At 44.7% G+C, this 72,089-nt stretch overlaps 2 protein-coding genes and 1 pseudogene across 2 annotated transcripts; 1 reads left to right on the top strand and 2 right to left on the bottom strand.

Moving 5' to 3' along the window:
• Nucleotides 1–10,064: 10,064 nt before the first annotated feature.
• On the bottom strand, nucleotides 10,065–12,977 carry LOC8039020 (acetylcholinesterase-like). The gene is made up of 2 exons (XM_029974492.2): nucleotides 11,494–12,977; nucleotides 10,065–10,224 (listed from the first exon to the last, which is right to left on the bottom strand). The coding sequence occupies exons 1-2, from the start codon at nucleotides 12,975–12,977 to the stop codon at nucleotides 10,065–10,067; spliced, it is 1,644 nt and encodes a 547-aa protein (XP_029830352.2).
• A 30,619-nt stretch (nucleotides 12,978–43,596) lies between these two features.
• LOC8033160 (glutathione S-transferase 1) lies at nucleotides 43,597–59,830 on the bottom strand. Its single transcript, XM_029974466.2, has 5 exons — nucleotides 59,698–59,830; nucleotides 55,614–55,706; nucleotides 51,080–51,198; nucleotides 48,603–48,707; nucleotides 43,597–44,084 (listed from the first exon to the last, which is right to left on the bottom strand). Exons 1-5 carry the CDS (start codon nucleotides 59,828–59,830, stop codon nucleotides 43,917–43,919), a joined length of 618 nt encoding a protein of 205 aa, XP_029830326.2. The 3' UTR covers nucleotides 43,597–43,916.
• Nucleotides 59,831–70,818: 10,988 nt separating this feature from the next.
• On the top strand, nucleotides 70,819–71,809 carry LOC115317062 (annotated as a pseudogene).
• The last annotated feature ends 280 nt before the right edge of the window (nucleotides 71,810–72,089 follow it).

Raw genomic sequence — 72,089 nt, 5'->3', positions numbered from 1 at the left:
AGGAGTCATAAAACAGGACGCCTTTCCTATCTGAGTGCGTACATCCAGCAGATGTATTCCGGTAAAAAGCTTAACCTGAGGTCAAGAAACTGAAGGATTCCCTCTTTTGGTAATTCATGCCTAAACGTCTGGCCAGAGGAACAAGAGCGAAACACATCCAGCACTCCCATGACATCGCTAATAAAGTGATGTATAGAGCACCCAAAGATGAGAAAATCATCTACGTACCTGAACATTTTAAAACTGCCTTCGCTCCTCAACAACCTCTCCGAAATATCCCTCCTGCACTTGCTTATTAAAATATTAGACAAGACTGGTGCAACACAAGAAATACCCTTCTTGTGCACATACATGCCCCCCTCGAAGGACAAAAACGTATTACACAAATAAAAACCTAGCAATTCAAGGAAGCCTTTGACAGTCGTACCGCAGGAGTTTTGGAACAATCTCATTCAGATCTATGCACTCTCTTACCGCAAGGAAAAGCGGTTCATGAGGGATGGGGTGGAATAAATGCTCAACGTCTACAGAAAAGGCGCTGCGCATTTATTCAATCACCTGCTCCGAGTTTTTAGCACTGTGCGGATCATTCATCTCCAGGGCTGACAAATGTTTGCACAAGGAATTGCCCATTTTTGCTTGCCACTTTCCTCTTTCCGTAACAATAGCCCTGAACGGGATTGCGGGCTTATATGTCTTAGCAGAGGAAAAAACCTTGCTGATTTCCCAAACTTTTCCTGTACGACTGTTGAAGTTTTCTTTAATTGCTAGGTTTTTATTTGAGTAATACTTTTGTGTCCTTCGAGGGGGGCATGTATGTACAAAAGAAGGGGTTTTGCATAGGTTCTAGTGTTGCACCGGTCTTGTCTAATATTTTCCTAAGCAATCGCGGGAACGATATTTCGGAGAGGTTGTTAAAGAGTGAAGGTACTTTTTAAATTTTCAGGTACGTAGATTATTTTATTATCTTCGGGTGCTCTATTGATCCCTCTACTAGCGATGTCATGGGTGTGCTGGATGTGTTTCGCTCTTGTGCCTCTGGCCTGACGTTTATGCATGAATTACCAAAGGAGGGAATCCTTCATTTCTTGACCTCAGGGCTTTTTACCGGAACTCACCTGCTGCTGGCTTGACTTGTTTATCCACGACTGCGCCGTCTGTTGGGATCCCTACTAAAGGCTTGCCAAAAGATCGTTAGCACGCGCTGGAGGTTTGTATGTTTCAAAATTGTGCTGCATATTCAGATCTGGTCTATAGTTCAAAACATTAGCGGAATCTACAGGCCCGGAAGAAGGGGGTCAGTAAAATACACGGTCTGACGTCTAAACGAAATTTATTGTTCTCTTGTCTTTGTTTCTTTTCCCCTAGTCTCCAGTTAATTATCTGTGTCGTACTTCATTTTGTCTGCAGTATCAACCTTGTCTCGTAAATTCAGATATCTGTTCTTTTTTTATTTAATTAAACGACGTCATAATATTTGTCCTTAATGACGCCCTATTTAAACATTTCTGACAATACTGCTATTTCCTTCGAGCCATAACCAAGTATATTTTTTCATGGATATGATTTTTATTAATTTTTAATCCATGTTGTTTATGGAACTCACTCCTTAAATCGACCACTGGTAGAAGACAGAACGAACGCGATACACTCGCAAGGCTTATTTGAGTTTCGTTTGTGCGCTACTAAGTTTTATGTTCTGCACACTGCTTGATTTGATCCTTTATTATTCAACTCTGCTGAAGAAAATATTCTTGTGGTTTAAATGCAGCTTTTTTTTTTTATTTACCTTGCCAAACATTTGTGTCGTGTGCAATGCGTCGTCTTTGTTTTTTCAGTTGAGTGGAGAGTATTGGTCTACGCTAGAATTACTCTACACCTTTCTATCCGGTATTCTATTCTACACCTGGGGTTAATAAATAAGGTTTGCATTGTAGGGGGGAAAAATCAGTTATATCAGATAAGCGCCCCGACGCCAACGACCTTCCTGTAGTATACCATTGTGCCACATATTTGAATTTAAAAGTATGTTCTTGGCACCGAATCTTGCGTTTGACTTTAGTTGGCAGAGATGTCCGCGTGCGAGGCCCCTTCGCGTGACTTTATCGATTGCGATAAAAGGATTATCACGCTGTGCCTCCAACGCCTGACTGTTCTTTATTCTGCACAGAAAGGAGTACGTCAAAGACGTCCGAAAAACGTGCAACAATTTTAAGCCACGGTGATAGAAGAGAATTACATAAATGACGAGGACAGGACGTTCTTTTTGGACGTCCCAAGCCTTCTTCCCATTTATTCCATGTACTTCAATATTTACCAGTACGTGCTTCTGCAAGACATGGTCGAAATTTAGACTAGCGATTTTCATCAGTTTCTCGAGGTGTTCAGAGCGTAGCAATTAATACTTGCATATACATTTACCGTTTTACCGAGCCAATACACCAATCTCAGTAAGCGTTCGGCGTATCCGTGACGCCGCCATGGGCGTACCAACTGGGTTCTCAGAGGGGGGGGGGGGGGGGGGGGGGGCAAGGCATGGTGCTTTGCCCCCTCCCCCCTCCTCTTCCCTGAAACAGCCGTCACTGGGCAGGGCAAACACACGCCGGCGGCGGCCCAAGGGGTGCCAAGGGCACCGACCCCCGGGCCGGGGGGGGGGGGGGGGGGGATGGGGGGAGGGGGTCTGGTTTGCTCCCCCCCCTCCCCTCAAAATCAGGTTGGTACGCCACTGGACGCCGCCATAACTTTAGTTCACAGGAGGCAGACGGCAGTACTTCTGAGGGCTCGTGCCGTTTCGTGCTCTACACTCGCAAAGATCCTGCGAGGTGGTCGCACGTGCAGAAAGACCAAAGTTCCTTCGATGCATTGCGGCTGCGGTGGCGTAATCAAACTGGCTGGTGAGATCGGTCTATTTACCGCGTAAGTTTTGCACAGGAGGACCGGGGGTCGGGAAATACTTTCTTAATGATGAATGCGTGACCACCTCCGGCAGCTGTTCAATTTTAAAGCACATGCTTCGAAATTAAATTCAAAATTCAAATTCAATTTCGAAGCACGTGCGTGCGCAATTTATCGTCGATAAACAAGTCTGTTGCCACGTAGAATCACTGGACACACGCAGAAGGCAATGTCTATTTGACCATATAAGCTAGCGAAGCCGAACTTACAATCCCCGAGCATGTTGCCCTGAACGGTGCTTGCACTGCACAGGCGCGTGTGCTTGGCAGGTTCATTCAAAGCGCAGAGCTCGCTCCTGCAGCTTCTGCCCTGTGCCAAATGCCCATAACTTCCGCGTGCGTCGTAGAAAAGGCGCTCGGAAGTAACATCAAAGACACAGTGTAAAAGCCGCGGTCACGACATCCTACAAAAGTCAGTCTGCAGACACTGACTGGCCTGCTTCTACCTTAGTCTAGGTGGCGCAAGCTACCGCCCGTTACAAAAGGTATACGCATTACCATTCATTCATCCATCCATCCATCCTTGTACGACTGCCCTGTCACATTGGTCATACAGCAAACTGCCTGCAGACATCTTTGAAGCATGTATGAAGCAAACATGCATAGAACATAATTAAGGCCTGTCCGCAGGTACTCCTGTCATCGTGTATGCAGCGAACGCCATGACTTCTATACGATGTATGAGCAGTCATTCCGTACGGCCGTTAACCGAATGCAACGTTGGCCGAATGCATTTTGACATTTTGGGCCACTGGCGCGTCACCTCGCGATCCCAACTCGGCGAGTTCCCCTTGACATGCCCTGGTTCATGATATTAAACAAATGTATACAACTAAGGGCTATACTTCTTTTCACCTTAAATCCAGGCGCAGCCGGCGCTACGAGATGATGGAACAAATCAGACAGCTTCAAAAGCGGACCATCACGTTGTTTGTCCTGTTTATGTACGTGATCTATAGTCGTCGAACCAATCGGACCAATCAAATACATGAATAATCATGTATTTGATTGGTCCGATTAGCTCGTAGCATCGGCTGCGTCTGGACTTAAGGTGAAACGAAGTATAGCGTGTAGTAGACTTCTCTTAATGACATACACACAAGAAAACTCGCCTGAAAATTGAAAATTTTATTCTCGGTCTGGAAAAAAAAAAAAGACGACTTTTATTGCCGGGCTTGACTGATGAGGTGGGGTTTCACGGACCCTTAGAATGTTTTCGCGGACTTCAACAAGTCCTTGGACCCCCATTTGAGAACCACTGCTTTAGACTTATGAAATGCTCGAGCGACAGGCAAGGACAGGAAACCTCGGAGGCCATGCCTTCACCACGGACTCGGAGATTACTGGTGCTCGTGTGCCCTTATTGAATCGCTTTGCTTCAAATAGTTGTCAGTCGCCGTGTGTTTGGTGAACCGGAGGATCCTTCTGCCCAGGAAACACAAACTCACCAAAAGTACTTCGTCTGGGATTTTTGCTTTCTTTTTAGGAGTGCTAAATCATTGGATGGAAGTACCTCTATTGTTGTCCTAAAAACACCGAGTCGAGCAGCAAAACGTCTTAATAGGCGGCCCAAGTGTAAGGGATCCATCTTTGCCGGCGGGGGCGATCCGGTAGCTCCAAGTGGAAACTGGGACGCGACGCCGACTGACCCTCGGGCCGTGTTGAGGTCTCGGCGCTCGGCTGATCTGACCCGCAGACGGTATGCGCTCCTGCGGCGACCGGAGTGGCGTGGTGGGAGAGAGTGGCGCCCACGTCCCCGTTCGTCCCGCTCGGTGCGAGGCCTCTCTGGCCGTTCACCCAGCCGTCCTCTCTCGGTCGACCGGGAGGACGCAAAAAGAAAACCGGCGGCGAAAGCTACGTTTAGGCCGTTTAGGCCCTTGTCGGGCATCTGCCGGCAAATGAGGATGTAGTATGAATGCACGGATAGATGCGTATGTTTAAAAAGGGGCGGCGTCTTGCGCCACCTGGCGACAGGAAATGAGAATGTGTTAGCGACGTTCGGCGAGAGATTTACAACATGCGAATAATCAAGCTTTTTTTGTGTTTTTTTTTTTTGTCCCGATTTTTATTTTCGCGTTATTTATTTGTTTGTGTTCAATGTAGAGGGTGTTTCACCAACGACTAATATGATATAAAAAAGGGGGCACTTCAAATACGTAGATATTTTATTTGGGATAGCGTTCTCGACCGCTGCAAATATCGGTATACGAATGGAAGAGATCAACTTTGCTAATCAACTTTTCTTTAATATTCCTATTACCGAGCACAAAACAATTCGAGATTTGATGCCTGCCCTTCAAATATGCTATAGCGCTGAAAAAAAACAAAAAAAAAACCTCTTTCTATAACTGTTTTGTACAAAATTCTAAGTAATACTTTGCCCAAAACATTATCTTTGTTCCTAACTTTTTTAAAGGTCGCGGTAGAGTTATATCGCTTAATTATAAAAACGTGCCCTATTTAATCTCTACATATGTTTCTAGTTATTTAAATCCCGCATCCAATTAAAAAAAAAAAAGAATGCAAGACGATATACGCTTTCACTATTCATTTATTCGGTGCGCTCCGTGTGTTTTGCTACGCACGTTTGTGTCGCTTTTACGAATTACGCGCATTTCTGTCGACCTTCCTCGGCCCCCACCTAATGTCCGAAAAATAAAAATATTTTCCCATGCAGCCGAGTCATAATGACGCGGATTGGCTGTACTCATTGTATATTACAGTAAGCGAGTTAATCTTTTCCTGGTGGCAGGTTTACTGGAGCGTGAATTCTCTTTCCAGGCTAGTTAAGATAGAACTGAGACTAATAACAGTGCACGGCGCTCCAGATCAAAATATTCAAAGGTATCTGAAATGCTCATTCCAGGCCAAATAGTGAATGGTTTAATTCTCTCGCGAGAATGGTGCGGGGGAGTTCTTGTGTGCTCTGTTAACCAGGACGAGGAAATGCCCGCGCCTTGTGATGGCCTCCTTGAACAATTAACACCTCCACTCAACTGATCTCTACTGTAGTAGGCTGGATCGCGGATCGAGTCTTGACTTGCTGGGGTCGAGCGGCACCACCGGCAGCCATCGCTTGACACCAGGGTTGTAAAGTACCTAGGTAAAGTAACTCGATATCGGTATCTAAGTACTTTCGTTGTACCCGAGGTACAAACCTAGGTACTTTCATTTTTCGGTATCTGTATCTGTATCTTAGGTACATTTTCCGGTAGCGTGTAACTAAGTGAAGTTCCTTTTTACAGGTGCTTTTTTATTCAGTTCGCCAAAACTTTAGAAACTATAAAGTATTAACATACTACCATGTGCCATGATTAACGTTGAGTTGGATACGACCTGAGAGGCACTGACCTGATCGAACGACGTTTTAGCGAACGAAGCCCCGCCCATGATGTTTCATTGAACAACACTTTAGTGAATGGCAGTGTACATTTGAGCGAACGGTGGATTAGCGATGCCGTTCTAGCGACACCAATTTATCAAATCGCTTCGGAATTTCGTTAGAAAAAATAGCAAACTGCTTCCTTCATCTCAAACCGGAATCGGCTTTATTGCCTGTTTGAAGCTCCTCTGACAGCTATACAATGGAGGAGCTAACTTGAGAGATGTGCGCAGTTTCCGTTAAAGGGAAAAGCGGCACATTCCCTTCCCTCTTCCTAAACTGCGATCGAAGATGTCAGATAAACACTTCGAGGAGGTCCTGATTCTAAAATCAAGTTGAACATTTAAGTGAATAAGATAACTGCTGCATCTCAGACATCATCTTGTTCCCGCGTGTGCGTCTGGTGTCGCACTAACGACGACGACAACCAACAGACAGTCTCGAGAACAACGCGCGAGCAATCATGGAACTGATGACTCACTCCAACCAGCTGCCGGTGCCCGGTCTATGCCAACAGCACATCTCATGTAAATACTTGTACATAGATTAAAGAGCACTAGTAACGTCTCTAATAATGTCTAGCAATAACTTGTCCTGGAATGCTCATGTGAATGCGGTTTTCCTTATTTCTCGCATTGACATCAATAAAGCACATTTATCGAACTCGTTTTTCTGTGTATCCTTACTATAAAAGCTTTACTTCCAATATACTCTGACAAATTTGGGGAAAATAAAGGAAGTATCTTTGAAGTAACTGTACCTGTAAATAGGTACATTTTTAAGCGAGTACCCAGGTCGTACCCAGGTACCTTTTCGTATAAGTAGCTGTAACTTTATCTTTGAAGTAACTTTTACAACCCTGCTTGACACTAGCTTATGCATGGGACTCTATCACAGAAACGGGAAAAACTGCAATTTCGTACCTTAGTAGGTTGCTCTCAACGATATTTTAATCGTATTTTCCGAGAATTACAGTTAATATTCTGGGAGAAAATATCAAAAGCGTTAGAATAGCAATCCTTTTTTTAAATAAATGTTTCGTGGTTCAGGGTGAGGGTTGCGACTTTGATGGGAGTAAACTGTGATGCGGTTTAATGAGACAAGGGTCGCCGAGAGTCAATGTGGAGTCGTTCCTGATCTCGAAGTCACCGGAGCTTGGCAGACGATGAGTTGGAATGCCTTTACTGAGAGCATTCGCCTCATTTTAAGCGCGTGTATACAGAGTACTTCTGGTGCGAGCGCTTTCTTTGAACTGCAGCGAGGACTTCTGTGACAAACTAAAACTCGGATCGTGTCGTTTAAAGGTTGAACGAGTCACTTATTTAGAAACAGAAGCAAGCGACGCCAGCACATACCGTAACGCTCCAACACATATTTGATTCCTTCTTTTTTTTTCTTTTTTTTTTTTTTTAAATCGGCGTATGAACGTTCGATAAATGCCGGTTCAATCTTCAAACACCCGATATAATGATCGCAGAGCATTATAACATACTCGCTTTCGAGCGCCACGTACAAGCTTCGATATTCCTACTTTTGTGTGCGGATGCCGACGGGCTCCCGATCCGCGGTCCAGCCGACTACAATAGAGATCAGTGGTAGCGAGTCTCGGGCGATAATGAGATTGCAGCACTTGGAGATAAGAACACCGAGAGCAAAAGACGGAGCAAGAAGCGTAAACATAAAAACCATGCCCTGCGTTTTTCTTTTTTTTTTTTTTTGTTATCAGTGTTTTAGTTTTAGATGTTGACAGCTCAATTACAGATTAATTCCAGCTTGACTAGTGACAGCTTAATTACGAATTAGTTTAGAAAAAAGTCATGAAATAATTTGTTATGTTCAGGTGAGCGCTTGGCATCAGTCGGCCAATTAACTAAATATGTGAATTACCGTTTTTAGGTGTGGAGGGAGGAGGGGTATACCCTCCCCTCAGTACCCTTCCCTCCTCCTCTTCAAGAGCTGCGCTTTAAAGTCGGCGTTACAGGGTTTCGTAAACGTCCTTCTTTTTTTTTTTTTCTTCTTTTTTTTTATTGCTGGAGATACAATATGGTTATTTATATAAGAGAAGAGGAGGGAGAGTATAACCACAGATTGCCGGAATGGTAAATAAAGCCGAATTAAAAACGATTAATGACGACGTTTAAAACCTGAGATGGGGGAGGAGACTGGAAAGGAAAAGCGGTTGTAACGATTTATGCGCAGCTTTCTTCATTTCAGACAATTATCAGATATGATAAAAAGCGGCTCTTTTAGGGGTGACAGGCGGGAAAGATATGCCTCGTTTCAGCTTATGCCCAGATGCAGATCTACCAGATAATGGGACCAAGTCACAAGCGCAAGTCAATAGGCCGTTTCTTAGTTCAGCGATGATTAGGGAAACATGATGAACACCAAGATTGTGCGCTTTTGACGCTCTCTGCTTGGTCCCAGCAGATTATAGCGTCAACTGCGTATAGGCCTCTTTCGTTTACTCTAGTCCCAAACAATAATATTAAAACATTTTCACCTGCCAATATTAATATATATATATATATATATATATATATATATATATACATAGAGAGAGAGAGAAGGATAGAAAGAGGAGGCAAAATTAGAATGGGTTACGGTTACAGCTCATATCTTAAATGTATTCTATTGGCGCGGCGGCGGGATGGCGCGCCCTTGGGAAAAAGGTCTGTAGGAAACATTGCAAGGAGGTCATTTTTTTTTTAATCACCCCTTCAGAGCATGGACAATCGTTAAAATGTTATGGTATTCTTGAAAAAAAAAAGTCTATGTTCCTTTTGTAGTAGAGCTTGATTCATTCAACACAGCCGTGTTATCTACAGAGAAACTGGAAAAAGAAAATGTTCGCAATATTTTTGTGGTGAGCTTGAATCAGCATCTTCGACAGAAACTTAAAACCTCTAAAGGAGAATTTTCATTCTCACGGCATAAATTATGTAGAAAGTCGGTTTGAATTTATTTTTGATATCGCAGGTTCAGTTAGGTTGAAGCAGTTGTTGAAAGGTGCGTGAGTAAGCACCGAGCAGAGAATGAATAATGCATCCCCAGCACATAAAACGATAGGTCAGTCACAACTTAATAGAGGTTTTTGGCGTGTTACGCGGCTGGTTGGCACAATAGCGTTTGAATGACAGACTGCGTCGAAACCGCAATTCTCACTGTTTACGACGAGATAAATCGCTGTCGTCATCTATCGTAAAGCAGTGGAACTGGTCCGCCGACCACTTCTCGTAGACGGTGCGTAGAGAAGATCGCGTAAATACTCCAAAATCGTCGGTCTAGTTTTACGCACATCGGAAGCGTTTTGCGGCTACGTAATAGGTGGTGCCAGTGTGAAAATGAGTTGTCTCGTAGCAAGCAGTCACCAGCGGTTCGGCAGCGCTGTCGGTCACATCCAAGCATAAACGTGTGGATCAGACTTTGCCAGAGAGCAACGCGCGGTGACCTGTCATCACCTCCCTTCGACGCAGATGTATTGTAACTCTTAATAAAAATTCAGTTATCCAAAGTGACAATTTACAAGTAAATCTAATGTTTAAAAATATTTTCTCTTACAAAACAATCAAACAAACAGGTGATAAAAAAATGATGAATAACAGGACGGATGTTTAAAACTATTTTCTTTTACAAAACAATCAAACAAACAAGTGATAAAAAATATGATGAATAACAGGACAGGGGGTGATAATCGCACGACCGAAACCTCCAATTGCAAGCCCAGCTTACAATGACCCCGACGGAATGAGATACTTTCTCCAAAATCCGCAGATCTTCTTCCGGAAGCCGAGGCCCTGGGAGTAGTTCTTCAGGTTAATGTTCAGGTAGAATGGGTGGTCTTTGGTGAACTTCGGCCACTGCTGTCCACCGACGGTAGGCGGCTTTCTGTAGATATTTAAATCCACATATTAGTATGAATCTCATTCACAATGCACTACTAATATGTATAAAGCTCTGGGCTCAATAGACCCTTTTCAAAGGCATACACCCTCGAGTAGGTGCTGCGTCAATTATCTCAGGCCAGCATAATTCGGGCATGCACTTTGAGCGTGCATTGTACACGATCTAGCTGGGTCAGCTTTTGGTGCTTACTCGGGTCCAAATGTATTTGACGCGAAGGCTGCGAGAGCGCTTGGCGCTAGCTCAGGTTCAATCCCACGCTTCGCGCAGAAAGCGATTCCCAAAATATGGCGGCCCCCAGCGTTGCTTGAAGAACTTTCTTGAAAAAAAAAAAAGTTTCGTTGTTAAAGAAATTACGAGGCATTGACCCCAAACGTAGAAATATAATATCGCGCGAGCACCATTACGGCTAGAGGATGCGCGATAACTCATAGGTAATATGAAACTATACTATCGATAGTAAACCCATAAACGGAATGTCTCACGGGTTGACCTGATCCGCCAAAACAGTGGCGAACGGCGATAAGAGCGCTTTCTCGGAGCGTACATGTCGGGACAGGTCTGACAGTCTGAACACCTAAAAACCAAGACGGCTTCACTCACATATTGTCCCCCGCTGCTGTTTCAAAGGTTGTGAGACCTTATGTAGATATCTCGGGAGAATACATTTTTGTAATGTTTCAGCAGCTGGGCGTTCGCTTGGCATTATTTATATCCACAATACTGTGTTCAGGTGCCAGCTTTTAATGTACTATCTCTTGTGAAAAACGTTGTGCGTTCATAAATGCCTGTTTCCAGAAAAATGTCTCTTACAGGGTATAAGAAATATTAATGAATTATAGTTACTGGTATCTACAAGCGCAAAGTACTTAGCATAAGCACGTGCTTTTACAAGGTAATATCTTATGAATCACAGTTACTGGTATGTACGAACTACAGAGCACAAGGTTTGTACAAGCAATTGTCAGGTTTTTCCGTTTTTCTCACACAAATAAAAAAACTTCTAGTATGATGGAGCATGCCTATTCAACACACGGACTTAGGTTGAAACAATTGGCTTTTGTCACTTTTTTCTACGAGTAAAATAAGCCAAAGTAATTATGTCGTCTTTGTGCTAATCATGCCCGGCAATGCGGCCGTTGCAATAAGGCGTGTCTATGTATGTTTCTACCCCTCATAAATACAACTACAGTCGTTCCGTGCATGAGGCGAGATACCTGTAAGAAGACATTTATGAGAAAGCACACAACGTACCCGTTTTTGGCGAACGTCGACCAGATCCGGATAAACCTTCTAGAGAGGATCTTCTCTTCGTCCGTTGACTGCTGAGGAAACAGGAGTGGGAAACCAAACACAAAACCGAGCTCGTCCCCGTGCGTCACACCTGTCCAACTCCGGTACACGCTGAACGTAGGCCTGTGGTTGAAGAGGTAGAAATACACGTTGTTCTTGCGTTTTGCGAAGGCCTCGGCGAACAGCTGGGATGGACAGATGAGACTGAAGTCACCAACTGCATCCGAGAGCCGACTCAGCGCCAGCGCTGAATCTGTGTCGTTTAGATCGTTCAAATAGAGTTCTCGAATGGGACCCGGGTTCTTGCCCAATATCACACGAAACACAAGCAGACTGTAAAACCAGATTTCGTCCACTGAAATCTTGGTGTAGTCCTTAAAGTTGAATATCTTCCAGAAGAAATGGTCAACTATGCCGGTGCCTTCATTCTTGACGTTGCCGATCATGAGATCTACATCCTGAAATAAGCCTTTCTCCGTAGCCATCACGGGTTCAAAAGGAAGGAACTCACTGTAGTACGCGGGGATCATGTAGTTCTCTTCGACCCCGAAAACGTCTTTCATGGCCCTGTATATCCTGCCTCTGCTCTTGGAGCGCACGCAGTCGATCACTCTGGTGGGTTCCGCCAGAACGTTGCCCTTCTCGCCGACGGGGCAGCCGAGGCCCATCGCCAGCTGCTGTACTTTCAGCTTCCCGGTGAATGTGTTGTCGGGCACCTTCCAGTAAGGCGTTCCGCTCTGCATAATCACCCTGCGAAACAGTCCCCTACTCAGCGGAGACAGCAGATGGTAGCCCGTCGACACGGAACCAGCACTTTGCCCAAAAAGCGTCACCCTGTTTGGGTCACCACCGAACATGGCAATGTTCTTCTGGACCCATTTCAGCGCCAGAATCTGGTCGTACATTCCCATGTTACCCGGGGCGTCCGTGACATTGGCGTTCAGAAACCCGAACACGTTGAGCCTGTAGTTGGGTACCACCACCACGACGTCACCCAAGAGCGCCAGGTACCTGCCGTCATAGATGGAGTAACTGTTTCCACCGAACTGGAAACCACCACCGTGCAGAAACACCATCACTGCCTTGGAGCTGCAGAGGCCGATGTTTTGGCTGAAGCAGTACCTCGCGGACGTCCATACGTTCACGTGGAGACAATCCTCGGTGCTGTTGGACGCATCAATGGTGAATCCTTGTGTGAGTTCCCAGGACTTCTGGGAACAGGGAGGCCTCTTCTTCGTAGCGTAGTAGATGCCCTTCCACAACGACGGCGGGAGTGGTTTTCTGAAGCGCAGTTGGGCAAGCGGCGGTTCGGCGTAGGGAATGCCGTAGTAAGCGTCCACGGGACGACTGCCGATGTTCAGGCGCAATCCACGAACGAGTCCGTGCCTCGTGTAGGTGTGCGGCTGGTTCGGATCTCCGCGTGACTTGGCGGATGACTGTGGCATTGTTGTTTGAGAAAGCAGCCACGTTGTCATCACGAAGAATGCGTCGGGCCGCCTGAAAGTGTAACAACATACAACAATGGAAGACTGCACACGAGCACCAAGCCCTTTAAGTACTATAATGCATATTGTCCTGAGTTTCGCTCTCTGCAGTTGTGTAAGAAGTTCACGCCTACTTCAACTCTCCGATTGCTTACGTTTATCTTCATACTATTCCCCGTCCTTGTGCGTCGGTAGACCTCAAGGATGTTCTCTTGGTTCCTAAACGCAGTCGTCGAATAATCGCTATACTAGGAGTTTTAATTATTAACCGTTATAGTTGCACTTTGTTAAATAAATGAGCTCAGACTTCTTGCACTTTCTCTGTATGATCACTTTTGAAACTCTTACCATAACAAGAGCAAATCAAACGCTTTTCCGATGTTGAAGAATGGATGAACGTATTTCTAAATATACGTTAATGATAGGTTCCTGGCTAACAAAAATAGACACTCGGACGGAATAAACTGGTTTCGACATGCTACACGACGTACCTTTCTGGGCAGTAAAAGCTAATTACAACGTACGCGTTTCGAACCTGGAACCTCAATTCGAAAATGAAACTTGAATCTGAGGAGGGAGCACTATGGGCCAATGAGCACGACGTTGCACATCGATTATGCATAGAAGACAGTCCTTAGGGACACTGTCTGAGACGTGTTTCTTTGTATGACTGTCGCATCTGTCATGCAAAAACTGTCTGTAGACATCTTCGAAGCATGTTGGAAGCAAACATGCAGGCTTCGAACATGCTTGAGCCGTCTTAATTTTGTCATCATGTCTGCAGCAAACGCCGTGTCTTTTGTACGACCTACAAATTGTGTGATCGCGCTTTTGATATAGTGTGCCCTTAAGCCCCTCGATGTTTTTGCGTTTGTGTTTAGTGTGGTCTGACTCGGTGTGCACTGCAAATTTCAATCCGCGCGCCGTTGTTTTGGTGCTTGTGCGAAACCATACCCGTGCGTGTAGTTTCGCACAAAGACAGCGGAGAGCCAATCAGAGCGTTCGATGGAAGAAGCTCGACGAACGGGGAGACTGTAAAAAACAATTTATCGTAAAATGAAGTCTGGGATGCGGCACACAGCATGACGTTCCAAATCCTCGCATCGTGTTCAGCCAACACCCTCTCGTAATTACCTCAAAAAGCATATTAAAAAAAAATCCGGCTCCTTACAGAACGTTACTAATTTTCTCTTTCATGCGTTGAATTAAGATACATGTACTAGGTGTATCCTAGATTAGTTTTATGTCATTTCATTGAAGCGTACAAGTTTCAAACGCCAAAAGCACATCTTTTTCCTTCGACAACAATTTCTCGTAAGATCTACTTCGGGCAGCGCATAAGTAATGCGTAAAACTTTTTTTTTCTTCTTAAGGCCTGTTCACACATGCAGCGGAGCGCTACAAGCATAGCGCTTACCTCGCGCTAAGCGCGTGCTGACGGGAGCGTTCACCAGCTTTGTATCGCACCGTCAAAACTGTTGCTCATGGCAGACGATAAGTAGCTGACGGCACGTGAGAAGCGCTACATCAGCGCTCCGCTGCATGTGAGAACCGGCCTTTAATGTCACAACAAGTATAGATAACAAGATCGAAGTGCTGTACTTTCAACCCTCCGGAAGCCAGCGCGGGGCGCAGATGGGATTCATGAGATGCGTCAGCGCTCGGCTGAGAATCGTGTCCAATCAGGGAACACACGAGCTCCGGCCGATCGGTGACGCAGCCTTCGTGCCCAGTCTGCGCCCCGCGCTGGTCCCCTGAGGGTGACGTAAGAAAGGCAGCACTATATAGCCTTGATAGTTAGGAGATGTTGATTAGTATTAATTCAGTGCCACATCTCAGACTTCATCCTTACATAGAAATTGTTTGTTTGTTTTTTTTTTTTTTGTTTTTTAACATAGGTTTCATTATTGCCCAAAATTATTTCGTAAACCACAGCGGTTATTCACTGAGCGCTCTGTGATAAAGTAAAAGCACAAAAAAAATCTTAAATTAAGCTCCCCCTCCCCCCCCCCCCCCCGCCCCCCCCCCCCCTTTTTCATTACGATGGCGTGTTTGAGCGCCGATCAAAGCTATGCACGCGCACTCATGCTTCTACTCGTCGAGATAATGGTGTGCTCAAAGGGTGCACGAACATTTTGAGCTTTGGTAGTCAGCGAACATGCGCAACCCATGCGCATTTCTATCCTTGGTTACAAAATTCATGTGCCTGCGTTCGCTGACTACAGAAAACAAACATACCTTTAGCCACATTGCGGCTGAAGTGCCTCGAGCAATTGAAGTGTTCAGCAGACCCTTCGGGAAATACCTCTACTTCAAGGTCTTTGCATTCCTACATGTAGCTGATCTTGTATTTTGTACGCAACCAAAACCAATCAAGATTTATTGTACTGTCGGCACAAGCCCACAAATGAAGCCCGAACTGCTGTCGGATGTCACGTCATCTACGTTATGTATTAAGTAAGGCCTCTGCATATTTTTTACTAGCCGCCTATATGGTATGCAATTTGTCCAAGAACGAGATCACATTATGTTCGAAGGCCCTATCGCTCGAGTAATTTTAGGCCTAACCCCCCCCCCCCCCCCCCCCCCCGTGTTTATCGAAAGTCCGTGACAGGACCGAAGACCATCGTATCGGACATTTAGTAAGCGTTGGCTATGGATTAGTCTGCTCAAATGCTTGAGCTTTGTTCCTTGGACGTACTTTGCTTATCATAAGTCGAAGCGCAGTCAAAGGCTCGAAAACATACAAACACTAAAAGCGGAAGTCATCGGGCATTCACTGCGCTTGATTTGTCTAGCAGACGATAAATGAAAGATGTGGTTGTGTTGTCCCTGTTTTAATTGTTTTATTCTTTCTTCATCCATGACCAAAACCAACACGCTCTTCTCCCAAGCATACGATAAAATACCTAGGGAAAGAAGACGGATGTCACGTTGTCGAGCCTATGACGATGTTCATCGGTCCCATCAGCGGGTATACCGTCGGCCGCGCTCGCAGTCGCAGTGAAACAAAGTACAGTTTACATTTTTCTCCGTGCGGTGCCAGCACAACGACCTCGGTCTCGCCGCTCCTAAACATAAGCTAACATAGAGTTGAAACGCGCACGTGACAGCATATTTTTATCGACTTCCTAAAGCGGTGGTCACACTGATAATACGTCATAATACATCATTGTAGTACGCTCATGTCAGAATGGTCATACAAGAACTGTCTGGAGCTATGCTCGAGGTATGCATATGTGTATGAAGTAATCATGCTTTGAAGCTGCTATAAGGAGTATTCACTAGACGCCATATTTGTGGGTGCTGTTTAGTGCGCATGCTCAGAACGAGCTCACATCAATAGGCTGCTAAGACCGGCACTCTAGACGGTGCGGAATGCACGTTGCAAAAGAACTGTGGAAGCTCGCCATCAGCACGCGCTCAGCAGTCGCGCACACGGCTATGGCCGCTAGTGAATACTCCCTATAGGCACAGATAGGTCTCTCATCATGACAGATCTAGTGAACACCGTCTGCTTTGTACGATGTACGACTAGTGTGATGGCGTCTTTCGACACCAGTGACACGGTCAGTATGCATCGTGCAATACACAAGCTCTAACACTATATTGAGGACCGTGACATATCTTCATCCATTAAACAAATCTCCACGCTCCCGCAATAGGTCCCGCCCTATTTTAAATCCAATCACTCACATGACGAAGAGGCCGCCGGCAAGGACGCGAAATAAAGCTCCACGTAGAAGGCTCCTCGGCGAGTACAGGTCCCTCTGGGGCGAAGGTGTCCGGCAGAGATAGAGCACGGCACAACAGCACCAACAGCGATCCGAGGGCGCGGGGGACAAAGCCGGCCGCACTTTCCTGCCCACTCGGCTCGTCCCCTTTCGCACGGCCAGGGCAGGAGCGTGTGTTTTGATTGCCCGAATCTCCGACGGAGTGACCCCCCCTCCCGCTTCCTGAACCAAAGCGTCGGCGGCGGCCGCCGCCGCAGCACAAAGCCCGGCTCAGGTAGACCCCTTAACGAGGAAACCGAGATAAGCGGTGCAGCACGAGGGGGAGAGGCTGTGCGGCCTGTTCGAGGAGCTGTAGAGATCACGTGATCTGAGCCGCTATTAACCGCAGCCCGGTTTCACCGTGAAACCGAGAGCAGCCGGCGAGAAATTGCCGAATATAGAGCGAGCATCTCCTCCTACCCGCACCCCTCCTCCTCCTTTTTCTTTAGGTTTTATTACATGCAAAGGTGGATCAATATCTGAATTAGATGTCTGCTTCATCCTCCCACCACTTGCACCAAGCTTGCATTTGACACACCATAATATTTAAATATAATTGATCTTTATCCTCTCTTGTACCCCATGTCCCTGGCCCTTGTTGATGTAGTTTTTAACGAGCCACTCTTGTATGTTCCTTAATAAACGTACGTGTTTTCTCTCTGTCTCCATTTTCTGCAAAATATGTTTCACTATTTTGCTTTTCATCGCTAGTTGGTATTTCGTTTTTTGTTACCTCAACTGTCTCGCTGGGTATAGAGCGAGGTAGTTGTATCTCAAATCTGACATATTAGGTGCACGAGCCATTAAACTAAACAGCAAAAAGTTTGTCTGATCTGTATTGTTTGGCCGGTGCAGTAAGATTGCTAAGGTGGGGGTAGCAGTGTGTATATGAATGCTTGCTGGGCACCACACGCAATGAAAGGATACGGAGAAAGGGTGTAAACAGAAGTCTTTCAGAGGTAGACGTCGATCATAAAAACTAAAAAAAGAAGGCTGAAAAGAACGTAAGGAGGGCACGCTGACAAAAGGTATGGTCACGAGCAATATTTGATATGACTTGTTTTCTCAGGTTCACCGTGTCCGATTTTACTTCTACCAGTCTCAATGCTTCTCATATCCTGACTTGTCCGTTCAATCTGATCTCATTGTATGTGAGAAAAAAATATTTGTTCCTGTTTTTCATTTTTTTCTCGATAAGGTTCAAAAACCTATCCCGTCGTTCGAGCGCTCAACTAGGAGCACGAACATCTTCCAATGAGGCTGGCATCTCATCATGTTCGAATCCCGATCGTTTTTCGTACCAGAGAATGGCATAGGGCAGTTGAGTCGCAATCCGGCAAGGCTACGTCGCATAGAAATCGACAAGACTGGCTCGGTGTATGCTATTTCCATCATCGGTTTAACGAACGAGCCTCTGAAAAACTGCTATGCAGTAGTTGATGACGCGCATTAAAATATATCTCTTGCGGATTAGCTAAAAAGAAAAAAAAATACGGATCCTCCAGTTGTTGCTATAACTTAGCAAAGGATAATTTTAAACAAACGCTCTAGATAAGCTTAGTAAAGGCCCGTTCACGCGATGCATTTTTCTCGCGCATCTAGTGTCGCGAAACGTAGTTTCGCGAAATGGTTGCGCCGTCTGAACGAGTCCGAAAAGGTCGCGCGTCCTTTTCGGACTCGTTCAGACGGCGCAACCATTTCGCGAAACTACGTTTCGCGACACTAGATGCGCGAGAAAAATGCATCGCGTGAACGGGCCTTAACTGGCACTTCGGCTGCTCAGTCCCTGAACTGTTAACCAAAAGTCACTCTGCTAATGCATCATGTAAAAAAGACAGTCTGCAGAGCATGTCTGCCTCTGGCGCGTGTTCCTTTATTGTATGACGGCCCCTTTCACATTCGTGATACAAACACTGTCCGCAGACATGTTCACAGCGTACAAATGTATGAAGCAAACATTTCGAACATGGTTGAGGCGTGTCCGTAGATAATTTCCCGTAGATAGTTGTTTCCAGGTGATTCCGTCGGCATGCCTCCAGCGAACACTGCGTCCTTTGTACGATGAATAAGAGCAGTTGTGACTCGGGCTTTACCGGACCCGCCATGTACACGGAAACAATCTTTACGAGATATTTGTACTTTTCTGTTTTCTTTGTTTTCACCGGAGCCGTTAGGAGGAGGGCGGTGGAGAACGAAGCTTCACGTTAAGTGCCCCCCCCCCCCCCCCCCCCCAATCTTAACAGGAGTATACCTTGGCATTCAAATGCAATTCATCCGTCGGTCAGTTGCCGGACAGGTTGTGACCACGGAACCAAAAAAGTGACTGGATGGGGGTGGTATGGCCACCACGATAAATCCGATAGCGACAAGTTTCCGAAGTAGTTTACATTACTGTTTAAACAAAATGAAGGTGAAAACGTTTTTCAATTTTGATTGAAAGACAGTTTTCGTATACCGTTTTTGTCTCCCCGCTACGTTCTCGGCAACGAGGACGCGCCGCTACTGCGCAAGCGTGCCGCTATAGACTTGACTGTAGAGTTCCGGATCTCCCAGTGGGATCCCGAGAGCCCGTACCGTCTGCTTGACGCATTCAGACGATCCGTCCGATGTACGGCACGGGAAAGATCCCCCAGAGATAGAAGACGAAGTTGGCGTTAATTTGTTCTTTGATTTCAAAATGCAAAGGCAGGACGAAAGCAAGACTGAGTATGCAATCACCCTAATTATGCGCGTTTGTTTATGTATTCTGGATTTATAATAATAGGGAAAAATGGATGTATTCTGGATTTATAACAATAGGAAAAAAAATGGATCGGGCACTTGCAGGAAATACAAAACGTCCGAGTAGGCCCGAGCGTACATCGTAACAGCCCCTCCAATTCTCTCGCCGCCCAGTGCAATGCGAGATAATATACAGCGAGGTCTGCCGGGATTTCCCCGAAAGCACTACTATTAACACTTGCATTCGTTCGCATTGTTGCAACACCTCGCCAGTGGCCACATGCACTGAACTGGGTAACTGGGACCGCTAAAGCTGTTCCCCTGCCTTTGTTGTTTGTTTCTTTGTTTTTTCTTTGTAATGTGTTATTTCAGTTTACGAGAGCTGACACAAAGGTGCTGCGTCCCTGGGCAACTAGGCCACCCCACAAAGCGTCTAAAAGTCCGGCGTTGTCCAGCTAAACCCCTCCTCGCGCTGGTCAAACACCGAAACCAAACGTCAGGCACATATGCGACAGCAGCTCAGAAAGGATTGCTACGTGGGTCATGCGATCGAGCCACTGACCTTTGCGTATGTTCGCCGCCTTGAGCAATACCCGCAATAGGGTGGATATCGAAAGTTCGCCAAGCCGGTCCTCCAAACAAAAACAAAAAAATAGGTCGCAGCGGCGAAAAATTGATGAGGAAAAGAGAGTATAGCAATGACCTTGCTTTTCTTTTCTCTCTGTGTGTTCTTTTGAGGTACGCGTTCGTTGAAAGACCGCGCGTCTTAATGGCAGGTGCAATTTCACGCTTCTCGTATCGGCGTCGATCGGTTGTTCGGAGTAAATAGATCAGCCTTCCGCGAGGCAACTTGCGCCTGGAGGCGGCATACCTTCGGGGAAGGCTGGGCTCTTTCTTTTCCGTATCATTTTTTTTTTTACTTGTTTAGTTTTATTGTTTGCATTAGAAAGCGAGACTGAGCGATTGATGTCGAAATAAAAACTTACTTTTAACAGTTAGAAGATAGAACGTAACAAAATAGTAAGTTTTAGTGAAGATAGCCGCGGCAGTACAGCGCGAGTTGCGTGTTGGTGAGAAGTTTACGGGGTAGCTTGATAGTCGAGACTGTAAAAAGAAAATTTTTAGACATATTTTCGTTAGTTTGATGGATGAGTGCGCGTTGCACATGCGCCGGAGTGTCACTTGCATGATATCCTCCTCGTGAACATCGGGCATTTTTTGAAAAAGAAAAAGAGTGATTCCTACACAGGTCTATAAACCTAGAATTCAAAGAACTTCGGGATTTCAGAAAGCGCTTCAACGACTCGAAAAGGGATAATGGAATCTAGTTTAAAATGCTTCTTTTTTATGTTAGCTTTCGTACCTATAGGACAATTGATCCCCTTGACCAAGTCAAGTGAAGCTTTCGATAACCAGAGACTTTTAATCGTAAGGATCCGGTGCATACTGTACGACATCGTTGGTGTGAACACGACAACCGTGTTCGCACTAACACTGACTGGCACAGAATAGCCACTTTGAAGGCGGGTCTGCAGGCTCCCATTGGAAGAAGTGACCATTAACATTCCGATTCTTTCGTTTTCTTTCCTTTTAATGCTTGCTACTTATATTGTTCAATGTTAAAAGACACATTTAACCGCCAAAGGTCGGTTTCATACATATTCGCATTATTCACTCAAACGGCCAATGACAGCCTTCAGTAATAAAATAACAACTTGAAAAATCGAGAATAAGCGTTCCTGCTTTGTTGCACTCTGTATAAGGCACTCGAGTCAAAATTGCAAAAAAAAAGAAAAACTACTAGCTCAACAAAGTCAGGGTGGAGATGTGCCGCCTAATGGCGCGTTTATCCTTGCGGATTCGCGGGCGGATCCGCGTGAGCGAAAAGTGAATTTTAGAGCCGGGTGGCGAAATCGACTCGTGCTGGCAGAAGATCTAAATAGGAGTCCCGGACTGTTCCAAATTTTCCGCCAGCAATTAGTCGATTTCGCCACTCGGCTCTTAAGTCCACTTTTTGCCTGCGCGAATGCGCCCGCGAATCCGCAAGTGTAAACGCGCCGTAAAGCGGCCTTGACATGCTTATCTAACGAGTAGCGAGAAATACGCTACCTGTCAGAGACATGAGGTGTGTGCTTTCTACATCCCCTCGAAGAAACTGGTGGCGCAGCCCTGAATCTGAGCTATAAAAAATGCCACGTGATTTTTTCGCCACTTTCTCGTGCTACATTTCTCGCACGTTCAGGCCAAAATGATTGGCGGTTCCTGTGTGAAGCGTGAAAGGTACAGTGATCACTACACTTATACGAAATACGCGAACTGGGCTTTTTCTGGAGGAAGCTGAACGAAGTGCCCTCGCTACGGCTCATTTTGAGCAAACACTTGCATCGACCCAACGACCTGCGGCTCACACTTTGCCAACGGCGAATGCCTAGTAACCGCCACTTCCATGACAATGGGTGGCGCCTCCCACCACTCCAAATTCAATGAAAATACAAACAAACAAGGTTGCGGGTTATCCAGCCATTCAAACTGCGCCAATCCTGACCGCGCCGAAGCCATTGTATTATTGTTGTTGTTGTTGATACCTTTATTTAAGACATAACTGCACAGAGATGTCTCAGGGGACATGGCAAAAGGCATAAATGCCTGACGGTCCCATGCCACCCTTTTGGCAGGAACGGTAGCAAAAACAAACAAATGAGGAAGGATACAATTTCACCTCCAAACTAAAAATCTATACAAAACAAAACAAATACATCACAAAACAAGACGTGAAAGGACAATTGCTAGATATCATCCTAAGCATTTTGCTTAAAACACATCCGGTTTTATTCCCCTGTGAGTAAATATTTTTTTACAATATTTTTATATTGATAGAGTGATCGTACGCACTCCAATGAAGCTAAAATATACGGGTATTGGTTTAAATGGTCTGGTATAAGAAAACTCAACCTCTGGTCTCCATAATTCGTTAGCGAACGCGATTTTATTAATAAATGACGCCTTAAATTATACGGGCCATCTTTCGCGTGGTACTTAGCATGGAACACCAATTTATCGAGCTGAAATTGCCACCAAATTTCAAGTGATAGTTTATATTGATGTAGATTTCTTACGTTCAATATTTGATATGTCCTAAAATATGGCGTGGCACTTTTAAGAAGTTGTATGTTACCAATTGCTCGCAATGCTCGCTTTTGTATGGATACAATATTGTCTAGATTTGTTTGGGATGTCGTTGACCACACTAAAAGGCAGTAACTTATGCGGGATTGCACAAGAGCGAAATAAATCTGACGTTTCACCTTTGTTGGAAGATAATATCTTAATATATTCAGAACACCAACAGCTCAACAAAAATTTGTTTTTAAAGAATCAGTATGTGGCGTTCATGATAGATTTTCATGGAATAAAACCCCCAAGAATCAAATGGTTGAAGATGGTTGAATATAAGAGTCCTGGAATTTTAATTGCAAATTGGAAGGTGGTATCATTCCTTTTGGATCTAAACAGTAAGTACTTTGTTTTTTCTATGTTTAAATAAAGTTGATTAGATCTAAGCCATAAGTCTAATCCCCGCAACCACTGTTTTGCCTTTCCAAAGAGATCGTCGATGTCCGAGCCAGAAAAGCAAATATTTGTGTCATCTGCATATATGACTATATTTGAACTGCCATGTCGTTAATATATAACAAGAATAATATAGGACCAAGAATAGACCCCTGAGGAACCCCATACTTTATGTACTGAACGCCTGATTTTACTCCATTTACTACTGTATATCGCGTCCTTGTAGTGGGGTAAATTTTAGACAGTGATAAGGAAATTCCGCGTATTGGCAAAACGGAAGTTTCTGTAAAAGTATTTCATGCTGAAAGCAATCAAAAGCCTTCTTGAGATCTAGAAATATACCAAGCGTGTATATTTTTTGTTCTATATTCTCGAGAACTTGTTCTTTAACTCCAAAAAGTGCAACTTCTGGCGATTTATTTTTCGGAAAACCAAATTGTTCTTTTACTAAAATGTTATTGAAGGTCAAAAACTTAACAAGTCTTTTGAGAGACTGTTAAAGTTTTTGCTGATATCTTAATTCAGCGCATGAAGGGCGGAAATTAGTAGCGCTCCGCGAGAACCTGGACTTTTTTTTTTCTACCTTTCTACCGGTGAATACAATTCGCCACTCCCCAAGATGGCGGAAGGGACGAGTAAGGGATTTTCCATGCACCAGCACGGCTGACGCTGGTGAGTGTGCTTAGAGGGCCTCTGACACGGCAAAAAAAAAGTGTTTTTTTTTTTTTCATGCTAAGCGTTATAATGGTGCATCAGGACATCACCAAAAATTTCTTTCACTTCAGAGTTGCGTAGTTTTTTTGTTTTTTTTTTATAAAAAATTGAAATACGAAGCCCAATTTAAAGTGCCCGCCAGTGCCCTGTGACGTAACAATGTACCGCAAGTTGTCAGGGCGGTCAGAAGGGAGGCATCGCCGGAAGTCACGTGAGTTGTATCACTCCTTGTACTTACCGCGACCACGTGTAATGTTTTCTTTTTCTATTTTGGTTATTCTCCGGACGTCCGCGAGCAATCTAAGCAGACAATGTTTTTTTTATTTGCTTTCCATCGCCTAATGTTGCTGTAAATGTAGAAGAGGAGTAGTCAGGGAATCTAGTAAACACGTTCTTCTCATGTTCTAGACAAAACACGTACTTTATGCCCGACGTTTACTTGTACTTGGAACACTCACCAGTTCGTAATCTCTAAACGGCAGGCATTTTCAGCCTGGAGAGTATCCGATGATTCGACGACCTCGGTGTCTGAACCTTTAGCAATGCCATCGGGCTTGCCGTATGCTAGCAATCCTAATTTTTGCGAGCGCTCTAAAATTTATTTTTCAAAACTCGATAGCTTGTTTTGTGCCCAGCACGGCTGTGTACCATCGGACTGATGGCATGCACTCGTACATTGGCTTGCACTCGCAACGCTCTCATCATTGACCTCCATCACGTCGATCCACTGACGCTTCGTCCTCAACTTTTACAGCACGCAAACCAACCAACGGTGCAGCGATGAAAACCTAGTGGAACCGAAACCTCGTTTTCTACGATCACTCGTAAAAAAGACACAAATTAAAAGCAAAAAAAAAAAAAAAATTTGTCTTAGGAACGGTCGTGGAGATCACGAGGAGTGAAACTCACGTGACTTCCGGCGAACCCACTTTTATTGACGTAGGTCGATGCCTCCCTTCTGACCGCCCCGACACCTTGCGGTACATTGTTACGTCACAGGGCACTGGCGGGCACTTTGATTTTTTTGGCGTGTCAGAGGCCCTTAAATTAATTTATTGGCTATAAATACGAAGGGGTCAGGGCAGGAGCATATCACAGTTGACGGGATGTTGACGTGAGTTAAGAAAATGAGCATGTTGATTTATAAAAGCTGCAAAGAGGAAAATACCAGTTCTTGTGTGCACTGGCTTTCTCCGTTACATCTGTACGATGCACGAACCACGGCCGCTAGATCTTTCCGCGCGCGCGAAAGAAGATCCAGCGGACGTGCATGAAGACGCCGACCAGAACCATGCGGTAACAGCATGCACTAAGGCCAACAGTCCCTGCCACCGTCTCCGCAGCCGTCCCCGCTCCTCATGGTTCTTCGTTCGTCCGAGATAGGGCGAGCATGAGGGACTGGAGTTGCGAATAGTCTGGGTCAGCTCGTTTTGCCGCAGACTGTATACCTGCCCTCGCTAGACGCGGGGGTATCATCCTGCATTCTACGCACTGCCGTTTTACAGCAGCTGTACGCCATCATTTGTCTCGCGCGAATTGTTTTTCGACGGTCGTGTCACGTGCTCGTGACCCTTCAAGACGTTTTGGCCGGACTGCGGCGTGCAGCCGAGCGTCGGTGTGCGCGCTGTTTTTGCCGCCCCGCGAACGCCGTGACCGACGCCCGCCCGAGGTGGAAGGCAATCTCGTGACGGGGTCCAGACGGAACACGTGAAGGATCCCCAGAGGTCCGCGCGGCGTGAATGCGTCTCGCTCCGTTGCGCTCGCTTGGCTGCTCACACACAGAAAGCATCCCGATTTGGACGGCCGAGCCGGTCTGCCGCGACGGCCGCGACATACGACCACATGCGCGGACGTTGAGGGGGCAAAATACAACAGAAGACTGAAGCGCCTGATGCATGTATGCAACCACCGAAAATTTCCATCCTAATTAAAAATGGTCGCGTGCGCTGCTCTCTATTTACGAACAATGAAGGGAGAAAATGCGCTCCAGAAGTTTCCATTGTTTTCTTAGGCGCGTAACGGACAAATGCGTAACACAGAGACGTCGAAAGCTACAGCTGACAGACCCACTGCTACGTTCATCTCCCGTTCTCGGCAATTTCTCGTACAACGGGACGTGGATAGAGAGATGAGAGCTTAGAATGTGTTTGTTTCTTTCCATCTTTAATTTTTTGTTTCAAGTTACCTTAGGACAGATGCTAAGGAGAACGGAAAAGTGAAGTGAAGTAGGAAAAATGGGGAGGGGGTGGGGGTTGATGCTACGAGACAATTCTTTTGATGCGACTGCGCTAAGAATAGTTTCAATTATGCCGTTTATGGCGAGCGCACCACTTTTATTTTAGGAACAGGCTATCCGTGATTCGCTCGCGTATTTCTAGTACATGCGTAGTAGGGGTAGTTATGGCGCGCGCGAAACAATAGCTCTCGTTGTCGTATAACGTTGCAACTATATATACGGCGTAAAGTTTTGGGCGACACTGCAGTACTTGTCTATCGTGAAGTCCGTGCGTCTGGTAGGTAACTTCAAGACGGCACGCAGCACGCCAGACTTCTTAGCGTAACACTGTTCCTTCCTTGCTCGTTGTTTTGTTTTTTTTCGTTCTTTTATTAAGCGATTTTTTTTTTTTTTTTTTTTTTGCCAAAGAAGGAATGGTTGCATGAGTAAATGGCCGTCCTTTGTACGTGAGAACAACGCGTTGCTATTGTGGCATCGTTCTACTCCAGACTGCCAAACATTACCGGCACGACCTTCTTTCATCTGTCGGAAAGACTGTGCCAGCACCTCGCACCGCGAACGTACGCGTATACGTTCGTTATATGGTCGCGTGTGACGAAAGCTCACATTGGGGAGTATTTAGTATATCCTTCTGATGACTCCGATGACGATATATAATACACCGCCGACGCCTTTGCGCATGCATCTTATCGTTATCGGAAGTATCGAAACGATCTACTAAAACTTCCTATTATCAGAAATTCGTTCTTAAAATCAGTTATTTAGGTGCACTTATTGTAAACTTTTTTTTTGTACACTTCAAAGCTAGATAACAGTGCGCACGAAACGTACTTTGATGTACAGAACCTCATTAAAAATGCTGCACCTTTTTTTTTTTTTTTTTGGCATGGAGTTTTAGGTAGCAAGAGCTTCTTTTTACAACCTGCAGAACTAATTAAAAAAGGAAAAAGAGATCAGTCATACCTTGAGGGTTTGTGGAAACCACGCAGTATCGCGAATTAACGACGTTCTTACAAAAGGGGACACGAAACTAAATTATATGCGAATTAGAGAGGAAAAAAACACATACATCAAAAGCAGAAAATGTTTCAATTATCATACACTGATATGCCCGTCACGATTAAACTAACTCCGGTTTTATTACCGAAAAAACGAATACCAAATAAAATTGACAATTAAGGGAGTTAATATCAGAATACGTTAACACAGTTTAAGGCCACTAAAAAAAATCTTATCACAAATATTGTCATACAAGGCTTGAGTGCATTAAAATTACTAATAATGAATTTTCAGTGCCTAGAAATAAAATGAAAGGCAGCATATTTTAGCAAAAACTTTAATGAAAAAGGTAATTGAAATACAAAAAAAAAACAAAAAAGTTGTGATGTAAAAGAAACACTTTTTTTTATATATTATAATTTTCTGGTATTTAAAGCACGTTTGACGTGATTTTGACAATCAAGCATTGATATTAATCAAGTTGTCGGCAACAAAACGACTCGAAAGAAACGGAAGCGGCAAGACAGTTTATATATAACAAAACAAAAACGGAAACAGGGGGGGAAAAAAAAGAAAGTTTGCGCGACACGGAAACGGAAACATTAAATACACATGTCGCTACCTGAAAGGAAACGGGAAACATACATAAATTCGCGTCATTTCCCGCTCTCACGTAACTGATAAGATACAGCATGCGATAACGCGACGGGGTGGCCACTGAATACGAATCACAAGTTTCCACGCGGCATAAGACCGCCAGTCTTCCTTTTACGCCGTAATACCTGCAGAGAATAGAAACACCGGATGGGCCTTGAACAAGACGTGTCCTCCTGCCCAGTCGTGTCCTTTTTTGAGCAACAAATTAACCTTTTATATTCTTCAAAGAAAGCAGCAGAAATAAGCAGAAAGATGTCGCGTGTTCACCTTCAAATCGCTTCAAACACGATCAGTGCTCGCTTTAAGGAACGTACCACATGGCGTGACACTGTTATAGTGCAAAAAAACAAGGTCCGTTTTTTTTGTGTTTTTTTTTTTTTTCTATAATGCAGGGGCTTTCAACAAAACCGCTACATTTCGTTTCAGCTCAAGACCAGACACATCCGACGCTACGATGTATTGGGACCAATCAGGCAGCGTGAGAAGCTCGAGTCACTGGGCCTTTTTTGTTTATGATTGGTTCAGCGATGATGGAGCATATACGGAAACATGGCGATCACTATGATGGTGCACTTTTGACGCCGCCTGATTGGTCCCATCAGCTCGTAGCGTCGGCTGAGTCTGGATTCAAGGTGAAACGAAGTACAGCGTGGTTGCAAGTGCCCATTTGAGGCACACATCTAAGTGATACGATTTGTTACCCGCCCATGCCCTTTCGAAGTAAAATCCGATAATGCTCCAATGACCTGTTCGTGCTAACAGTGCCGGTCGGTGTATGCATGCACGACAGCGAGCGCAGTACTGTGTAAATGTTCGTGACCGTCGAGTTCGATTACTTCTTTCTTTCCTGCCATTTCGTGACTTTACGTGCAATTCGTCGATGCCTTAGAAGTCTACAGCTTAGAGTGAAATCGGAAAAAAAAAAAGAAGTGAACGGACAATGGTGTGCGCGAGCAATGTGACTCGGAGGGGAATGCTTTTCAACATTTGCTGAATCAGTTCGCTTTTGAAGTATGGACGGTAATGAAGGCTTTCTGGTTGGGCGGTTTGGCTTCTATCGTGCGTGCAAGACAGGTGCCACTCCCGATATAAAAAAAAAAGAGTATTAACAAAATGAGGATTTGGAAGAACAGGCAACGTCACGTTTTGCGAGGGTATTGTATATCGCATACGTAATTCGGAGCACAACGCCGTGATTTTCCTAACTACCCATTGTGTTGTTTTGTGTGGGGCAAGTATAGGGTGTATGATTCGAGTGCCTGGGCGGTCACTGGCACCAATCACATTGTGCTGTGCATTCAGAATTTCTGTCTGAAGGGGAAATTTGCTAGCGCGATGTTCGATTAGCACGGAAGCACAGGATTCACAAATACCTCTTAACACAATAGGCATACTTAGAAACTTTAAAGCGTGACTGTTAGCAAAAAATGGAAGTCTCGTATAAATCATAAATATCTCTCCAGTCTCGCATAACGCTAGCATAACAAAAGTGTGTGCGGGAACACGATTACTCCTGGTAAAGTTTTCATTAGATTACTTTATTACTAGTCACGATGACTTGAAGAGTAATCGGAACTCTTTCGGTCACCTAACTAGATCGGATGAGTCTCCCAAACTGTCGCTCTTTTTATCTCTATTATACTAAGTTGCTAAAAAGCAGCTGGGAAGTTCATTAGGCTTTATTGACTGAATTTAAACAGCTTAATACGACCGTTTTCTAACACAACAAACAACAAACACCACTCAAAAACACATCAAATAAACCTTGTTAGTCTTACGCCCGAACATCACTAACTTGTCACAAAAAAAAGAAAGGAAAACAAAAACAACGTGTCAGTGGTACAGCGAAGGATTCCTCTTGTTTCCATAAAGCTGATGTTTCTTTGTTTCTTTTTTCTTTGTCGGCACTAGGCAACAGTGACATATGAAATGAACTACGGGGCGCAGATTAGTTCGAAAACGTCGGTGAGAAGAAAACAATATGTATGGACACTGACATCAGCGATTAGTATTAATTTTATTACATGGAAAGTGATAAAAGTTTTAGTAAGGGGTGTATTAAATGATTCAATTACGAAATAACTCCGCACAAATATTCTTCACTACTTGTTACACGATTACTTAGAGTGTTTGCTTGAAAACAATATTGAGCAAAATTAGAGGGCTAAATAATGTCATTTGCCTTATTTCCGCAAAAGTTGTCGTGACTTTGTGCATTGCGTTCATCGACTGATATGTGCCTAGCGCGTGAACTTTGGACATATTTTGAGACTTTAAAGCAAGAATCAGAAATTCTCAGCTCCCGGGGCAGCACCCAACCACCCATTGTCTCGGTATGAAGGGTGGCGTTAGTGGAAATAACTAATGAGATAGCTCACTGGATAACGGAAGATTTTCTCATGGCAGAAATTCCTTCATCAAGTGACAGCTTTGAAGTTTAGGAGGCACAAAAAGAACGAGAATGTTTTCTTTTGATAGCAAAACTTTTTTTTAGCAAAAAGTCAGTTCAAATTTTTCTAAAACTAAAGATCAGACTTTTTTTTTGTTTTAGCAGTTTTTTGTATCTTGTGTCCTGAAAGTGGCATTTCAGGGACATTATATTGTGGGCCCCAAGCTGTGGTTACTTCATTTACTGGGAAATTTATAGTTCTACTCTTATATTAAACGCTTTCCACGTAGCTATTTTTTTAGCTTTTCCAACACTAGCTTAAAAAAAATCATAAAAAAACCTACGAGTAATCTGCTGTGAAAACGCGTCGTCCTCTCCAACAGGGGGCTTTTCATCTCTAATGCGGTACAAGTTATCAAGCGCACATTCCCCTGTCGGGCGCATGCTCTCATAATTAATGGCATACTCCGCAAAGCGTTTCGCGCACAATGCTGTGTGACCGTTGACCGAGCGCTTTGTTGGTCGTGCATTCCCATTGCGAACTGAACGCGAGCCTCTTCACGCTGCTATAGTTAGCTGATTGGAAGGACGCTGGACCCTCTGTCTAGCACCAGGTCCCTAAATAGCATTCTTACGAACCCGCCATTGTGTCCTACAATTAGGAACGCAGATTTGTCGGCCAAAGAATATGCGTGTATACAATGCGTACATCGTTACAATTACCGCGTGTAGAACGCCGAGATGATACTGTCACAGAGAAGATTTTGATTATTTGACATCATATATATGACCACCTATTTAATATGACAGATACAAAATATTAAAACTGTTTTGCATGATAGACCATATTATCTCTTAAACAACACCCAGTAACACCGAAAAAAAAAAGCTTAGATTGGAGGCGAGCTGGTGTATATTGTACATGATGGGAAACCCTGAGACTGCAGGAGAGCAGAGTTAATGAGAACACAACAAAAAGAGGACAGACAGCGTCTCAATACCCACAATTACTTTTAATTATTAAATATATTTAGATATTATAATACAACATGAAAACAACATTATATTGTATGTTTGTTTCCACTGCCCTTCAAGAACGAACTATTACCGACAACGACTTCCGAGCCAACAACACACTGCAGTCCCTCTGGGAGTTTGCGCCTGAAGCTGGCATCGATCGATGCACGCGATCTCCATCCTTGAGCTCCCGCTCCCCAGTTAGGCTAAATAGCCTCCTTGTGTACACATAAAAAAAAATGCATTCAGTATTATTACTGCGACAGGTGCAGTAGACAGCTTAAAAAACCTGTTGCAAAACAAAACAAAAAAAAAAAGAAAAATCGAACGAAGCTTCGGAATTTTAGGGGGTAGCAATATATGTAACATTAAAGCCCCCGGAGAAAATGTACCATGCTCACCAAACTACAAAACACGCGAACTGCCTTTCGTTCTTTTTGTTTCGTGGAGGTACTAACCTGACGGCTAGCCGAGCAAAAGTTTTGTGATGTAGCACTCAACAAACCATGCTGAAGTGCTATCGTGTTTCCTAAATATTTTTAGAACAAAAAGATATTTGGGGAAAATTATAATATCTAAAGCGTCTTCATACAGAACTACTAGATAGCAAATGTTGATGAGATTTTATGAAATTTAGAAATTTGTGGGCACATCAAACCGCCAATCGTAATGTAACCTAGTCTTTATGTAACCTTTATGAGCCTTTATGAGCACGTGATGTGACCAGTAACCGGATGCCGATGAGTTGTACAACTTAAAAAATGTAATAGTTGGATAGTTTTTTAGAGCGCAGCTCTTAGGGGCCCGTTCCCGGCTTGAGCGGCGTCGCCGTCGCCGTCGCCGTCGGCGTAACCAAGGTCATCCCAAGGTCACTTGACCCCCAAGGTCATCCCAAAGTCACGTGACCCCAAGGTCACCCCAAGGTCACGTGACCCCTCCCCAAGGGTCATCGGGGGTCACGTGACTCCCCAAGGTCACGTGACATCCCAAGTCACGTGACCCCCGGGGTCACGTGACCCCCCGATGACGTCATCAGTGACGTCACTGATAACGTCACCGGCATCCGCATCGTCATCGTAATCATCACTGATGACATCACCGGCATCCGCATCGTCATTGTCATCACTGATGACGTCATCAGTGACGTCACTGATGACGTCACCGGCATCCGCATCGTCATCGTCATCATCACTGATGACGTCACCGGCATCCACATCGTCATCATCGCTGATGACGTCATCAGTGACGTCACTGATGACGTCACCAGCATCCGCATTGTCATTGTCATCATCACTGATGACGTCACCGGCATCCGCATCGTCATCGTCATCATCACTGATGACGTCACCGGCATCCGCATCGTCATCGTCATCATCGCTGATGACGTCATCAGTGACGTCATTGATGACGTCACCGGCATCCGCATCGTCATCGTCATCATTGCTGATGACGTCATCAGTGACGTCACTGATGACGTCACCGGCATCCGCATCGTCACCGTCATCATCACTAATGACGTTACCGGCATCCGCATCGTCATTGTCATCATTGCTGATGACGTCATCAGTGACGTCACTGATGACGTCACCGGCATCCGCATCGTCATCGTCATCATCACTGATGACGTCACCGGCATCCGCATCGTCATCGTCATCATCGCTGATGACGTCATCAGTGACGTCACTGATGACGTCACCAGCATTCGCATCGTCATCGTCATCATCACTGATGACGTCACCGGCATCCGCATCGTCATCGTCATCATCGCTGATGACGTCATCAGTGACGTCACTGATGACGTCACCGGCATCCGCATCGTCATCGTCATCATCGCTGATGACGTCATCAGTGACGTCACTGATGACGTCACCGGCATCCACATCGTCATTGTCATCATCACTGATGACGTCACCGGCATCCGCATCGTCATTGTCATCATCACTGATGACGTCATCGGTATCCGCATCGTCATCGTTACTGATGACGTCATCGGCATCGTCATCGTCACGTGACCCCCCTAGGTCACGTGACCCCCACCCAAGGTCACTTGACCCCCCCGGTACCCTTCCCTCCTCCTCCTCAAGAGCTGCGCTCTAATTCGGCGTTACAGGGAGTTGTAAACGGCTTTCACTTTTTTTTTTCAAAGTACGAGCGCTTACAGAAAAACGTAATAATGCTGGGAAATCATTTTACCAGGTGTCCCCAAATAATTTGAAGGTATAAAAGCATGTACAGCGTACATCAGTGACTTCACGTTTAAAGCATAAATTTCTTTAAATACGTCCTTAACTGGTCACATTATCGCATTAAACTTTCAAGTCTCAACTCCAAGTACGCAAAAAAAATGACTTGCAAGAATGTCTTGTGCCCTAGTCAGTTAATTTATTTTTCTAATGAGAGTCGAGACTTGAAATTTTATTGCGCGAATGTGACCAGTAAAACACATGCTTGAAAAATAGTTCTACTTAATGTGTTAGTCGCTGATGTTTGAGGGCCGTTTTATTGCGGATCATAAAATTATATTGGGAGACCCAGTAGATACAAATGGACGCACTCAAAGAAAAAGCCCCGTGCGTCAACTTTCCCGCACAACATTCTGAGAGTCAATCACCACAATTTACGGAGGCAGCTCAGCGAAACGATGATGCCGAAACATATGTTTAGACCAAAACCCCGGTCTGAGTTGTGGCATCAAGCAATGCAAGCTTGACGTTTTGCATTGCTTAATGTCACAACTCAAACTGCGTTTGTTGGTCTAAACATACGTTTCGTCATCGTCATTCGCTGACCTGCCTCCGTAAGTTGTGGTAATTGACTCTCCGAGTATTGTGCGGGAAAGTTGACGCACGAGATTTTTAGTGCAATTTCATTGAAACACTGGAAATGCTTTATTCTCCAACCAACTCAATCTTTACATGCGTACTTATGTGCTTACTTCTTTAAGCGTAGACTACATTCTTGAGATACCTGCTTTTGTTGGAGCCCCGTTTTACAGGTCCGTTTGCCAAGTTCCTTGATGGCATGCATTTTTGCTTTAGCTTGTGGTGTGCAATACCCTATTTGTTCAATATCGCGGGATCGGGAGCCATTGGTTGTGAGAGCGCACGCACACCACGAATGCCAGCACAAGCATCTTGCTTGGAAATGTGTTAATTTTTATTTTTTTATTTCATTTTATTTATTTATTTATTTATTTATTTTACGTGCCTAAAAACAACCTTGCAGGTCTCCTCTTTGGTGCACAAAAAGATAAATATGAACAGAAAAAAAAAACACAATTGCAGGTTACAAACACAAAGCAGCAAACACGCAATATTTACAGTTCGGCAACAAGCACTTTCACTTGGTTCCTGAACACCTTAATGCCACTGTACATATCAAGTTCAGCATTTTCAATATTGATAAACATAGATTGTATCCGTGACATAGGAGATGGTTTACAGATGGTGTGAATGCTGAAAGGTACTGCGGGTTCTAGTGGAACGAGGGGGAACATGAATATTTACGTCACGTAAAAGCGAAGCACTGTAAAATACGCTATTTACAATTTGGTACAGAAAAACTAAGTCGCGCTCTGCTCTTCTAATGGTCAATGGTATCAGCGAAATCTTATTAAGCAGAAAAGTGTAGTCCAAAAAGAAACGGCGTTGGAAGCAGCGATCATAGCAATACGTATTAGTTTGTGTTGCACATTTTCAATGGTCATTGCTTGTGTTTTTGATAACGAATTCCAGGCCACAGAACCAAACTCAAGCCTAGACCTAACTAGGGCACAAAAACAACGAATAATGGAGGCCGGTTTTTTGATTGGCTGAATAATGCGGCAAATAATACCCAACATTCTCGTCGCCCTACCAACAATAAACGACACGTGAGCAGTAAACTTGAATGCATTATCCAGATACACGCCAAGGTCTTTTACAACAGATGCGCGCTTGATTGTCACTCCGCCTATGCTGTCATCAAAGTGTACTATACTGCGACGCCTGCAGAAAGTCAGTACGTTTGCTTTCAGTGGATTCAGTGATAAGCTATTCGCTGAACACCACTGGACAACACGTACGACATCATGTTGCAGAACCATGACAGTCAAGAGCTCTGCACCTATAAAGGTCTACGATGTTAAAGGCTGCTCCCCAGCAGAAAGAACTTTTTTGAAAAACTAGAAATTTTGAACTAATCGGAACAAGTTTGTTATCGATATTGTAAAAAACAAAATGGGTTGCGTGTATGTTTGCACAGCCTTGAACTTGGTCTGCCTCAACGGGCGATGAGTCTCCCAGCTGTAAATGAGAAATTTAGCCAGTGCAGTACAACCGCTAGCCTGGGGCCTTTAACGTGCATCACGCAGTAGTGAAACATGACCTCACGCCGGTACCATGTTCATCCAGATGGAAACGGGCAAGGGTGGGGATTGAGCCCAGGATACCTGGGTTCTGCAGCGCGAGCTTTTGCCTCACGTGTATTGATATTGTAGGAACATAGACCATGGCGAACGGCGATGCACAAAGCCATCTCGCGAAAGAGAGCTCAGGCTATCGGTCTCTTCGATCTCTGGCAGTCTCCTGTAGATGTATATATCTCACTAAAATGGAGTTTACAGACGTACACTTCCTGACTTGTCAAATTCGGGTTGCTGAAGTCGTCCTCATGAAAAGGGTTGGAGCACACACGTTTGTTACGCAAAGGATCCGGCTCGGTTTGAACATAGAGTTATTACAATAAACGCTAGAGGCTCAGGTGGCGCTAGTGTGCTGTTGCATTTTGAAGCAGACAACAACCATTGACTTCCGGTAATGCATTCCTATGGGAAAACGCAAATGCGTTTTCGCTTCGCGCTCGAATATAAGAGTAAATAATACTTAGCGTTGTGACAGAATAAAAAGTTTGGAATATTTTACAATTGGCTGTACAAAAATATGTGTTGGAGCATTTTTTTTTTAGAACTTATGGCGTCGAACATTGCGCTAAAATAGCCCACAATACACAGGTATAACACGTGTTGACGTTGCAGACTGGTATCATAAGGTACGCATTTACGCATATAGTCAATGCTATGAAGCACACAGAGTAAATCAGCTTGACGAAACAGCAAAAGGGAGCTAATATATGCCAAATCAAACAATCAGAACAAAAAACAAGACCGAAGCACGGCGTTATGGAACGAACAACACGTACTGAATTAGTAACAAACTGCGCATGAATACTCAAAATGAAGCAGTGAATGCTATTATAGCTTGAATAAACCCTAAGCACTTTTGAATTGTTCTTTTTACTTGAATTGATAGCTTATATTTACATATCATGCTGTACAATTTTAGACCTGGGCCTCAATTTTTGCAAACTTAAACATAGCTCAGTAATAAAAAAAAACATTAACTAAATAAATTGCACTTTTATCGTGTGAATAAAGCTACATAGTACCCGTTACGAGTAAAGAAACGACGCTAATTTCTATTATTTCCTTGCGAAGAGAAAGATGTCACGTACATTTTCTCATGGAAATTCACAGGAAGACTGGAAACGTAGACTGGTTGCTGCCTACTGTCTGCTTCAATTTGCAACCGGAAGCCCCGTAGACACTAGCGCCAGCTGAGCCTCTAGCGTTTATTGTTATAACTCTATGGGTTTGAACCGGCCCCATCTTTTTGGAAACGGCGTAAAAATCTGCAGACCTGCAGCGAATTGCCCATTCCAAGCGGCTGAAATGAAACACCCCATAATTTAGTTAAGAGCCATCAATTGAGAACAGGAACAGGATATCATAAATTCCGTCCTCACATGCCTGGCTCCCGAGGAAAACAAAAGAAGGACAAATTCTTTCTTGCGATCCGCGGTTCATGCAACCGTACAAATAGCACAGAGTCTCCACCATTATTAGCGCATTGGCGATCAGATCCTTCTTAAAATCGTCGAAACAGAGCGGCTCGGGCGGCACTCATGCGTGAATCTCCGGTTTGGCGAGACTTCCAAACCGCCAGGGGACAAATTAGCGCAGTAGGGCGCGGTCTAATGCAAATGAGTGGAGTAGGATGTATTCCCACTAGTAAAGTGTTTGAAATCTGTATAGGTGCAGCTTAGATTAGCTTTATGTTATTTTATCGAGACTTACACGCTTCAAACGCCAAAAGCGTCGCTTCTCCCTTCCCCGACAACCAAATCTTATAAGAGCGTACTACGTGCAGCGCTTAAATCATGCGAAAACTTTTTTATTGATGTAATAACGTGTATAGACTTTTTTTTGTCGGTCGCCATGTTGAATTTCGACGTAGCTGTCTGGGTAACATAAAAAAAAACAATCACTTTGTTGGCCGACTGGAAGGCACTAGAATTGAAGGGGTTTGTACTATTAGTTCTTCTTTCTTTCTTGGCTATACTTTTTTTTATTGCAGTTACGCTTAAAATGTTTTTTTTTTTTTTGCGCAACCCAGCTACACCATATTTTAACATGACGACCGTGACACGAGGTCTATAGTGCTACCCGAAAGAATTAAAGGCGGCACAAGAGGAAATGTGGCCTCCCATTCTACCTCTTTTTTAACAGCTCGACGTTCCAGGGGCTCGTGACTTTTGTGCCGCCCCGGCCTGAAAGCGGCAGGGCGAACTCACATTGCCGCACCTGTACCTTTGGCTTTGCTTCGCTGTGTAAAGGCCCGTTCACACAGTTGCGTTCGGAGTGACCACTTCGCTTACGAACGAATGCAACCGGTTGGCACGACGAGTTACCATAGCAACGAAGCGCCAAACGGTCGTTTCGTTCGTGTTCGTTCGTGTTCGTTCGTGTTCGTTCGCAACGCAAGGAGTTGAGCCGGGCTGAACTTTTTTGTTACGTTCGGGAACGACCGCAACGACAGACCAATCGCAGGTCGAGGAGAGCTCGGTCGCGCGCATTGCATGCCGGTCGTGCCAGGCTCCTCCTATCTGCAAACATGGCGTCGGTGTTGATCGTCGATGTGGACGGCGTGGTGGAAGCTCATCGTTCCGCGTAAAAGCGCTATTCTTGACCGTGAATTTTCATCTTGTGTCGTTATGATAACCCAGCACGTACTAGAAGGGAAGATCCCCCTACTCGTGCAACGATCTCGTGGCGACACTCTCAAGACAGCAGAAACGCCCATGCGGTCGTGTTTGTTTACTTCGACTACAGTGGTGCTTTCTTAACATCTGTGTCCTCGAAAATCGCCCGGATTTCTTTTTCGGCGCATTCCATGCGTTTCCTCAGGTTCAAGGTATCACTGGTGCGTACCGTATAAAGGACGCGAATTTTCCCGCGTGTCCATCACCCGAGAAAGGTGATTAGTGTTAGCAATCCTGAACGCTCGCAACGTCTATCTGATCACGAAATTATATTTCTACGTTGCTGTATCACTGCTATGATTGCATCGTCTTTTATAATCGTAGAAAAGGCGTGTGGCGAGATTTGTACTGTTGGCAAAGTCGTGTATTAAAGTCGTGATCGTGCAAGATGGCGTACTGCACCTTTTTTTTCTTTTTTTAATGCACTACCCTGCAAGCGTATCCTGAAAAAAGAAATCAAGTTTGTGATCATAGAAGACGGTATATCTATTTTCTGTTACGCAGGTGAGGGACAGCGCGTCTTCTTCTTTTTAGAGGCACCGCTGAAACAGCTGACGGCGGCGGAGAGGCGGTCGCCGTGCTGCCGACCCGCTGCGCTTGTTGCAGTGGTTGCAGGAGTGTACGCGCAAAGCAGAGCGGTCGCTCCGGTCACAACAGACGCAGTCGTGGATAACGGGTTCGTTTCAGATGTTAGAACCAGTCTTTACACAGCTATTGTAGGCGCACAGCAGATCTTCGTGACTGTACGCCACAGCCTAAACCTCCGGCTGCTCCGGTGAGGAGTCTGAGGACCTCGCGTCGGGCAGGAAACCGTCAGCTGGGTTGCTTACAAACGGCTAGGAGCAAGAGCTAAAGTTCGTTTCTCATTGGCTGTTGATTCGTGTGGTTGCATGCGGTTGCAAGTGTGTGTACACGTCGCGTACAGTTGCCGTTGAAGCCGCAGCGGTTGCATTCATTCGTAAGCTGTACGTGGCGTGCATTGTCGTCACTTCAGCGGCTATTTGGTGGACTTGCTGCTGAGTGCGCACCTTCTCCGGCATATATTTCGCAGCAGTGAATTCGTTTGTTTGTTTTGGCAGGGACTATAGCAGGAACGACCACCAGCATGATGCAACGACGTCACGTTCATGCCATGTATAGCCTGTCACAACATAAAAAATGGAGAAAAAAAAACTTCACCTCTTAAAAAAGAAAAAAAAACATTCCGCTCAATGTCTTATGCACCGAGGCGGCTACTTGGGCATAAAGCGGAGCTTTGGTTTTTTAATGTCTCTTTCTTTTTTTTCTTTTTTTTTTTAGGCACCAGTTTTGAATAAAGGGCGCTGACGGATGCTCCGCCAATAGAACTTCTCTGAAAATACCACAAGACTTCTCGGCGACCCCGCGATTCCGCGCGCGGCGCGGGGAACTGTGCGGCCATTCCGATGTACGATGGGGCCGAGTTACTCTTTGTATACATCCCGGATAGAGGCGATCCCTTCTCGCCTACGATTTAATAAGAATAAAAATAATAATAATCTTATTTGACATGAAAATACTCAGACAAAAGAGGTGGCTTACGAAAACAAAAATGCTTGCTAGCTAGAACTATTTCTCTTTCCCCGAAATGCACTCGCAGGTGAACCAACTTGGCCACTGAGGAAGGCGAGCGGTATTCGGCTCCGATGGTTCCGCAGTCTCAGTGGCCAAAAGGCAACCGTCCCATTCCCCCACCGATGCCCGACCTCTTCAATGAAGGCGACGGTGGCCGAGTGTGTTCGCGCATCGCAGCTCGGAGCACGTAAAACGAAAGCTCGCGCTATAGAACCCAAAACTCCTTAAGGAGTTTTGGGTTCTATAGCGCGAGATTGAGCGTGGAGATTGAGCCAATTGGCTCAATCTCCACGCTGCCCGTTTCGAACCAGATGAGCCTCGTGCCGGCGTGCGGTCGCGTATCGCTACTGCGTGATGCTCGTTAAAGACCCCAGGCTTAGCAGCCCCCATTGCACTGGCAAGGGTCGTGGGTTTGAAACCCACCTAAAATTCTTCAAATTTTTTAAGGCAAATGAAGACTTTTTTTTTTTTTTTTTCTGTTTGCGAACATGAACTGCCGCTTGCGACCCAAGCGACTTCCGGTCGCACCATCTTTGCAAGCCTTTTGAGCTTGCTTATGTCACCAGTGCTAGAAAGCATAAATGCTACACAAAGTGGGAGATTTAACGAGGGCCTTCGGCTGTACAATATTACATCTTGGAGGAGGCAAGTTGGTTTACAAGAATACTCGAAACATTTTAACATATCTCGCACTCCTTCGTTCTTTTGACGTTCACGTAGAGAATTGGCGGGTAAACGCTTCATCTACATTTCATGCAGCGGTGTTACAGTGGCCTTTGTTCATTCTTTTTTTATAAACCTAAAGTTCTCTGGGACGTCAAAGACTGGAGCACCACCTGGTGGCGTTTTCCCTTTAAAGGGTATGTTACTTTATGAAGTGAAGTCATACGAGACATGCGGCGACATTTACTCCGCATTACATTGCATGTTTTTTTCATCACTTGCATTCCACACGTGACGTCACGTTACATGTGAGCGTTGTGGGTTGTTTGAAATTCCAGCGCGGGGTCATGTGTCCGTGATGTCATGACCCTATCGACCAATCAGGATTTTACCGTCACAACGCCACCGACGCCGACGCCGGAATTTCTGCGACACAGCTTCGCTGTCGCGTTAAAATGAATAAATGATTGTCGTTCCGTGTCAATGTCAAAGCAGAATGCATGCAGGGTTTTCTGAAAGGCGTGGCTGTAGGGCGACAACTTCAGACGAGCCGGCGCTCCTGTGCCCTGTAGCTTATTCGTGGGCATGTACTGATGGCATGGTAAAGAAACGAATGCGTGAAACCTCACGGTCAATCAGGAGCGGATTTATGGGTCAGGCCTGGGGGGCGGGGGGGGGGGGGGGGGGGGGGGCGGTAGGCGTTCGGCCTGGGGGGGGGGGGGGCGGTCCAAACGTTGCCTAGGTCTATTTTGTTGACCCAATATTTGCTATGTCACCAAAAACTAAACTTTTGGCTAATGTATATCAATGATTTCTTTTTAATTGACCTTGGGGATCTCAGGAAAAGGGGGAAGGGAGGGGCGGTCGCCGCCCCCCCCCCCCCCCTAAATTTGCCCCTGCGGTCAATATGCGTGCTTGGGACCCTTGCAACGTCTGCGTTGGCGCTGGGTACGCTGCCGTACTCTTATGTTTGCTTGCAACGTGATGTTTGGAAGTAAAATGCAATTAATAGGGACGCAGCATTGACAAGATAGGACAAGATATCCTTATAGCAGCTGGCAGCTTAAATGCGGGGCGTGGTTTATGATGTTCCGACTTCTTGCTTTCCGATTCGTGGACGCTCCGGCGCTCTTGCCGGCCAGAACCTCATTGGATGTGGAGCCATAATAAGATGCTGGGGAGACGTCATGCCCTGTCTTTTTTAAGCTGCCAATAATTTCAACGATTTTGTTACTAAAAAAATCCCTGTACGATTGTATACGAGTTTTCACGATGTTTTTATTACAAAATATAAAAAGCCTTTCAAATGAGCTGTGCGCCTGTTGTCGATTTTAATGTAATTATTGTTTACGTGTCTTCGTTAATTATTAAAATCAGTTCTTTGCCTGCATTAATAAGGCCATGAAAGGAATTTCGGTCTGGGATAAATCATTTTAGGTTGGGATTTTACTAATCGCTTAGTGGGCCAAAAACAGATATTAGAAAGCGGAAAAAGCCTGCTTTTTGCTACGAAATATTTAAAAAATATAGTGCACTACTTCATACCTCCTTTCCTTTGAGTACTCTGCACTTTTCGCTGTGATGCATCCACGGTAGCCAAAGCACGTCTGCCGACCCCAGCTCACGCATTGGACACGAGCACTGCGTCACTCGGACGTATGCGCCCGTCAACAATCCATCCGTCGACGAATATTTGGATTCGTGTTCGTGGCCAATGAGTGCCCTGACGGAACTTATCATCACTCGCGAATGACATGTTGCAAGGTGGGCTTAAAAAGCACGGTGGAAGCTTGTGCAGTACAAGCAAGTCACGAACACGTGATTTCTCATTTCGCTTTTGAGTTCAGGATTAAAGCTAAGGAGAAAGAAGTTGAAAAAGCGTTTCATGGCCCCTTGAAATAACGGCGGAAAATATATCCAGGTTTTAATTTACGTCACAGTCCATAATCGAAACACCTCACCGCGAGTGATATCATGCGACAAGCGCTGGTGATATAAACTCTGGCCTTCCGTGTCCCATGTAAAGACGAGACATTGATGTCGACAAAACACTTCGTGTGCATACTTTTTATTTCGGTTTTCATTTTTGTTGCTTCAGGAATTGTGTGTATTCTTGAACATTAGCATTACGTTGAGTTACATGATAAGGTCAACTTAATAATCATAACAAAAGCGAATCCCAGCTGTGCTTGTAAAAGCGACCGTCGTGAATTACGAAGGATCATTCGCACGTTTGACTACGTTTGACGTCGAGACGTGGCTGCGAATTTGCCAAAGAAACCAAGCGACGCAACGCAGAGTTGCCATAGTAACTCGAAGCCGTATCCAGACGTAATTAGCCCCCACAACGCAGTCCAGCGCTACTCTGTGAATGGACCTAAACATGCGGGAGCCAGTGTTTTATTGTCACAAACAATGCACCGTACAGAAGCATATCCTTTTTTTTTTTTTGGCATGGTCATGCGAATTAACTTTGGAGTGTGCGCTCGAGCGTCAAGAATTGTACATTAGAACCCTAGATGTACCCGGCAGCGTAAAACTGCACCTTACCGTTTGCAAACACTGTTGGCTTGTGAGACAAAACATGTAAATTTAAAACAGCATAGACAGACGCACCCCTCTTGTCGAAAACCATCCGTCGATACACAAAACTAAATCAGCGTTCCGACGACCCGCGCAATCTTTTGCAGTACTACCTGTTCTCATATATGTCCTTCTAGAAACATCCTCGCTGCTCAAAACACAAAATTGGTCGCTGCAGTGTTTATAGCTCGTTTGCATAGCGGGACCAGGGGACTTCCTTTATTATTTTAATGACGAGAGTGGGGCACCCAGTACATTTTCATCAACAATACACCGACACGTTAACGCTGATTCGGAAGTATACCTTCAACTTTCTTTGAACTGGGACCCCATTTTCTTATAATTTTTTTCTTAAAGCTGAATGTTTATGCGCACTTGCCGAGCCAAGTTTACTTTCTCATTGTTATATTGTTTTGCTAGTGTCTTCTTTTTGCATTAAAGCTACGTCTGCATTTTTTTTTTTTTTTGTTGGGTTTACGTCTGTTTGGGCCCTACAGGACCTCCAGTATTCTTAAATGATGATTAAAAGCCTACATTAAACTGACACTTTGCCAAAATTCCTGCATTGCATAGCTTCCTTCTCTTCTTCTTCTTTTTTTTTTTTTTTTAATATGGGGTTCGGGCTTTTAATGTACTTCTCACAAGTGCTTCTTTCCTGTTCCGAGCCGTAGTACCTTCTGAACGCTGACACGTTCACAAACTCTGTACAGGGTGAGAAAGGTCGGCACCGACCGGTTTCCGTTTTCAAAGGGAATCACAACTCCATGTTCGAGCCGTCATCTTGCGCTACCAGGGGTTCCCACTCCTGCTTGCGAGCATCGAATGCGTTTACACCGGTGCCCTTCATAAAAATAAATAAATAAATAAACCGAACACAACAATCGACGACGCCCCCGGACCACCGGCTGCTAGCGATCCGCCGCAGCCGCGTGTTCTGCCAGGAAGGCCTTGACTCGCGGCAGAGCCGTGACGCGCTCGTAGTGGGCCTTGAGCTGCGAGTGCCTATCCAGGGCACCCTGGAACCGCTGGAGCAGCTGCTGGCACGAAAAGGTCACCGCCAGGTCCGCCCAGGTCAGCTGCCGGGCATGCGCACGAGAGACAGAGGGACACGGCGCCTCGCCGCGTCGGTTCGACCAGCGGTTATACACTTCAAGTGCACGCGTGAAGAAGGTGAGCTTTCCAAAAGTGGTACGAGACCCAAGCCAGGAATACAGCCTGCTAAATTTGGCGGCCCACAAACACTTGCCGAGTGACGCTCTTTGAAGGCGAGACGGATCGTTACACGATCGGCGCCCGTGCAAGCGTGGCGAAAGCTATATAGAGAAGCGCTGTCAGCTTTCTGTTCGGTTCAGGGCGCAGCGTTGGCGTTTGAGCTAAATTTGTGTGAGCGGCAACCAGATCCGCTAAAATGTCTAAAAAGTAACTCTTAAAAAAAAAAGCGCCTGGAGGTTAAAAATTGTTTGCAGAACATGGAAAAAGCCAATCACCGCGAGCAATTCAAGGATCCAAGCGAATAGGGAGTTTTATGCTGCATTCACACAGACGTTCGAATCGCAACCGCGAAGCGGATGCGCTCCTTTTCATCATCAAAGGTGCATGAAACCAAACTGAATCTTTACGTGGCCGCGCTCGCAACCGCTTCGCGATTCCGGTTCAATCACCGGTGTGAATGACGCATCATAGTGTGTCGATTTGACGCGACCGGTTTGTCCCCGAGCGATTCGCCGACGCCACTGCGCATGCGTGTGCGAATCGTTCGGGACTTGGACAATGGAAGAAAATGGAGGCCTAGTGAATCGATTCGGGGCGACCGAAGCTCAGAATAGACCGAAATATGCGCTGTGCGCTGGAACAATGAGCATGGCGTTTCGGTTGCTCAGTGTCACTTGCGCAGGTCGCGTACGATCTGTTCAGATCCAATCGTATTATGTGCTTCGTCATGCACCGGGATCTTTCTATCGTTCGCCCTGTTCGACTGTACCCGTGTTCTACAGGAAAGTGAACACGCATACTTTTTTTTTTTACAGTATAGGGGGCGTCTTTTCATTCGTAGTTCTAAGAACAACGTACGTCAACCCAATTTCAACACGTTTGCAGAAATGGGGACGCCTGAAATCGCCCAAGCTATTAAAAAAATACATATAAAAAAACGTCCTCTTTGTCATGCCGTGGTAATCTTCTGCGGGTATAAATACTGCTTTATACACTGACAGCTCAAGAAACACATGGCGTGGTTTATTGTGAAATGTTCTCGCTTCTTGCTTCGTTATTTGGCATTCTTATCGGCTCGTGTCACAAAACCTAATTGACTGCGAAACGAGATTACTCTTGGGACTCCTCGGGGCCGTCAACGAAGGCCCCTTGAAAGTAGCGCTCTCTGTCCCTCGAGAAATTCTCGTTTTTTTCATCCCTCCGCCAGGTTCTCCCTCTTTCATGTGGCTGCTGGGAAACCCTCGCTATATCGCTGTTTGCTGCGCAATTCCGACCCGCAGCTTTCCCGTTTTCGCTTGGATATGTGTTCCTGACGTCTTGGCTACTGGTTTTATCTTTCCATTGCTTCGCGTCTGGAGCAGGTGCGCGAGTTTTGCCGAGGCTTCGGTTGTGCGTCTGCTCGGATCACACGGTTCGAGATCAGATGCAGTCTTCCGCTTTATAAAAATTCATACAATAAAAGTTAACTGTGAGACATACCGGCCTAGCCTCATTTGCTCTTGAGCAGGCAGGGGAGCCAAGGCGATAAGCGCGAAATAGCGCACGTCTTCCGTTATGGAATGCGAAGCCGTGATCCATATATGCTGCGAACGGAGCAAAGTATACCATATAGTATCGGCGTCGCCGACTTGACTCGCAAATATCATCGCTGCTTGTGCCTTTTTGTTTCTGCCCTTACACGCCAAAGTGACGACGAGATGAAAAACGTGGGAGAAACGTCGGTCGGCGGGGAAAAGCTCACCGCAAAACCGTCGATCCGGTGCGGAGAAAAGCTCACCGGCCTTTTGACAGATACGGAGGAAAGCTCACCTGCAAATTTGTGAACCGAGCATTCACCCAACTGTAATACATTCACTCAAGTAAAGTATGTTCGGATGTCATACCCGCATATGGTCATTCTGCATTTCACTAAGAAATAATATACTTTTAAATATACCCTAATTATACAAAAATCGGCTCGGCTAGGAGTCGTGTTCTCACTAATTGAACCCGAGTTCCAGCGAAAAGTTGACGCCGTAGTTGTGTCCAATCTCCGGTCTGCGGTGGCCCTCTTTAGTGACGCAGGAAAATTAAGCACTGGTTTTCTTATCTAGGAGGTATTGGTCTATCGGGGTTATATAAGGAGGGAAAGAGGTGAAAAAAAAAATTAGTTGAGTTTGAGACGTCTTCTCCGGTGCCTTTTTTCTAAGACTTCAAAGTTACCCTCATTTTTTTCCTTCACCTCAGTATCGGGTTTTAAACATCACGATGAAAAACGTGAATTACCGTTTTGTAAACACGCGCAAATGATTCAGTGACGCCACGTTATAGCGGCGATTCGATATCGTTTCTAAAAGCAAAACACGCAACATACGCTCTACCGATAAAAGAAAGCTTCGACGGACGGCAGGCAACGTAGTATGCACGCCGCCGGAGAACGCGAAGCCTCGACACGGGAGGTCACAAATGGCGGACGGAAGTGGCGAGTCGAAGCCGGACGGACGCTCGGCCAATCAGTAGTAGTGGCAAGGGAAACGTCGAAGAGGGGGAGTAGTATTTTTCTAGGGCGTAAGACTGTGTCGGAGCATCAGTCAATGGCGCTACTTTTCAGTATAGAGGGGCTTTACCGTCACGTCCTGCATTTCCAGTGAGTGTGCATGTTAAGCCTTGTTCATACACTTGCGACTGCTTACGACCGAGCGCATTAAAATTAGTTTTCAGAGTGAAAGCGGTATTAGCACTGAGAGTTTCCTTGAACTGTTGCGTTTCTACTTGAGCTCTACAGTAATTGCGCACGAGGAGAGGTTTTATGTTCAAAAGACCGGCATTTGTATCGGGTCCGCGGTTGCCCCCGTGCTATGTGATATGTATTTGTCCTTTTTTGACAGGCGCTTGCAGCAACACCTTTGTGATCAGCATGTAGTGCGCGTTTTTAGATACGTCGATGACTAGCTTGTGCTTTTAGATATTGAAGGTTCTCATTGTATTCACAAGGCTGTTTCTAGCATTCTATCCATCTTCGTATCAGCATTCAATGGCCTTAATTTTACCCATGAATTGACCACTAACGGTTCCATCCAGTTTTTAGATCTAAAAATAACGTTTAGTGACAACCACATCTGCTGGTCATACCACCCTAGGACCAAGAAGGGCCTTTTGCCCTATGACAGTGCTCACTCAAAGCTTGTTAAAAGAGCCATCGTTATGTCTAGCTGTACTTCAGCATTAGAAAAATCATGTGTTCATGAAATGGCGTCCAGTTTCCGCGATCAGTGTGACCGCCTTACTGCCGCAGGGTACCCCCAACACTTGGTCTCTGCTGTATGCGTGCGCTTGCTACAGAAGCAGAAAACTGGTAGTAATGAGCAGAGGCGAAAAGAAAAAATGCGCATGCATGTCATCCCGTACCACCACGGCCTGTCCCATAACCTGAAAAAGGTAGCGGCCAGTTATGGTCTCTCGGTCGTCTTTTCAGCGCCCTGCAAACTCAGTAAAGTGTGCCCTATGATGAAGCCAAGAGTGAACATCAACAAATGCAAAAAGGAGCACAGCACGCGCTACACGGAATGCGCATCCGGTGTTATCTATGAAATTCCGCTTTCTTGCGGGCGAGTATACATTGGCGAGACTGGACGTTGTTTCAACCTGAGGGCACGAGAACACTTTCTGTCGATAAAAAACAACACAGGCGGACATCTGTCTGTACATTGTTTGAAATGCATGCGGTTGTCATCCTGATTTGCAAAGGACACGTGTTCTCGCAAGAGCAAATGAGGCAACGGAAAGAAAACTCGTAGAAGCCTACTTCATTAAAAAGAAAGGTCACGACTGCATAAGCATGCAATCTGTTTCACTATCAGACAAGGAATTCTCTTTTTTGGACGGTCATGTTTAAACCTTATTTAACCGCAAACTGATTGCTGCTGTCATATATACTGTTGTGTCTGCGCCAAATAAACAGTTGGAAGTCTGCGCTCCGTGTGTCGTACTTGTTTCTACCTCTGTCCTCGTCCTTTACGCAGTTCATTTATTTCTAAAACGCATTAAAACTTTTAGGGATCTCTCACGACGAGAAAATACTGGCGCCATCTATCGGGTAGTCGCCGAACAGTTGTTTTTTTTTCGTATATATTCTCTATTTTTCCCCCGTATCAATTATTTTCTTCTTGACTGGATAAAATTTTGAAAATGACTAGTTCTCATAATTAGTGCCTACATTTGATCTCGTAAATAATGAAAAAAAAAACTTCACTTTTGTGAAATGCGGTTCCAGGACCACTTCATACATGGCGCCAGCGTGCCAGCGTGAACGCTCGTCGTATGAGATCACTAGAACTCGGTCGTAAGCAAGCACAATTGTATAAACCAGCTTTTACACAAAATGCGCAATTCGTGGAGCGTACCTGATCTCCAACGAAGTAGTCGGTGTTGTTTTGCTTGAGTAGTTTCTCGAAGTACCTCAGGTACCTGGGCACCTTCTCCCGTAGGTCCTTCGCTTCGGACAGCTTCTGTAAGCGTAAACGAAGACAGGGTACCGGTGTGCGTTTGTGAACAACTACTGCATTGTGCACGTTAAAGACCTCAAGTCAGCAGTTCTACTTGAGTGGCAACACACGTCAAAGACCCCAAGCTAGTATTTGTGTATTAGACTGGCTACCTACAGCGGAGACACCTGCAGGCGCCCCTTGAGGCAGATCACCTTCCCTCTGTCTAAACATCCGTAAAAACAAATTTCACTATTAACCTCCAACAAAATGTGCATTACAAACGGAGGGGAGGAAGTGCCCGTACTTAGCTTTATATCGCCTTCGTTTGTTTAAATGGCTTGTACCACGCCTAACGGTTATTGGTACGGGAAAAAGCACCAACAAAGCTGATTCCCACACTTACTTTAAAGTAAGTGTTGCAATCACCTTTTGCTGGCATTCGCTTTAATTAAAGCCGAGATCAATAGTTTTACATCTGTCTATAAATATTTTGAAACGTAATTAACGCGCAACTTGAGTCTTGTCGTACCAATCAATGTGTTAGGTATAATAATAATAATAATAGTTTTATTAGCACAAAATCATTCACATACATTAATTACTGCCTCACGAAAGCACTTGCGTGCTTGTGTGTGAGAACAGGCAGTCCATAAAAGAAAAACAAATCAAACAGAAAAAGAAAACAGATAAAAAGAAACAAGCGTAAAATAAACACATCTCAATTTTGACACCACATGTTACAAACTTAGTTGTATATAAACATAGCACCTTACCGGCAAAATAAAAGGACAGATTAAATAAAACATGTCACACGCATTCCAAATACGGTCAAAGCTAAAAAAAAACTGTCTATGCTGTTTGCACTATACAACCATATATTTTACATTGCACTTCGCAGAACGTTGGGTACACCTAGGAGAACACAATGGGTTTGTTAACAGAATAAGAAAATTAAGCCATTTATTTCAATAAAGATTGGGGGGGGGGGGGGGGGGGGGCGTTTTGATGTCAAAGATAAGTGTCGATATCAATGGCTGTTTTGGCACAGGTATATGGTGACAGGGACGACGTTCACTTCCTTAATTGCCTAAAATTTATCAAATCGGTGTGATACGCTAGCGTGGTAAACTTTAAGGTTGACAGCCTCGGCTCAGGCATTGAAAAACAGACCCTGCGTGTTTCGTCCTTTATATATAATACACTGAACGTAATTTAAGATTTTTGCTACTAGTATAAAAACAAAACAAAAAATTCGCAACTTATACTCAAAATATTTATACCTAAAGAAAATCGCCGGCAAGTATTACATTTTTTCCCCGTAAGCATATTTCTAAAATTACAATTTCCCACTCCTGGCTTTAAATATGCTACAAACCAAATAAAGTTGTTCTTCTAAATTACGTTTAAAAATAATGATGACCCACCATGCGCCGAAAATAATTACTCCAACGGTCAAAATATTGGACAAGAAAATAAAAATCGCGATAAAATTAGAACTGACAATTTTCCGTAACCTCTTAATCTAATGTGAAAACACCCTCTAAAGACCCTATATAAATATTATTTAATACCAAAAAACTCACGACGTATTAGATACATTAGAATACGTTGTAATAAATGAGAACATCGATAGCTATAAATTATACCTTACTAACACCAGTCTTGGGAAGTACATTAATTACATTGCACTTCAAATACTGCTTCAAGTAGGTTTCGAAAATGTGTTCTTTAATTGAAGCATGTTCTCTATATATTTACTTGTAATTTACTTTAAGTTTTTGTTCTTTTTATACTTTATGAGGAGGGTACAACTCCCGACTTCAAAGTACATTCCCTAAATTTGACCTTCTTAACTCAGTATCACAAAATGATGCTTTGTCAACTCTGAAGTTATGCTGGGAGGAACACACTACTCTCACCAGAAACGCGACGCATCGCTCAGGTCATTTCTCAGTTGCATCGTCTATAAGACCGTTACAACTAAGTGCCTTATAAGTTTATGGCGCTAAATAACTTGTCAGCGACACTAAAAGAAACTGCTTCGTAGACACTTGATTTTATCCAATATTCGTCGCCACTTCCAAAAATAACTGATGCACGCCGATTACCCCTAAAACAATACATGCCAATAAAAAAAAAAATTGCAAAAGAACGCTGCGCAGGGGAATGACTGGGTATCACGAAAGTTTCGTTAAAAGGTGCTTGTATTTTACTTTAAAAAAATTATCGCATTTAAGGTACTTTACTTCAAGTACATTGCGCTCGGTGTACTAACTATTTTACTTGTAGTACATAACCTTTAATTTACTTTATACTTTACTCCAAGTACTTTTTTAGATATACTTTACCCAACGCTACCGATCCCCAAATAAAAACCACAAAAAAATACTCACGTCATCATCAGGGGCGAGGTTCTGAGACTTGGTGCGACGCACGCTCGCAAACAGCGACGCAATCCCAGTCACGATGGTCGCGCACTTGGCAGCTTCCTTCGAGTCTTTGCCTTCGAGCCCTGCGCAGTACAATCCCGGGTGACGTCAGCCGCCCCCAGCAAAGACGCCCAATCTTCTGATTTAGAAATAGTTACGTCACGTGCAATCGCGCTGTTCATACGTATACAAAAGACACTCTGTTGGCTCCGGACACGATGACAGCATTATCTGCGTATACACGGTACATACATACGACGTATGTATGCTTTAAACGCGTATGCAGACAGTTTTTGTATGACCATTAATTGTGACAGGGCCGTTATACAATGAAGAAACACGCCTCAGACAGTAGGGAATTTTAGGGAACCGTTTCGGCCACATCGGATACGGTAGGATGGACCCTCCGGTACGAACTGCGCATGCGCTAGCCTTCTGCGGTATAGCGCATGCGCGGTTTGATCGTACCGGAGAGCCCATCGCATACCGTATCGGACGTGCAAAAGCGGTTCCCTAAAACTCTCTAGTATCTGCGGACTGTTTTTTGTACGATGTATAAGCAGCCTGACCGCGGCTTTCGGTAATTTCCGTCATTGCGCTAACTGGAGGTGCACGAACGCCAGCCCGAATATTCGCCGACGGATGGTCACGTCACCGAGCGCCAAACGACTGATGACGTAAAGACACAATTGCAAGTGCTCCTTTCGGAGGTGAGCCGAGAAGAGAAGCCGACGCAGCCTTTGAATAATATTTCCGGGTACGTTGATTGCACTGAAACTAAATAGGATTCTTGACCGGCGTTCTATTGACACTCAGAATTTATTGGGGTTACCATTAACTAAAAGTAGTAAAATTACATCGTGGTCTATTCAAGTAGAAGATTGGCTTATATGGAAACTTTTTTTTTTTTTTGTCATCAATATCGGCTTGGTTTTGAATTTGTTCAGAAAGCGGAGACGAGCGGTGTCCCGAATCATACACAAAGAGAAAGCGAGAGAGAGTGAGAGAGAGAAATAAATGTTGCTAAAGTTGAAGCCTGGGCGAGTTGGTATGACATACTTAAAAGGTTAAAGCAGCGCAAAAAACGACGGACAGGGTAAAGAAGGACACAGAAAGAGCGCTCTTTCTGTGTCCTTCTTTACCCTGTCCGTCGTTTTTTGCGCTGCTTTCACCTTTTGAGAGAGAGAAGGAGGGCCCGGGGGGGGGGGGGGGGGGGGGGTGCAGAAGGGGGAGTTGGAGGCAACATTTCTTTTTTAGAGTCTACTTCTATAGATTACTCAGAAAGTATCCAGAAATAAAAATTAATTGCCATTCATCAAATTAAGACCATGGTCTTAATTTGATGAATGGCAATTAATTTTTATTTCTGGATACTTTCTATATTATCTATACTATCTATATTATTATTATTATTATATTATATATATATATATATATATAAAAGAAGTTAAGAATATTTCATACTAAAAGCATGTCCTACAAATCCGACACTGTTCTTTTTTTTCTTTTTTTTGTGCATTCACAGAGGGAACTATCCTCTCCAATGGACCTAAAAGCGATCCTTGAAGGAACTCAATAAATAAACATAAAAACTGCCAGGATTTAGTGTATTGAACGGGCGACAGACAGAGAAAACGTCAAGTCTAAAAACAGCTGGTCACCAAGATGTCCGTTGAAGCAGGTGAAATTCGCCCAAGTGCTAAGCAACCCGTTTGAGAGCACGTCTTCCGGTTAGTATGGAAAACAATTGAAGGATCTTGTCGCCCAAGCTAGAGAAGATTATTGTGGATATTGTGCTCTCGCGTTTCTTGTGGAAATCTCCGCAAACGTTCTGGCTTTTTTTTCTCGTTCAATAAGGAAAAAAATATCTCAAGTGAAGGTAAACGCTCAGGTTGTAACATGTCCTATTAGAATAGCAGATGAATTTCATAAGTACTCTCAGTCAGTCTTTACCACTGATCTCTATGACAATTGCTGGATCGCGTTTGCCCGCTCTGCGAATGCGGTCACTGGCGGCCATCTTTAGGTAGAGTTATATTACCTCTAGCCAAGGTACAGCTCCTGCAGCCACTGTAATCCATCCATGGCAGACAGCGTTTTGGCAGGTGTGGTGGCAGGCTGCCGTCAAAATAGGGTGGATGATATTTCGTGCTTGATTGAAATTGTTTGACGAAACATGTTTTTGAAACCCAGCGTGAACGGTAGCGCGATCTTTGAGGACCCGGTGAAAGTTTCACGAAATCGCAGCACCGGGGGAAGAGCAGCACAGCTCGCATCGAAAGTCGCATCAAAATTGGCATCAAAAGCAGACGCCGTTACGGAGTCTGCTTTCGCTGCGAGCTGCGCTGCTTTCCCCCGGTGCTGCGCTTTCGTAGTACTTTCTCCGGGTCCTCAAAGATGAGGCTACCGTTCACGCCGGGTTTCAAGAATCTACGTCGTCGAACAACTTCAATCAAGCACGAATTATCTCCCACGGTACAGTGTACTAGATCCACGGCTATTTTATGGCACCCGGCCGCCATTGCGCTGTCCGCCATATTACTATGATGGCTAGAGATGATATAACTCTACCTAAAGATGGCCGCCAGTGACCGCATTTCGGTCCATAGGCGGAGCTGGTCAAACGCGATCCAGCAAATAGACATAGAGATCAGTGGTCTTTACTGCGTCATGAGACCAGCTGGGAGACCAAATCAGCAGCTCAGATGAATCCCGTATGTCGGATCTGGTCCTTTCAGAAAACGGTGCATTCAACTTGCTTTTAAATACTAATGTTAAAAAATCTTCTGGGCCGGACAACATTTCCAATGAGTTTTGAAAAGGCACGCTGAGTTGGCCTCTCGATATCTCGTCATAAATTTCCAGGCCTCGCTCCGGCAGTCCAGCTTACCAGCAGATTGGTTGTGCGGCAAAATAGTACCTACTCACAAATCGTGGGACACAATGATCGTTCAAAATTACCGTTCCATATCTTTAACATCGACGTCTACTAAACTTTTGGAAGATATTATTTCAAAATATACCACTGAATACTTGGAACGAAGCAACTTAATATACAAACATCAGCACGGCTTCAGAAAAGGTCTATCGACGGTCACACAATTAATTGTGTACGCGTTTTCATCTGTGGTAAATGAGCGCGGTCAAGTAGCCGTTGTGTTTATAAACATTTCCAGGGCGTTCGATTGTGTGCCTCATAACAAATGCATCAAGAAACTTCATTGCCTGCGGTTGAATAAGAATATAATAATGTGGATCAGGTCATAATTAACTAACAGAACACAGTATGTCTGCAGCAATGATGCATGTTCTGTTGCGTAACCTGTTTATTCGGGGGTACAACAGGGATCCGTATTAAGTCCACTTTTGTTCTTCTTATATATCAACGATATAGCCAAATATTAAATCCTGCCATTCATATAAAACTATTTGCAGATGATTGCATGCTGTTCGTTAATGTGTGTACGATTGCAGACCAGGAATTACGCAACGCTTCTCTGGAAAAACTGAACTCGTGATGTGAAAAAATGGAGCATGGTGATCAATTTTGACCAAACGGTTTTTGCAGCATTACAAATAAAAAAAAAAGTTAGAATATTGATATACAATTTAAGGCATACCGCTGCGAACGGTAAACTAATTTAAGTATGTAGGTGTTGTATTTTCCAGTAATATGCGATGGAACAACCACGTGGACTACGTTTGTGCAAAAGCCTACAAAAAGTTAGTACTCCTAAGAAGAAAACTTATCCACGCTAGCAGTGGCGATCAGTTACTTGCTTATAAGTGCTATGCTCGATCGGTATTAGAATACGCGAACTGGGTGTGGAATACATTAAGGAAAAATCATAATTCTCAAATAGAAAGAGTAGAAAATCGGGCTGTAGTTTTTCTTCTTTTTTTTTTTTTTTTCCAGGTACAACCGCGGAGATTTTGTTTCAGCAATGAGACAAATGGCACAACTTGACTCTTTGGCTAAGCGAAGACAAATGACGAGACTGAAAGAACTTTTTTGTACTGGAAACGGAATGACGAAGACTGATCCTTAGTTGTACCTGTGGCCTTCAACATCCCGCTCCCAGAGGACCACTAACATCAAGGCGAGTGCCCCTTACAAATATAAAAATGATGTTTTCAAGTACTCTTTTTTTTTAACAATTATTGAATGGAATGCTCTGCCCAACAAAGCTATCAGCTGCCATGATCTCAACTCATTCGAGTGGGCATTACGCGAGTGTTTGCCTGACTAGCATGCACGTATCGCATGTTGAATAGGTATTTCAAAGATAACACATGAGGCAACTACCTTGCCTGCGCTAGTGTAGTAATCCGTCCGAGTGCTGGAATGTGTTTGTTACGCTTGTACAAACTTTTTTCTTTCTCTCTTGCGTTGGCCGCAAGGTTCGTAGCATCGTAAGTACATAAATAAAATAACAATGTTTCTATTTCGAGACGGTGGCCGGTCCCCGACGCCGGTTTCTCTCCCGCAGAGACTTACCGTGCTCCCTGGCGATAAAGACGCAGATGGCGTAGTCCGAGCCCAGCATCTCGCCGTCCAGGTAGAGCACCGGGAGCGATCCGAAGGGCGCCGCTTTCAGGAGGAGGGAGGCAACGCACGCACAGATCAAGGAACACGCCAAGCCTTTATCACATTTCGAACGGTTCTCTAGAGTTATAAGTTTGTTTCCGCATACTATCGGTCCTACTGCGATTCTTATAGAAGAGAAAACGACATTCCAGGCAGATATAGACTAACATGAACCGGAGAAAATTGATCCACTCGATAGACCCTTTTCAAAAGGGCGCGCCATCTAACAAGTGCTGCGCAAATTATCCGAGTTCGTCCACGGCTGGACTGAACTCGCGCTTGCTCTCTTACGGCCTCTTCTGCGAGGATGCATATTTCTGTGGATATGCAGTCAAGGGTACGGGAGCGCGTGCTTGAGCGCCATTTTGTTAATCCTGCTCGGTCTGTTCATGATATTCTTTTGGGGAGCTAACACGTCTGCATTTAGATTTCTGCTTTTCGGCGCAAATGACGAACACTTTGAAACCAATTATCTTCTGGCTTTCCTGGTTGCAGGAATTATATCTTCCTCGAAGACCCATCCAACACCGTGAGCACGACTTCCGGGACTATGCTCTTTATGCTGCATCCCGGTACATAACCCTCGGGTCTAAAGTGCCCGCGGTGCGCACATCTTTAGATGGAGATTTACCGTTCACAATCACAACACGGTTGTACTTGTTTCTCCCTCGGTATCCCCTTCGTTCACGCAATGCTTGTACTGTGGGCAGCTGGTAGAATAACACGCCAAAGGTCGTCCTCGATCTCGACTTGCAATTCGGGCTCACAACAGTAACCATCGAGGTACGCGAAACAAAACCCGTTGAGAAGCAAGATGGAACACCGAAAAATAGTAGGGTCGCAGCATCTTCACGTGGAATTATGCGTACGCTTTCTCCCGCGCCGAAAAAGGCCGCATGAAAACGAAACGGGCGAATCCAGTCCGGCCGTGGTTGACAATTGCTTGGGCACGTACGTACTCTGAACACGCGTGTTGGAGCGAGTGTTGCGTATGCGTTTAGGGAGGACTCGGATTAAATGGCGCGCCCCGTGCCCAAGGATAGATAGATGGATGAATGGATGTATGTTAATGGCTATGTCCTTTGTAACTGGCAGTAGCTAGCGTCATCTAGCCTAAGTCTAAAAAGACAAACATTCGTCCCGCTTTTCTAAGGCCAATTTTCTCTCCCTATCACCAAGAATGCGACCGCCAGCGACCAGCAACCGGTCACTGGCGGGTTCTAGCAGTCCTCGATTCAGAAATACCGTTATTTCCGGTGTAGAAACAGCGATTCTTTTTTCTGTTTTTTTTTTTTTTTTTTACTTCAAAAATTTGTTGGTACGTATTATACAAGGTTGCGACTTACACGCTAATGTTGCTTGTTTAACTTTTTGGGGGGAATCGGTGGGCGAGTGTTCTAGCGCTCACCAGCTCGCCCAGGATCCTGGGTTCCCAGGATCCTGGGGATTGAACCCAGGATGCTGGGTTCAATCTTCACCCCTGCCCGTTTCGATCTGGATGAGCATCGTACCGGTGTGCGGTCGTGTATCACTACTGCGTGATGCACGTTAAAGACCCCAAGCTAGCGGTTGTACCGCACTGGCTAAATTTCTCATCTACCCCTGAGACACAAGTCGCCCACTTGAGCTGACTAACTTTCGGCTGTATAAATGGTACACACAACCCAATTATTTCATCAACCTTTGAAAAGGGTCTATTATATGCAGATGGTCATTGATTCAGTGGATTTGTAACAATTCACTTAACGTGGAGAAAAAATATTGTTCTGGTTGGTTGCAAGACACAGGATGTTTCCTGGCAGCAAACTCCACGCACGCAATACATAGGCAAAACATTGCAAAATGAATAAATTTTAATAACGACTTGTTGAACCTGTATTCTTAGTAATGTCGGCTAAGCTTTTATACTTTTTTTTTTTTTTTTAGAAAAAAAGTATTAAAGCTTAACCACACGGGTGTTCATTTTTCACCCACTTTGTTTTCAAAATCAACGACGCAAAATAACTGTTATCGAAGGCAACTACATACTCCCAGTTGGAGTTCTCAATTCAAGAAATTTAAGACACCGAGAAAAAGCCATGGGCTCAAACCGGTAGCTATTTTGCAATGAACTTAAAAAACTTTCTAAGGTTTAAGCTACCATTCATATCCAAACAAGTGTAGCCCTTTTCTGACACGAACTGGACGAGTATCTTCTCAGGTTATACTTTTTCTTTGTTTCCATAATTTTGACCCACGTTACAATCACACTTTTAAAAGTACATACTTTTACATACAAAAGTACACCCGAGACAGGGGCGAAAAACGAGGACAAGCCAAACATCAATTAAGATGTGTTTGTTTTCTTTTTTGCCTTTGCTTTGGTTTTAGTTTGTCGAATAACAACCATCTAGCGTGCCTAGTAACGCTGTCTTCTGCTAAATGTATGCTTCTTTTCAGCTTAAGTCCCGACACAGCCGATGCTGCAAGATACCAGGGAGTTTTAGGGAATCGTTTTCCCTACGTCGCTACCCTCTCCGCAACGAAGACGCCGCTAGTGCGCATGCGCGCCGCTGGCCTTGACTGCAGAGTTCCGGATATCCTAGCGGGTGGCGGAGAACGTTGCGAACGGAGGAAATGATCTACGAAAACTCCCAGTCGGGCAGCGTTAAAAGCGCAAGTCACTAGGCCTTTTTTTGTTTATGATTTGTTAGGCGATGAAAGAACGCGTACAGAAACATGACGAACACCATGATGATGCGCTGTCCACACTAGAGAATTTTAGTAGATCGTTCCCATGACTCCGATAACGATACCCGATACTCCGCCACCACCTCCCTTGCGCATGCATAGTATGGTTATCGGGGCTATCGGAGGTATCGGAACGATCTACTAAAACTCTCTATAGCCTCATTTGTACCATCAGCTCGTAGCACCATCTGTGGACAACGCTGCACAAAATCGTAGCGCGATAGGTTAAGAAACCGAATTTTCCGGTCGATTTAAAGAGCCTGCCGTCTCCTTGTATCACCCTGTATAACAGTTATACGATTGAGCGCCCAAGATATCGACACGCGCATTCTCTAAGTTCCCCCCGATAAGATTAATGCACATAAATAAAATCGCTAATCAACCCTGGGTGCGGTAACGCTCCTTAGTAGCTGAATTTTGGTTTTGCACTTTGTTTTCACACAAACTAACCGAATGATATGTCGAAAGACGTGCTTGGATCATATTAACGAAGCGTGAATTGTTAAAAAAAGGTCATGTCCCCGTCGCCTCCAATACACCGCCTTCAGAAAACAAAAATCTTAATTAAAGGAATAGCCGGACGACATTAGTAGGAGGTCACATTTCTTAATGTGTTTTGCACACGGGAGTTTTAGTTTTGTTTCAACATCCTCTCTGCCTCGCCTAATGAGGCGGTCCGAAAAAAATATTCAGCGCCCATCGTCACTGTCTGTACGAAAAAAAGATTGAAGAAGCGACCGTCTCTCGGTGGCCAGCCGTTCCGGTATAGATACTTAAAAGCGAACCGAGGTTAGGCCAAGGTATGGGTCAAGGTTCGGCACGCCTCCCTCTGGACCACGAATGAACACGAGCATTGTACCGGCGATTATTATTTTAAGTCGCACTACACGGGCCAAAGCATCCCTCCAGAGCGAAGAAACAAGTAGTCACATTTCACGGTAAGACAGATCATCCCACTGCATAGAACACGGTCAATTTTAGCACAAGGATAGATTCTATGTGCACCAGCCTCTCACGAGTCTCGCACCAACTCTGCGAATCTGCACGAAGAGTTTTAGTAAACCGTTCCAATGATTCCGATAACGATACCCGATACTCCGCCGGCGCCTCTGTACGTGCATTGTATCGTTATCGGGATGGTTATCGGAATTATCTGAACGATCTACTAAAACTCCCTTTTGTGAAGACGCAACGTGACGTTCGTTGCCGCGCGGAAGCCGCCCGGAGAAGCCGTCGGGGTGTATGTCCACGCTGGGTGCGTTACCTGCTTCCGCCTCGGCGGCCTTGGACTTCTCGAGGGTGACGTACTCGAAGTCCACCCCGGCGTACGTGAAGAGCAGGGCCGCCAATCGCCCGGACGACGGAACCTTGTAGTCGACCAGCTTGTACGCGGGCATCTACGACCAGAAAGGCAGCGACCGGTTACCGGCGGGTCCTAGCAGTCCTCGATTCAGAAATACCGTAATTTCCGGTGTAGAAACACCGATTCTATTTTCTATTTTTTTTTACTTCAAAACTTTGTTGGTACGTTTTATACAAGGGTGCGACTTACACGCATCTTTTATATATATATATATATATATATATATATATATATATATATATATATATATATATATATATATATATATATATATATATATATATATATATATATATATATATATAAATATGGACCTTAAGTAATAAAATTCGCAACGGCGGTTCCATTTTTCGTTCGATTCCTCGACAAAAATGTTGAAACTTGCTCTCTCGCGCGCGCGCATATTACGGTCATAATACACATACGCGAGCGTTTCAGTCCGGTTTCGCCGCATCAACCGTACAAATATGTAGGCGCAACTCATACAAAACCGCGACTTACAAAATAACTTTTTTTCTTTTCTTTTTTTTTTTTTTTTTACGAGCCTTTTATAGGGAGTGCAACGTATACAAAGAACCAACCGATGAACCGGAAAATACGGTAACTTAACGCAGAGCGTGTTCCGTGTTGGAGGGCTCGCGTGTATTTGTGCCTATATCTGTGTGTATCTATATATGTCCGTGTATGTGTGTGAGTGAATGACATCAGTATTTCCGCCATAGGTATTTACAAAAAAAAAAAACGAGTGAGAATGTTAGAAAATGAATGATTGAGCTGTAATGTCCTAGTGCCACTACGCAGACATTCAACCTCGCAGCTTACAGACGTCAAATACGCGTTAATAAAAATTTCCTTTTTATTATTTCTTTTTTTACGCCAAAGCTTTGTCAATTGCATCCCCAGAAATCTGTGCCATCGCATGCTAGCGCCATCTCTTGGCGGATTATGGCAACGCTCCCATAGAAGCAATGTATTAAATATAGAAATACGGCAATATTTGCTCAACATCACATTTTTTCAGATTTGCCATGCTACCCGTCCAACCTCTGACTCGATCCAATCCTTCCGCAAAAAAGTCAAGATTACAGCGCATAAACTGCAGGTTCCTCATTCGAGTAAATTATTTGATGTATAGCCACTATGGGTGGTATCAGGTTTGATCGGTTTTTAAAATATATTATTAGGTGAGTGAAATAAATTTTAATTTTATATTATAAATACAACCCTCCCCCAATCATATGACAAAGTTTCGTGATTTGTATGATATTTTGTAATGCGTAGAAAAAACATCCTTCTGGGGCACCTCTCCCAAACGTGCCACACAAAGTGATTTTCAAACCTCCCTAATTTAAAAATACAGAAAGATACGAGATTTGCCATATAACTGCGACAAGGCAAAAACATCCAGGAAGCGTAGTGTACGCTCTGTCTTCTCTCAAACTTATTTGCTCGGGTTCCTGAGACCAGTTTGTCGAACCAGGCGCATAATCGATCAGCCAGCTGTTCAGAATCGTTGCCTGCATTCTGTTGCTGGGATCACTAAACTACCAAACAAAGAAAGCAACTATTTGTTTTTTTCATTTAGAAATTTTATCATGGCTAAGAAAAGGTATAGAAATATTGTTATTAATCAATAAGAAATTATTGACCTTGGCGAAGCTACATTTAAGGCGAATAAAGTGGGAATATTGAGTGATTATTTGGCAAGGAAGCTGACTGTACTTGATGGTCTCTTCAAGACACGTCAAGCACATAAATTCAAAATATCAAGTAAAAAACATGTCGGTCGATCCAGCGAGGAGAACATTGGAAAATGAGAACTACGTAACGTCCTCGCTCGAACGCCATTCCCATCGAGGAGGTTTATTTTCAAGGATATGCAGTTGTACCATGATTGATTTGATGGACTTAAATTTTATCATTTTTCCCAGTTAAAGACCCGAATGTTCTAAACAAGTTCCTTGTGGATGAGCGGAGGCCCAAATTTGAAAAGTTGGACGAAGCCGTCAAAACGGAAAAACCAGGTCTAGTTTGAAGCGGTTTTTCTCAAGACAGATTTATTTCCAAGTATTTGCCATGGCACTAGCATGTAGTAGAGGGATGAAAATTATACATTTCGCCCAGAATGGGTGCATGAGCCGTGCTCCAAAAGTTCCCTGTGAAGGCGCGGGTGCTCAAACTTTAAAAATGGGACGAAACCGTCGAAACGGAAGAACCAGGTCCACTTCGGAGCGGTTTTTCTCAAGACAGATTTATTTCGAAGTATTTGCCATGGCACTAGCACGTAGTAGAGGGATGAAAATTATACATTTCGCCCAGAATGGGTGCATGAGCCGTGCTCCAAAAGTTCCCTGTGAAGGCGCGGGTGCTCAAACTTTAAAAGTGGGACGAAACCGTCCAAACGGAAAAACCAGGTCCACTTCGGAGCGGTTTTTCTCAAGACAGATTTATTTCCAAGTATTTGCCTTGGCACTAGCATGTAGTAGAGGGATGAAAATTATATATTTCGCCCAGAATGGGTGCATGAGCTGTGCTCCAAAAGTTCCCTGTGAAGGCGCGGGTGCTCAAACTTTAAAAATGGGACGAAACCGTCGAAACGGAAAAACCAGGTTCACTTCGGAGCGGTTTTTCTCAAGACAGATTTATTTCCAAGTATTTGCCATGGCACTACCATGTAGTAGAGGGATGAAAATTATACATTTCGCCCAGAATGGGTGCATGAGCCGTGCTCCAAAAGTTCCCTGTGAAGGCGCGGGTGCTCAAACTTTAAAAATGGGACGAAACCGTCGAAACCGAAAAACCAGGTCCACTTCGGAGCGGTTTTTCTCAAGACAGATTTATTTCCAAGTATTTGCCATGGCACTAGCATGTAGTAGAGGGATGAAAATTATATATTTCGCCCAGAATGGGTGCATGAGCCGTGCTCCAAAAGTTCCCTGTGAAGGCGCGGGTGCTCAAACTTTAAAAATGGGACGAAACCGTCGAAACGGAAAAACCAGGTCCACTTCGGAGCGGTTTTTCTCAAGACAGATTTATTTCCAAGTATTTGCCATGGCACTAGCATGTAGTAGAGGGATGAAAATTATATATTTCGCCCAGAATGGGTGCATGAGCTGTGCTCCAAAAGTTCCATGTGAAGGCGCGAGTGCTCAAACTTTAAAAATGGGACGAAACCGTCGAAACGGAAAAACCAGGTCCACTTCGGAGCGGTTTTTCTCAAGACAGATTTATTTCCAAGTATTTGCCATGGCACTAGCATGTAGTAGAGGGATGAAAATTATACATTTCGCCCAGAATGGGTGCATGAGCCGTGCTCCAAAAGTTCCCTGTGAAGGCGCGGGTGCTCAAACTTTAAAAATGGGACGAAACCGTCGAAACGGAAGAACCAGGTCCACTTCGGAGCGGTTTTTCTCAAGACAGATTTATTTCCAAGTATTTGCCTTGGCACTAGCATGTAGTAGAGGGATGAAAATTATATATTTCGCCCAGAATGGGTGCATGAGCGGTGCTCCAAAAGTTCCCTGTGAAGGCGCGGGTGCTCAAACTTTAAAAATGGGACGAAACCGTCGAAACGGAAAAACCAGGTTCACTTCGGAGCGGTTTTTCTCAAGACAGATTTATTTCCAAGTATTTGCCATGGCACTAGCATGTAGTAGAGGGATGAAAATTATACATTTCGCCCAGAATGGGTGCATGAGCCGTGCTCCAAAAGTTCCCTGTGAAGGCGCGGATGCTCAAACTTTAAAAATGGGACGAAACCGTCGAAACCGAAAAACCAGGTCCACTTCGGAGCGGTTTTTCTCAAGACAGATTTATTTCCAAGTATTTGCCATGGCACTAGCACGTAGTAGAGGGATGAAAATTATACATTTCGCCCAGAATGGGTGCATGAGCCGTGCTCCAAAAGTTCCCTGTGAAGGCGCGGGTGCTCAAACTTTAAAAATGGGACGAAACCGTCGAAACGGAAAAACCAGGTCCACTTCGGAGCGGTTTTTCTCAAGACAGATTTATTTCCAAGTATTTGCCATGGCACTAGCATGTAGTAGAGGGATGAAAATTATACATTTCGCCCAGAATGGGTGCATGAGCCGTGCTCCAAAAGTTCCCTGTGAAGGCGCGTGTGCTCAAACTTTAAACATGGGACGAAACCGTCGAAACGGAAAAACCAGGTTCACTTCGGAGCGGTTTTTCTCAAGACAGACTTATTTCCAAGTATTTGCCATGGCACTAGCATGTAGTAGAGGGATGAAAATTATATATTTCGCCCAGAATGGATGCATGAGCCGTGCTCCAAAAGTTCCCTGTGAAGGCGCGGGTGCTCAAACTTTAAAAATGGGACGAAACCGTCGAAACGGAAAAACCAGGTCCACTTCGGAGCGGTTTATCTCAAGACAGATTTATTTCCAAGTATTCGCCATGGCACTAGCATGTAGTAGAGGGATGAAAATTATATATTTCGCCCAGAATGGGTGCATGAGCCGTGCTCCAAAAGTTCCCTGTGAAGGCGCGGGTGCTCAAACTTTAAAAATGGGACGAAACCGTCGAAACGGAAAAACCAGGTCCACTTCGGAGCGGTTTTTCTCAAGACAGATTTATTTCCAAGTATTTGCCATGGCACTAGCATGTAGTAGAGGGATGAAAATTATATATTTCGCCCAGATTGGGTGCATGAGCCGTGCTCCAAAAGTTCCCTGTGAAGGCGCGTGTGCTCAAATTTGAAAAGTAGGGCGAAACCGTCAGTACTGAAAAACCAGGTCCACCTTGAAGCGGTTTTTTTTTTTTTTTTCAAAATAGAGTTATTTTCAAGTATTTGCCATGATACCAGCATGTAGTAGAGAGATGAAAATTATAAATTTCGCGTCGTCTACCACTTGAGTATAGAGAGACCAAGGTTCGAGGAGATATCATAGAAACAACATCTGAGCGGATGAACACTGAAACCTTTCAGACTCGCCAAACTGCTTGGCCCGTGGACAACACGACAACGCCCAACGAGCCTTCAAAGCAATTCTAAAAGCGCAACGTGCGCGCGTGCGTGCATCGTGTATGCGGACGCGAAGTGATAAGCTAAGCTATGTTTTTTCTTTAACACTAACTTTGATCTCCCCTTTCCTAACAAAGTAGCCAGACCCTCAGTCTTTGTTCAATAAAACGGTGGCCGGAAGCGTACTGCTGTAGAAAATTATGTTAGCCCTGGAATAAAGAGCATTGAGAAAGAAACGGGTATTACTCTGTCTCAGTCACAAATGAACAGAAAGGTACTTCACGAACCTCGGAACCAAACCAACACAGAGAGTGCGCCACGTGATCAGACGGTATTGCGCAGCAGTGCGAAAAATGTAAAGTCATGTGGCACGCTCACCGGGCTGGGTTGGCTGGGATGAATCGTAACGTTTGCTGCGGTTCATTGAAGAGAAAAATTAGATATAGCTATAAATAAGAAATTATAAACCAAATCGTGTAGGAGATTCTCATGGAACTCGCAGCATTTTGCACCGTCTTTTATGGCGTAAACGCTTCTTCGTTAAAGGGGTCTGGAACTGTTATGGAACCTCTATGAATCTTTGTCGACTTCCGTGAGGTCCTTTATATGGCTTCTTCCGTGAGTGCTTTTTTGGAATTCTGAAGATGCTCCGGAAGGGTACTGCGGGGGGATAACGTAGTGGTCGACGGTCACGCGTGACCCCACGGATCATGGGCACTTGACCGTGCGACCTGCACGTTCGTTATTTCTAGTGTGGCTACGTGGTGGACGAAAACCGATGGGCCATGGTCACGTGACCCCCACCCACAAACAAACGACGCTTACGCATGAACATGTGGCCAGCAAAAGTGCGCTATTATCAGTATTGTCAGGTTGCTTCCGACTCAGTCACGCGACCAGGTGTGGCCATCAAAGGTGCGCTATTTCTTATGTGGTCACGTGGTGGACGTGACCCCACGGACTATGGTCACGTGACTTCAGTGACGATGGACAGGTGATCCCTTATGATCATGATCACGTGTCCGTGCGACCACCGAAGGTGCGATATCTTATGTGGTTGCAACCACCACCCCCTCGACAGACCGACCAACGTGAAAACTGAGAAAGGTTTTTTTAACTTTATGATGTGTGAGGGCAGACATTAACATAAGCTCACGACGTTTTTGTTAGAGTATTTGAAGGCCTTGAGGAACACAGGCTCTAATCATTGTAGTGAGGTCATGCTATATGATAAAATTTTAACGACTGTGTCTGTTTAAAGCAATTAACGGAATAGGACCGAAGAATTGCATACTTCAGGAATATATCGCATATTTACTCGAATTAGTTTTTATACTAGACCTCGGCGTTTGGACAAAATCAAAGATTCGGGAGTTCCGCTCGTTTCAGCTGAATTTACTGTGGAGTTATAAAGTCGTTCCTAAATCCTCCGATTTCCTCTTTTTACTAGCAGGAACCAATCTCGCTCGGTGGCCGCTGTGTCAGCGGAGTAGTACTCACACATTAGAATAAGAACGGCGTTGCATTGCACTTTTGGAAGTACCTTTCTGATAGGCGTATCAGAAAGTTACGCTGGAATTATGCGGAAGTGAAAAAGGCAATATCATTCATGTTGTTGACAGAACATTTGTATTTTTTCACACGTACGTGTTTTTGATTATATACAACGCACATGCGCAGCAGCCTGTTTCTTGAAATGTGAATAATCTTCACAATCTCGATGCAGCAGTCCTCACTACTGCTCTTATGTCATGCTCCAAAAACGTGGTGGCGTGTGCAAATTTCTGATAAGTACTAAGAACTCCTGATATGGTCATAACGCCGTACTGAGCTGAATTGTGGGAGCTTGTCACGTGGGCCTGAAAGCTCCTATATAAACGCATGCACCCCGAGATGGTTCCTTTGTTGAACTTGCACGTTGCCTGTTCGTCGATCACTACTCGCAACAGCCATCCACCTCTTCATGTCCTACTTCGCGGTGGAGAGAGTTATCGCCAAAACGGTGAGTAAGGTTTCATGTTATTTTATACTAGTGTATAATAGGACAGGACAAATTATAATTTCTTTTTATATGCTATATTATAATGTACCGCAGATGTTGGTTTTAGCTTTTAAGGCCAGCTTTCGATTAATGCTCATATCCACCTATTTCCAGCTAGTAATTTCAACGTCGTTGAAATTTTAGTTTCATCGCATAGCCATGCTCTGTCTTTTGTGTTCGTAAAAACTTGGATGACGCTTAAACTTCGCCTTTAAGAGTAGAACGCGATAGCGTTATCGGGCCCCGTTCGCATCGCCTTCTCATTCGCTTCTCATGCTCTTGAGTCACGCAACAACATAGTGCTCATGACACAACAGTCCTCGTTCCCAAGCCGTGCAAGCGTGCGTTGCGTGGCCTAGTCAGTACCCTGCCTGGCTCGCCACCGGAACGGTCGTAGGTGTGAATCCCGCCCGGAATTCTTCAATTTTTTTTGTTTAAGGCGAATGAAGGACTTTATAAAATGAAATTATTTGAGGCACGCGGCGACCTTTAATTCGCATTGCATTTTATGTTTTAATCACTTTCATTCCACGCGTGACGTCACGTTTCACGTGAGCTTTGGGGGTTGTTTGAAATTCCCGCGCGAGGTCATGTGCTGTCACGTCATACCCTATCGAACAATCCTGGATTTTCCCGTCACGCCACCGACGCCGACTTTTCTGTGACACGAGCTCGTTAACGCTCTCGCATTAAAAGCCCGTATTTCGCGTGCGTGTTCACCGTGGTTCGGCTCTTTGTAACAGTGAAGAGGGTAACACAAATAAATGGAGCACAAATAAAACGACCTTGTGCCTCGCCGGAAATCAAACACGGAACCGGCATTCAAGGGCAGCCCAACTTTAATGGTACCACGTTCACTGGAAGATGAAGTGAAAAATATGTCAGAAGTCTTAGAAGCATATCAGATGAAAAAAAAAAAGATGTTCCTGATAATTTTGTTAGCCAGCTCCTGCGCTCTATCTCCGCAAGAAAAGATTGATTTTATCGACACGTGACGTGACCAACAATGACGCTTGCGTCGTTGTTGGTCACATTGCGAATATTTGTGGCATTTGCTGTCTGTCTTTCTTCAGTCAAGTTCCGTTGTTTGTTCAGCGCTTGCCCTATTTGCCTCTCTTCAGCTTTATTTCTTTTATGCGATGTTGTAATTTTTACAAATATGCACAACCAACTCGCCTGCATCGCTTCTTTAATTCTAGGGCAGTTTCAATGCCGGTCGCACAACCACTTTGTAATTGTCACTCTTAGTTACGTCATCGCGTGATCTGGTTACATGATCACATGACCTACAGAAAATAATTGCCATAAACACCTAGGCAGAAGTGCAGAGGTCTCTGGCGGCACCAGAAGACCAGGAAACCAAGCAATAGGCTCTCTACGACAAACAAATAGTTAAATTGAGTCAATTGCGATTTCATGGGGAAAGAGTAAATATACCGTGGTACTGTTCTAAAGTCGGTAAACGCAGAATGCGTTGAGTGTCTTAGCCTTTCATGGAAATTCCAGAAAAACAAAAGCCAAGCAAGTATCAAATCCCCAAAAGTAAAACAACTCAGAAAACCACAGAAATCCGACGGGAGAAACAGGCTGACGAACACAAAGCGTTCTGCATCTATCGACTGTATACGTAGTATTAAGGACCATACAAATTTCAATCTTCTCCACGAGTGCACAAGGAAAACACCAAACATCTGGCTTTATTCAGTGTTTGGATAAAGCCAAATGTAGGAACAGAGTGACAATAAAATATCCCGAAAAGCCAACGTTTATTATACAATGCAATTCTGCATTTAACAGTTCGATCGACAGAATAAATTGGAGCCTCAGGATTTTATTCAAGGTCACTTTTTGTTACATTATGTGCTGTGATTATAACGAACTTTCCACTGACCTGCCCACATGAATCCAGTTTTATATATTATCTCATTAGACTGCAGAGAGTGTTAACGTTTGGCGTCCGGGTGATTGTACACTTTTATAATCAAGGTTGCACTTTATTTTGCAGAGAAAGGGGTACCTCCTTAAGTGGACAGGATACTCCAAGTGGAACTGCACCTTTGAACCACGTCGAAACCTGACTGCTCGCTGCTTGGCAAGCTTCGAGACGCCGTCGAGACCCACAGATGCTCGCCTCGAAGCAGCGCGGGACAGTTTCGTCCTCGCCATTCGCCAGAAACTGAGCAACACGAAGACATCCAGTGGTCTCGTTAAGGTTCCTTTTGAATTCGACGTATTTCGCTGGGTGTTTGCTAGCAAGGGTGAAAGCCTTGGGAAGGGCTGGTCTCTTTATAGTCACGAGTCTGACTTTGAACGGCTTAATTTGCCGGATGGATGGAGGGAAGTGTTCCGTAAGTCGGGTGAAGGTGCTGAGATTGCTTTACCTATAAGGATGAAGCCAGTATTGCGTTTTTCACGTAAACTTCAAGGAAGTGACGGCGAGGTTCTCTCGTACCCCCATGAAAAAGTGCATATTTACATTTCCACGCAGGCGCGAACTCGAAAGAGTCTTGATGTATGAACGGCTTAACATATTTCCTCGTGAAGAGAGCCAGTTATGGACATACTTCGAGAGAGTGTAGCGGTCACATTTGTGGGGGCGAGCGTATTGCTCAAGTGCAAACTTGAGGCAGTTGTTAGAACATTAACCTGCGAGCCCAATCTCGGGATGAGTTCTCTAATCCAAAGCTATGTAAGAGTCGCCAACGAAGGACAAATCAATGAGAAATTTCTCTCACAGTACCGAAGAACACTATCCACGGTCCACAAGTTAAAGGGCAGAAAAAGGTATAGTTTTCTTTCAAGGGACACGACATTTCAAGTCGACCTTTTCGAATTAGTTGGTGAAGCATTCTTTGCAAGCTCTGAAGAGCTAGGTAGTGGCAGCCAAGGCAGCAGCACTCCCCATCACGACAGGTTCGAGCAAATTTCAACCATTCATCTGGACAATGAATCGGAGAGTACGACTCAAGTCGGTGGGAGTTCTCCGCCTGTTCAGACCTGTCTTGCTCTAAGCGGCCTTGAACGGAAAAACGTGGAACTACGTAGCACAGTTTCCAGTTTGGAAAGCGAGGTGGCCCAGCTAGAGGAAGCGCTGAAAAAACAAGACCAAAATACTGTTAATTTTGGTAACTATACACACAGCGGCGCTCTTATTGGCCAAGGAGCCGTAGGAATGACTACCGGCTTCTTTCCAAACTTTCGTCACAGCTTTACGACCAGTCAGAAGCCTTGGTTTTACAGTACGGAGTACACCTGAGCTCTGTGCTTGTTCAAGACAACCATGAACAGTTGCATGAACTGAATTACGAGGACGACAGCGTTACGAAAAATGTGCGTAGAAGTCTACCACATTCCTCGTTCTTCGAGATGACCAACGCAGAGAAAAAGCGTATTGAGGATTTAGTGTATGTTCTAGATGAACACACAGTAAGCAACACTGCGTGGAATGAACTGAAACGAGTTCTTCCTAGTCTTCCTACTTCGGACACCTGGAACTGCACCTGGGGCCCAAGTGTCCTTCAAGCGGGAGCTTTGTCGGTACATTAAGTCCGCTGCCGAGAAGTCCCATGCCAACTTAAAAGAATTCTGTAGATCTAATCCTTCGGTTATCGTTAAAATCGAAGGGGACGGATGCAACGTGACAAGAAAGGGCACGTGGACCACGCTGAGCTTTTCAACACCAGATGGCGATGACAGGCACAGCCCAAAGAATCACTGCCTTCTTGGTATTATTCAGACAAAAGAAAACTACTTCGCCCTTCGAGAAGGATTTGGAGAAATTATCAAAGAAGTCAATGATGTGTCCGCGCAGAGAGGTATTCTTGTAGACGACAAATTCGTGTCCGTGGATCTCTGCTTCGGTGCGGATCTGAAGTTTATTTTGCTTCTCCAAGGCATGCAGTCGGCGGCTTCATCCCATCCGTGTCCAATCTGCAAGGCCAGTAAGGAAGAACGCTGAAATCCCAGCATCCCATCAGGCTTTTTTAATTCATCTGCGATGACTCGTACCCTAGATGGAATGAAAAAAGACTGCGACAATTTGACAAACTCTGTTCGTTATCCGCCGCTGCTCATGATAGAACCCTCCCGTGTGGTACCTGACATCACGCACATGGGAATGAGAATAGTTGATAGGCTTGTTGAGAACCTCATTCTTAAAATGCAAGACAAAGATTCTTCAATAAAAGTATGCAACACATCAGCGAAAGAGGACCATGTGGCTAAGCTTATTGCGATTATCCACGATTGTGGCGTCAGCATCCATCTTTTTTCTTCAAATGATTCGAAACATCAGGGGAGGAGCTTCAGTTCGCTGGCAGGAACTGACGTTGACGTACTGATAGAAAAGCTGCCTGGTCGTCTTCGAGATGTCCTTCATCACGACACAGCCGAAGATGTTGTTTTTGCTCTGGAACATCTTAAGAGAAGTACTTAATGTTTACAAGAATAATACATCGGGCTCTGACGTCTCTGCGCGAACAAAACTTTTTCTCGACGTTTTCGTGCGGCTGGGCGCAAACCGCAAAGGATATGGTCGAGACCGTGTGACTCCCTACATTCACATATTTTGTGCGCACTCGGCGCAAAAGCATGTACAACTGCACTGCCTGGGCCATTATTCCAGTCAGGGGCTTGAGAAGAAGAACGACACGCTGAAAAAACTGCACCACACTAAAACTAACAAGTGGGACGCCGCATGGGACGTCTTAAAAATAGTGAAGCGGGGAGAATTGCAGACTCAAAGGCCGCCAGTAAGAAGCTACACAAAAAGATCTCGCGAGTACTTGTCTCTGGGCGGTATTCAAGAAAGTCGAAAGAAAAGTCCACGTAGGAGCGTTGTTCCGCGAAATGACAATCCTAGTGGGACTTTGGATCTGGATGCGATGCGCCCCGGTGAAATTAGAACAGAGTTGGCACATCGTGGTATAAATACATCAACCAGGGACTTCCAGAAAGTAAAACAAATGCTCAGAGACTCTGAGCGCTGATCAACCGCTATCTGTGATGCGGTTTTGTGACTCGAATGAGTAGTCTGTTGCCAAAATAACCTACGCGACTATTATTCCTACGTTCAGAAAACAAAGCCGGGCAATCCTCTTGTAGCGTAGGAACTCACTTGTTGCAGAGATCTTAATTGTGTTTGCTATTTTTATCTTGCGTTCATAGTCTTGTGATTTCTACGAGCGGTCATAAGTTCTCGTAGGTATCGTTTCTAGTTCATCACTCGTTTCGTGACGTGTAATGCAAGTGTTGATCAGTGAGAGTTTT

This window comes from Ixodes scapularis, unplaced genomic scaffold, assembly GCF_016920785.2.
Source record: "Ixodes scapularis isolate PalLabHiFi unplaced genomic scaffold, ASM1692078v2 PGA_scaffold0__279_contigs__length_252992795, whole genome shotgun sequence".
NCBI classification, from domain to species: domain Eukaryota; kingdom Metazoa; phylum Arthropoda; class Arachnida; order Ixodida; family Ixodidae; genus Ixodes; species Ixodes scapularis.
The sequence above is the reverse complement of the archived record's forward strand: the minus strand, read 5'-3'. Positions and strand labels throughout refer to the sequence as shown.

What these genes read in the sequence shown, in the direction of transcription:
- LOC8039020 (XM_029974492.2), bottom strand. Translation starts at nt 12,977, where the DNA reads ATGCCACAGTCATCCGCCAAGTCACGCGGAGATCCGAACCAGCCGCAC. An exon ending in TCGACGTTCGCCAAAAACGG is followed by an intron (nt 10,225 to 11,493) that starts GTACGTTGTGTG and finishes AAATATCTACAG; the next exon opens with AAAGCCGCCTACCGTCGGTG.
- LOC8033160 (XM_029974466.2), bottom strand. Translation starts at nt 59,830, where the DNA reads ATGCCCGCGTACAAGCTGGTCGACTACAAGGTTCCGTCGTCCGGGCGA. An exon ending in GGCCGCCGAGGCGGAAGCAG is followed by an intron (nt 55,707 to 59,697) that starts GTAACGCACCCA and finishes TCCTCCTGAAAG; the next exon opens with CGGCGCCCTTCGGATCGCTC. An exon ending in ACTACTTCGTTGGAGATCAG is followed by an intron (nt 44,085 to 48,602) that starts GTACGCTCCACG and finishes CATGCCCGGCAG; the next exon opens with CTGACCTGGGCGGACCTGGC.